The sequence below is a fragment of the Triturus cristatus genome, chromosome 8 (genome assembly GCF_964204655.1).
Source record: "Triturus cristatus chromosome 8, aTriCri1.1, whole genome shotgun sequence".
NCBI classification, from domain to species: Eukaryota; Metazoa; Chordata; class Amphibia; order Caudata; family Salamandridae; genus Triturus; species Triturus cristatus.
Window position 1 is genome coordinate 634336315 of NC_140591.1, and position 72089 is coordinate 634408403.

Below are 72089 nucleotides of genomic sequence, written 5' to 3' on the forward strand. Positions count from 1 at the left end.
CTGAAGCCCTGCTACCTTGGTAAAAAGTTTCAAACTGTGCCTGTTGCTCTCAGAACTCCACCATTGCTGTGTTGTCCTGAGACATGAAAGGACTCCAGGAACCCCAGAGCACCTCCAGCCTTGAAGAAATCCCCAAGAAGATCCCTTGGAGTGAATGAATTCCTTCCCTGCACTCTGCCAGGGTATGCCCAGATGTGGGTCCCTTGCACACTGTGCCACTAGATTCGAGCCAGCTTGGCTGATGAGGGTGATACCCAAAACTGGTCCTAGGATGCTTTTTTCCAGTCCAGGGAGGATCTGGCTTGGCAGTTCTGGCTGGACTTTTCCTTTGTGGAGTAGAATCAAGACTGATTTGCATATGGCTGGGTCCAAACTGGGGTGGCATTGTGAGAAAAAGAACGATGGAGTAAACCCAGATCTGTGACTTGGAGTGAGTGTATGAAAAGTTTCATCACTCCATTCATCATCTTGTTGTGTTGCTATGTTTGCCCTAAGTGGCCAGGGTATGCCAGACATGGGTCCCTTGCTCACTGTGCCACTAGATTCAAGCTAGCATGGCTGATAAGAAGTGATATCCTGAAACTGGTCCTAGGATGCCTGTTTCCAGTCCAGGGAGGACCTGGCATGGACGTTCGGGCAGAGCTGTTCCCATGGGGAGCAGGGTCATGACTGATGTGCATATGGCTGGGTCCAAATTGGGGTGTCATGGTGAATAAAAGAACAATGGATTAAACCCAGATCTGTGACTGGGGGTGAGCATTTGAAAAGTTTCAGCAGTCCATCAATCATCGTGTTATGTTACCCTGAAGACCTGAACATCAGATTTGATGTACAAGAGAAGACCAGGACAAAGAAGACCCACTGCATGAAAAATAAAGCCCTGTTGCAGAAGAAAAATTAACCAAACCCTTCCTGCTGCTCCGAGGACTCAGCAATTGCTGCTGATGTGTTGCCCTAAAACCTGAGAGGACTCCAAGAACCCCGGAACACCACCAGCCTTCAAGAAATCTCCAAGAAGCTCCCTTGGAATGAAGGTATCATGGCTCTGCACTCCACAGGCACCGATCCCGTGGAGCCAGCTTGTCATCTTGCTTCTCCCCAATGACCTCGACGCAGCACCAAAGTAAGAAAAGATTGGAGACACCAGGACCTACTGGAGCTTCAGCGCACCAATACACGGGTTACCGGTACCCCAACAGCAAACACTGAGAAGAAGAGATCACTCCGAACTCCCAAAGCAATGAGGAAGCAAACGTCGAGGGACATTGAGACACCTGAGACCACTTCCTGAGTGGCCCAGCTGTCCCGAGTTTGCCTCTCAAATTTGCCTGCTCCTGACCACGAGGACCTCAAGATGCACAATGGCTAGCTGACCTGGTCCCAGCACCCACTAACGACCTGTGCTCCTGTGTTTCCCAACCTGTTCCAACATACTTCCTCGAAGGAGCCCCATTGGACTTACCTGAAAGTCCTCCTGTGCAGTGTACTTTCATTTGGCCCCCTTGGTCTTTGCTCATCAGCTTCCTAGAACTTCAGCCCTGTGCTCCCACCCGATCAGAGATGCTCTTGAACTTCTTTTGCTAGAACTTTGGAGCTGGTCCCACCAGCAACCTAAAACAAGGAGGAGAACTTTGTGAAAACATTGCCTGAGTTTCTATGTATGTTTCTGCTTTTCCCCATTGTTTCCGGCGGTGCGTCATTGCGCATTAAACAAACTTTGCAAAATCGTAACTCCAAAAGTACTTACCTTAGAACTGTGTTCTTGGTCTTAACAATTCTATAAAAATCTATGTTATTTTTATAACTTGGCCTCAGATTTATTCTTGCGTGTGTGACTCATTTGTTACCTCTGTGGAGTACAACATATGTTTGGCACTACCCTCTGATAAGCCTAACTTCTTACGCACACTACCACAAAAAGTGCAGTAGAATTATCTGCTTTTGCCTATATATACCATTTGGGGTTTCTCAGGACTCTCTGCACAGTGTACCTTTTTTAGTACACTACATAAAGAGCTGGCTTCCTACACACTTGTACAGAAACCTCAAGCCCATTTGCTTCTATGTGTCACCATTTTCCTATTTTTATAATGAAGAAACACATTGAAATTACTACAGGCAGTTTCTCTGCACAAAGGTATACCCTATTGAGGATCTAATGCCCTCGTCCTAAGAGGGCACTCAACAGTGAAATCTCAGTAGAAGCTGTCAGGGGAATTTATGGATTATTGTGTGTGGTGGGTATCTGCTGTGTGTTGTCTGTGAAATGTTGCCCCATAGCGTGACGGGGTGAGGAAAGAACTATTGGGAATTCACATCCTATAGTACTTGTTTAATGTGGTACAGCCATTATGATCTATACATAAACTGTGGTGCGATTAATTCTTGTTAGAAGTTGTATACTAATGTCGTTTTCCTCAGTCTTCGAGAGGTTTGGTTAGTGCTGGGTACAAGTTTATTTGATCTTACACTAACCTGTATGTGAAGGTGTTGAAATTCATATCAAGGCTAACTTCATCTCTTGTGTGAGATTTCAGAGCTGTTTGAAAACCAAAAATGGTTTAAGTACTTCAAGAACACCAGATGTGATAGGGCTGTGATGTATGGATGAGATTTAAGGTCATTCTGGTTTAACTCGTTTTTTTTTTTATGATAAATGTCAAGGCTTCAATTAAGTGCATTTGTTCCACTCTAGCCTGGTGAAAGAGGCCACATTTAAAAGCGATGTTTACTAGCTAACACCACATCTGGAATTGAGTGCATAAATGTTCATGCGCTGAGATCTGATTGAGTGGACATTTGTTTTTGAATGGGGGGTGTTCTTTGATGTCACTTGCGACCTTTGTCCACAAGTCGCAGAGCAATGCCACTAAAGGTAAGGCCATGGAAGGCCCAACACGGAGCTATTCTAATTCAGGGTGGCAGTATCAAAACCATCTACCCTAAGGTGAAGTGGGAGAACTGGTTCCTGATGCATGAGCTAAAAACAAACTAGCTAATCATTGCACTTTGAAGGAAAAACATTATAACAATCTAAAAATTGTGATTCGATGCTCAGTCCTATAGCTCAAATTCTGTCGCTTGTGATATTTGCCAATTTTGGATTGGTGTGCATTTAATTCCTGCTGTGTCCATTTAATCCCCCACACTCATTGATTAATTCACATTATTTGATCAGGCCAAATGACCTGTGAAATTCTGTTACCGAAAGAAAGTGACTTCTACATCAGCACGCATTGTAATTTCCAGACCTATTTTAAAAAACATATAATGCAAGTGGTGACAAAACATTCTGTAATTTGACAACATGTTTACTGTAGCAAATATCCTGATGCGACTCTCGGTGATTGACAGTTGTTAAAATGTGTACACTGCCTACAAGAAGCTCTTTTCCTGAATGGTAAACATTTTTTGATACAGGATCACAAATGTTCTCCAGCCGTCGCAATAATATTAGTTACCAGTACTACACTGCCTATCTGAGAAACACTGAGAAGAGGCGCTTACCCATTCCACATGGGGTGCCAGGTCTCTATCTGATGCGAGCACATCGCTTACTCAATGCAAACAGTTTTATCTTTTTTGCCAGTCTCCAGCGGACTGATAAAAATAGTAATAGGTACTCATTTTCTAGTAATTCCCCTGGGAAGATGTGTTTCATTATAGAACCGCATTCTTTCACCTGCACAAAACCCTATTTCATTCTAAAACAAGGACTGGAGGACTGCAGATATGTGTAGCCTCTCCCTGATAACGTTCATTTAACGATGTTGGAAGAATGAGAAGAAAAAGGCCCATCTGAGTGGTGTTGGCCTCGTGCGAAAACACTATCTCGCTGCAAGGGCGCGAAGGGATTGCACATTTTAAGAAAGACAACATCACATTCTGGGATGCACTATCTATGCGACCTGTCATCCTAGACATGTTTCTTTGTTATTAGGATTTGGCCACATCCAATCTTCTACAAGAACGTGTTAATTGAAAAGTCGCCATCTTGAATAGTGGTCTTATCTCACGAAACATTTCCTTCTGCTTCTCGTGTTTGTACAGGTACAGCACAAAAAGTCCATAGTGTATTAGAAGTAGCGTAAATCAAAACTTGAAAAAACAAAGTTGAGGATTTTCTGAGGACGGTTTTGAAAAATGTCATGTTTACTCGAGACGTTAACTGAGACCCTCTCAGGGTTGAGAACCGGAAGTAATTTTTGGAAAAGCCTATACCGTGAATCTGCATCAATTAATTTTTTTAAAGCAAAAGAAAATTAATTAAATGATGCTCACAGCACATGCGCCATGGAACGGTTCTTCAAACATTTTAGGATGATTGCCTGGCTATGTGGTTGGAGGTTTGAAAGGGCTAGCACGCACCGGTATGGTACATTTTGAAGGGGTGAAGGAAATGTAGGAGCAGAGGGAGAGAAAACAGTGTCTCATATGCCCTACCTTGTAAGGACTGGTGTAAGCAGTGAAAGGATAAATTACATCTAGTAAAAACACATTGGGCTATATGTACAATGAAGTGGCAGAGTGTCGATAGCTTTCCTGGCTTAATGCCTCTCTCCGCCACTTCAGAAACGCTAGGCTGCACCATATTTACAAGAATGTGGTGCAGCCTTGCGTTTTCCCCTTCAATAGCGCTAATTTGAGCAACTTAGCGCCAAGGCAGGCACCCTTGCACCATAGTGCAAGGGTGTCTGCCGGCAGGGGATGTGTAGGAAGGTAACCCTTCCAGCACATAAACAATCCTAAAATGCCATTCCGTCAATTCATGTGTGCTGCTTCATGCAGCACACATGAAAGTGACAAAATGGCATTTTTTAAAAAGATTGTTTATGTACAGGAAGGGACACCTTCCTGTACATAAACAAACCATGGCATTTTGCTTTTTCCATGTGTGCTACACAAGGCAGCACACATGGAAAAAGCAAAAACGGGGAGAAATAATACATTTCTCCTTATTTCGCCAACTTATGGCCAGGATTTACCCGGTCCTAATTAGGGCGCTGCCTCCAATGTGCACTACTCTTGTACATAGGGGGCAGCGTCAAAATGAATGGGTGTTGCGGTGGAAAACCCAACGCAACACCCACTAACCACCCCTTCCACGCTAACATGGCGTGAAAGGGGGCCTTATTTACAAGGCAGCATTAAGCTACGTTAAGTGGCTTAATGCTGCCTTGTAAATAAGGCGCAGCCCCTATTGCCACCACAGCGTCGGTAATAGTGACCTTGCGGTGAGGATAGGGGCTTGTACATATGCTCCATTATGTATTGTATTGTTAACAAATGCTCTTTGACAACAGAACAGCAAAAGTTGTATAATTTCGATGATAACAGAGTTAGAAGCATAGAAAAAAACTACATCTGCTTTCTCATCAAGTATCAAGCCAGTACCAAGGTTCAAACAAAACAGAATGTGAATCTTGTATTTTGAAAGAGCAGCGCAGTGTGAGATTACTCTGGAGACTACAATCTGTCAAGTCTTTTAATTTTTTGCATCTTAAATGACAAGCGACATGGACCTGGTTGTGCAGTGGTATTGGTCCATGCAAATGTAAATGTAAGGAGCACGCAAATAAGTAGAGATTTGTAGGGTATGTAGAGACATTTGCAAATTTGTTTCCAAAGCTAAATCCAGGGTAAGGTGCTTGGAACATCATCAATTTAAGGCGTAGTTTTAAAATGGAATTCTTAGGACAACCAAATGTTCTTGACAGCTTAACTCAGATTGTTCTTTTTTGGTAGGTACTATGTATAGTGTCCTGCGTGGACAAAAGGAACACGGACACGCGTGGTTCTTTTGGAGGTTCTTTATTTGGCGACCTCGCTGTATCTCGGGTATCGGCTAACTGCCGTTCCTGGCCCCCAGCTCCTCCCTTTCCGCCCGCCCTCGTCCTCCCTCGGGCAGGTCCTAGTGCCCCTCATGTGGGGTGCATCATTACATCTCCCCCCCCCTGTAAACAAACAAAATAGAAACAACAACAAAAAAAACAGTTTCAACTTTACAGTTCTTCAATCAGGCGAGATGGTTTCTTAATGGTCCGCTTGGGGCGTGATTGATGATCAGTACTGCCTCGCTCCTGTTCGCCAGTGATTTCCATCAGTGCCTGACTGCAGCGGGGCGGTGTCTCTGGTTCTCTTTTCTCAACTCGCAGTTCAGTCAGTAGTTCCTTGACATTCGGGCTGCACTTCTTGAAGTATGTCTCATTCCTGGTAACTCGTCTTCCGTCAGTTTCCGCAGTGATCATAGTTCCTTTCTGTTGCACCACTTTAAGTGGAGTTTCGTGATATCTGCAGTCAGTCTTTCGGTGTTGCTCTTGTCGCGCAAACACCTAATCTCCTTCTCGGATCTCAGCGGGGGAGGCATGTCGCCGTTCATCCGTGTAGTCCTTTATTTTCTCTTTCTTCAGCCTGTCTGTGGCTGCAATCTCCTCATGGTCAGAGTCGGGGTATTGTTCACTCGCGGGGACACCTATCATTGGTAGTCTAGTGCGCGCGGGCCGTCCTAGCATGAGGGTGGCCGGACACTTGCCCGTGGTGGAGAGGGGTGTGTTTCGATAGGCTCTTAGTACCTCGTTCAGTGCTGTCTGGATGCTCTTTCAAGTGAGTTCCGCCTGTTGTATTGCTTTCTTGATTGTGGACATGAAACGTTCAATCATTCCTTTCGCCTGGGGCCATAGTGGTGTGATCTTCCGGTGTTTAAAGTTGAGGTGTTGGGCAAAGTCGGCGAAGTCGTGGCTGTTGAATGGGGGCCCGTTGTCGGATTTCATCACTTGAGGAATGCCCCACGCAGCAAAGACTTCCTCTAGTATTGATATGGCGCTGGATGCTTTCGTGGATGTGCATAGTTGTGCAATGGGGAATCTGGAATATTCGTCCATGATGACCAACACATATTGGCCTGACTTGAATGGCCCAAAGAAATCAATGGTAACGTGTTGCCAGACGCCCTCCGGTAGTGGAGACATTTGTAGCGGTGCAGGGGGATCTGGAAGGCTCACCAGTTGACATTGTGGGCAGTCCTTCAGTGTTGTTTCCACCATTTGGTCCAGTGTTGGAAACCAGACTCTTTCGCGGAGTGCTCTTTTCGTTGCTACTATGCCCCTGTGTCCGTCATGGGCTAGGTTTATGACCCCTTGTCTTAGTTGTCGTGGGATCACAATTCGTGTGTCCCTTAGGATGAGACCATTGGTCGCTATGGACAGTTCTTCATGGACGTGCTTGAACGCTGCCATCTCTTGGTCATTTTGTTCCTTTGTTTGCGCCTGTCGCCAGCTGTTCGTTTGTATCCTGCTCTTTACTTCTTGTAGGGTGACATCAGATTGTGTCACTTCGCAAATGGCTTCCAGCGGAACTGCAGGGGGTCTAGCTTGATCTACCACGAAGTGAAAGTATTCGTCCGCAATCGATTAGTCGCATTGGCTGGTCTTGGTCGGATGTCTAGACGTATAGTCGGCAGGGTTTTCAGCTTTTCCGGGCTTGTGTATGATGGTGTACGTGTATTCTTGTAGCCTGAGGCCCCATCTCTCTATCCGTGGAGGCATTTTTGCTCGAGGGTTTCCAAAGATTGTGATCAGAGCCTGATGGTCAGTGACCAGGGTGAAGTGTTTTCCGAAGATGAATATGTGGAAATGTTCACACGCCCATATGACAGCCAAACTTTCCTTTTCTGGCTGAGAGTATGCTCTCTCTGTGTCTGTTAGACTCCTGCTGGCATACGCTACAATGTGCCGTCGGTCTTCCTCTCTGTCATATTGCGCTAAGATGGTTCCTAGCCCCACTGGGCTGGCGTCCACTGTGATTTCTGTCTTCTTTTTTGGATTGAAGTAGGCCAAGTTGTTAGCCGACTCTACCGCTTTCTTGATCTCTCTGAACGCCCCTTCACAATGAGTGGACCACAGGAACGGCTGCCCTTGTTTGGTGAGCGTTCTCAGGGGGTGACTTATTGTGGCGTAGTCTGGTATATATCTGGAGCAGTAGCTGGCCATGCCTAGGAACAAACGTACGTCGCCAACGTCCTCTGGGCTCGGTGTGTCATTTACCGCTGCTACCTTTTCAGGATCTGGCTTCATGCCATTTCCGGAGAATATGTGTCCAAAAAACTTCAGCGTTGGCTTGTGGAATTCACATTTGTCCTTGTTGAGTGTGAGGTTTGCCTCTGTCTGTGCATGACAAACCCGATCTAGCGCTCTGTCATGTTCTTGAGTGGTTGCTCCATATACCAGGATGTCATCGCTATAATTTAGTACATGAGGCACATGATTAATTGTTTTTCTAATTGCTTCTTGAAATATTTCTGCTGCTGAGCACACCCCAAATCTGAGTCTTTTGTACCGAAATAACCCTAGGTGCGTTGAGAACGTCGTGATGTATCTGGACCGCTCATGCAGCTCGAATTGGTGATATCCTTTGTTGAGGTCTAGTTTTGAAAATATTTTTGCTTCGTTGAGTGACGTGATCATGTCGCTGATGTGGGGGCCCGGGTGTCTCTCTCTCTCTATCGCTGTGTTAGGTCTTCTCATGTCCACACACAGGCGGACTTGGCTTGTCTCTCCTTTCTTTGGGACTACTACGACCGGGGAGACCCATGGTGTGGGCCCATCGGTTCTCTCTATAATGTCAGCCTCTATTAGATCTTGTAACTCCTTCTCTACTGCTTCTTGCAGGTGAAATGGGATTTTTCGGTGGTGTTGGGCCACCGGTGTGATTTGTTCGTTGATGTGCAGTCTGACTTGGCAGTTTTTCATTTTTCCGAGACCTTGGAAAAGTTTGGGGAACTTTTGAATGACATCTGTTCTGTCATCCACTTTGTATAGTATGTCTATCAGTTTTAGTCTTTCTGCAGTGGGCAGGCTTAACAAACTGTCTACCTCAGGCCCTTCAATAACGTGAATGTAGGCTTGTATCGTGCGATCGCGATACGATAGATCGGTTGCGAACTTCCCAAGACACGGCAGTGGTTTCTTTGACATCCACGTGTACACTTGCACATGGGCCTCGACCAGTTTGGGAGGCGGGCTCATTCTTTGATATTCCGCTACAGGTATGTAGTTTAGTGACACCCCACTGTCCAGAACGAACTTGGTTTGATGAGAGCCAACTCTGATGTCTAGCCGTGGGTATTCTTTTAGCTGGTCAGGATCAGCCACAAAGTGGATATATTCATTTCGATCTGGCGACGAAGGTGGGATACGCAACACGCGAGGGAAGGCTAACTCGGTGTGGCCCCTGGGAAAGGGAAGCACCTAGCTGCGTGGGGCCGGAAACCGCGTGGCAAGTGAGCAATGGCGCGAGCGTCCTGGCGCGCTGGGAGCCCAGCCCAGCCATCCGGGAGTGTGCCAAACTGCCCGGAGCTCGCCCCGCCACACCGAGTGTGTATGTGGCATGTACTGAGGCCTAGAGCCTGCCGCCTGCCTACTCGCCGGGAGCCCACCCCGGCGGTGACCTCATTCAAAAAAACAAAAAAAAGGGGAACCGAAGAAAGAGCTGCCTCACCTGGTGCCTGGCCGGAGAAAGTGCCGACTGAAACTGACAAGCGGTGAGTGAGAGAGAGCGTGAATGAATAATCTAGTCCCCGGTGAAGAAAAGGCCAAATCTCGTTGCACACGAGACTCTCGCGGCGGCCATTTTGAAATCAGGCAGTGTTATCCAATCCCCTGTCAGGGATATTCGGCGGCCATTTTGAAGTTAGGCAGAGAACCTGAAATAGCAAACAAGCACTGGTGAGTGCAATGAACATAGCAAACAAGCACTGGTGAGTGCAACGAACATTCTAAAAACAAGCACAGACAAGCGCAACGAATATTGTAAACAAGCACTGGCAAGTGCACCGAACACAGCAAACAAGCACTGGCGAGTGCATGAACATAGCAAACAAGCACTGGCGAGTGCAACGAACATTATAAACAAGCACAGATAAGCGCAACGGAAATTGTAAACAAGCACTGGCGAGTGCAACGAACATAGCAAACAAGCACTGGCGAGTGCAACAAACATAGCGAACAAGCACTGGCGAGTACAACGAGCATAGCAAACAAGCACTGGCGAGTGCAACGAACATTCTAAACAAGCACAGACAAGCGCAACGAACCACTAGATGATGGAGTCTGCTCCGACTCCCATGGGTGTGCTGGGAGTCTCATTCCTACGCCCTCCAGAGCCCCTCACTCTTGAATTGGGCGGGGGCATGGGCCTAGGGTGGCAAGAATGATTAGAAGATTTCACGGACTTCATGAAAGGGTCTCAGGTAACGGACCTGGAACATAAAATGATTGCCCTCAAGAATCTGGTCGGCAAAGAAGTTGGACAGATCATAAAAGAGCTGCCTATTGAGTCCGCTGGCTCGTATGATAAAGTCTGCGAAGCACTAAACCGCAAGTTCCTGCACAAAAAGAATGTCGACTATGAGCGATACACATTCGACCTAGCTTCACAGGAAAGAGGTGAACAAATGGGTGTATTTGTCACACGTCTGAGACGCTTGGCAAGATACTGTGATTTTGATAATAGAAGCTCATCAAATAAACTCTGATTCATTTAAAAACAAACATTAAGGGTCCGATTCCGATTCCGGCCGCAAATCGTACATACCGACACGGACCCGGAACGGATATGATTGACACGGACCAGCGTCATACGACCCGTGCAGTACGATGCAACGCGTGTGAATTACAACCGACACGTACGGAATACAAGCTGTACGAGCTGTAGGGAAAATAGTGATCCGGACGGAAAACCGACGCGAGTTTCACCGACTAACACGAACCCGGAATGAATCCGACCGACACGTACCCACGATGTCCGACCCGCGCAGTACGATGCAATGCGTGTAACACCAGACCGACTCGCACGGAGCCCAAGCCGCATGACCGACACGCACAGAAAACCGGGCCCACAAGTAATAGAGATCTCCGTGAACGACACATATGAAACACAGAAGAAAGTTAGCGTGAACGAGGCGGAGAAGCCCGCACTAGCCAACAAAAAAAGGACCAAACAAGCAATGACAAAGCCAATAAATATCCAAAAAACTGGGACAAAGACACACCCACAACCCCACAACTCCACCTATATAAAGGACATCAATCACTACATGATCCTTTGCAAATAGGAGACACAGCCAGCAGCAAACACCATCACACAGCAACCACAGACACACTCACAACTCACCCATCACACAACTCACACACCATCAGCACCTCACCAAAAGCAAGATGTGGGCGAAGATTGTGGACAAGGTGAACGCACAAGCACCAGCAAGGCGCACAAAGGACGATATCCAGAACAGGTGGTATGACGTGCGCAGGAGGGTCAGGAAACTCATTGAGAAAGATCACGCCTTGAGTCAGTGCACCGGCGGTGGCCCTCCTGCCAAACCAGTCTACTTCAGGACCTGGGAGGAGAAGGTGAGGGACATCTACCACCAGAGAGTGTCCATGGTCTAACAGACATACCAGAGCCTGGTGAGTACACAAACAACATATCCAATATTGTGTGGCAAGGGGACAGTGAAACCATGCACCACAAGCAAAGCCACAGTAACCAATAGATAATCTTCCCAAGATGTGTATGCTAGTCAGACAAACACAATACCTGCCATATCATAGTCACTTGGAACTGTGTCATGACATGTACCAACCTTCAAACAAATAGAGCAAGGCAGTGGCACAAAGCCAAATGAACACTGCCAGACAGTTTGCCACCACAAACACACTACCTCACAGTGCAGCTGACTGACAGGAAGGAATAGTGGGGATGCAGGTGAAGTGAGTGTATCCAAAAGCATGATGGGGTTTGTAGTCACAGATAATGCTCCCCCTCCAAATTGGCCCAACAAGACCCCTCAGAAACATGCCCACATCACTGGGAGTGGAAAATGACTGACAAGATGGCTGACACTGGTAGGGCTTGTGTGCAAATCAGAAGCAGGACACCACTGACTGACATCCTGAAAGACAAATTGCATGCCCTCCAATGGAAGCACGTTTCATGGTGGGATGTCTGGCCGGGTGGGAAGGAGGACTGACAGCTATGACCATACTTACCAGCATGTGGAGACACATCCCCCCTCAACACAAACTCCACACAACTCACCGGGTACAATGCATTGACCCATACCTCAGTGAAATATCAGCAAAAGATACCCCGTACTGGATGCTGCTGTGTGAAGCACAGGGGCTCTCTTTGGACTTGTAGGCAAACAAACACCAGGATTTCACAGTCAGCCATCCTGCCATTGCTGTCACACTCCCTCACAGGGAAGCAGAGTCAAGAGGAAGGAAGTATGGGCATGCTGGGAAGGGGGGTGTAACCAAGAGCATGATGGGATTTGCAGTCACAGACAATCCACACCCACCCACATGGCCCAGCAAGCTCACACTGAAACATGCTCACCCCACAGGGAGTGGGAAGGGACTGTCAAGATGTCTGACACTGGGCTCTGTGGTGGGGAGCACAAGGCCATGCTGGGAACTGGGCAACAACAAACACCAGGACTTCACAGTCAGTCATCTTGCCATTGCTGTCACACCCCCTCACAGGGAAGCAGAGTCAAGAGCGGGGAAGCATGGGCATGCTGGGAAGGGGGGTGTAGCCAAGAGCATGATGGGAGTTGCAGTCACAGACAATCCATACCCACCCAGATGGCCCAGCAAGCTCACAGTCATTGCAACCATATGTTCAAAATCATTGTCTGAGGATGCTGTGTTCAGGGGTGCCCAGGGGAGGTGTGTCTTGCAGATGACAAATGTGGAGAGCCATATATATGGAACATTGTACAAAACACACAGGAACTCACATATACATCATTGACAGGGGACATCTGACAGTGAATGGAATGGACACACCAATATATCCGACACCATAGCATGGTCTGATTCACACTCGGTGCTGTTGTGAGCTGCATTCCACCTCTACATCGTGCTGAAACATAGGCATCCTTCACACAAAACACCACTCACTGACATAGACACTGTAGACGCAAGGTCAAACCTGGACAGCATTGGAGGAGACATGCTACTGACAGCAGCCAAACTGCAACACACACACCAACAGCCCTCACTGTCATGAACATTGAAAAGCCAGAGTGCTACCTTGCCCAATCCATGTCCACATGGGGAACATTGACAAGTCAAATCACATATGCATGTACAAAACTCAGCACCAGACTCATTAACGATGGTGACATCATCACTTGTATGAAATGAGATGGGAACTAGGAACACTGGAAGAAAACACTTCCTCCAAAGAGATCACAGGCATACTGGACTGTGACCATGTCATACCAATACACCAATGTGGCACACAAAGACTAGGAAACTCTGCTACCACACATGCCCCAATAGTACAACATATCCCCGGTGGAATAGCACGTATGTCCTTGTTAAAGCTCACATGTGTACAGGGATGACACACCTGTGTCAACAACGTGATGGCCCTTGAGTAGTAATGGTCATGTACAGACAAATCTATCCATGAGCTGGGCATGCACACACTTCGACATGCACATTGAAATGTTTCTTTAAGGCTGTGCAATGTGCAACAATATCAATCTCTGTCCGTGACAAGTCGGAAAAAAGCAGTGTACAGGCAGGCATCCCTTCGTACAGTAGAATATGTCATGTTTGTGAACCATTGATGCCTGTAGAAACATAACTTACATTGTGTGTCTCTTCCAAACACAGGTGGTGCTGGGGACACAGCACCAAATGAAGAGGATTCCCAGACCCAGACTCTGGTGGACACTGAGCTCTCTGGTTTGACTCTGTCTCTGTCCTCTTCGGATGATGACGAACAACCTGGCCCCTCCGGTGTGAGTCATCATGCAGCACCAGCAGCATCAACATCTTTACCCCCTGTACCCACGCCTCCAGCATCTGGAAATCAACAGGGCACCCCTGCCAACACGGACAGACCAAGGCCACTGAACACCCACAGCAGACGGACACAGGACCCCCCGGAAGCTACAGGCAACACCACCAGCAACACCACCCAAGGGGTCCCAGTGTCACCTGTGCGGCCCGCCGCTGTTCCTGCCCGTGTGGATAGGGGTGCTGGGAGGAGTGGGAGGCAGAGGGCGCGCCTTGCAGAGGGGTCTGGACTGCATAATGAACCCCAACTGGCACGCATCATAGATGCGTACCAGGATAGCGCTGGAGGATTTGGCCAGGTAGTGGGGATCCTCAAGGACATACAATAGGAGCAGGCTGCCCACCATGCCCGCATGGAGGCAAAGTGGGATGCCCTTACTGCGGTGCATTGGGACATACTCCAATGCCTTCGCCAGATCACCACAAACATGTCCACACCTCCCTGTGTGGCCACAACATCTGTTGCAACACCATCTGCCAGTGCCACAGGGAGGGAGGAGGACTCTGGCAGAGAGTCCCCTGCACCGCAGAGGCCTGCACCTGAGGATCCCCCCCAAGAAAAAGAGGGGTCGTCTGAAGAAGGACATGTGAGAGGCAGATGTCCCAGCACATCCCCCAGGGCCTCTAAACCTGTTCTGGACAATGTTCTTTGTGCGCAACCCGTTCACCTTGTCCAGTCGCACACAACCCACCCACATGACATGGAGGGTTCATGTTGGTCCAATGTAGCGGATGACTGTGGACTTTACTCTGGACATTTCATCTACTTACACTTCCAACTCTAATGTGAACTTTGGATTCAAAATCCAATGTACAGCACCCACCATCCTTTGCACTTTCCTCACACATGTTTGAAAATAAACTCACCAGTACAACATACTTGCCTCTGTTGTGATTGCAACTTGTCATGTGTCATGGAGATGTTGATCTGCTAAACAACATAGTGCGTGCCAAATAATACAACAATGTGACCACCGTTAGGTGAGTCATGGTAATGTGACACATGTGAGGGAGACACACCACTATGGCAACACAACACATACTCACCATGGCCATGTTACTCATCCCACACAATGATGTTGACCTGAAACACATAGGTATGCACAGACACAACACCTATCCGCAGTCAGTGGTAACAAGTCCACAGGTGAGATAAGCAAATGTCACTCAGATGTGGGAAGACAGACAACACACCTAACAAAGCATAGCACAGGTGCATTACACATCAGCAACATGTTTATTCAAAAATAGTTTCAAGGCAATTGTACGTTACGGTGGACACACGGTCACAGGGTGTCTGAGAATTGAAGTCCAGGGGTGTGTGGCACATCACTTGATGGCAATTGACTACTCCCACACTGGGGTTGGATTCTGGGTGTTGGGGGTCAGTGTTGACCAAACAACAGGCAAAGTACCCTGGGAAGGACAGACACAAGACATAGTCAAAAGCACAGCAGAACAGGAGAGAAATGCTATACACATGCACAAAACATGTCACAAGAAACCTACACAGAAACAAGTTAGCAGTACTACCCTATTGTGGAATACACCACCTGAATGGACACATCACTGCACGCATCCAGTCAAGTGGCACACAGACACACTCAGACAGCAACAGAGCAGCCACAACACATTCCAGGCTAACTCCATACATTGACATAATAACCCAGGAAACTCACATTCAGGTGAAGAAGTTGTTGATGAGCTGTGAGCGGACGTCACCCTCATCTTCATCATCACTGGCATCGTGGCCCAGGCCGGGATCCTCCACAGGTGGCGGAGGTTGGTCATCGTCAACCTGGATGAGAGGCACCTTCTTCTGCACTGCCATGTTGTGTAGCATGCAGCATACAAGGATAATTTTGCACACCTTTGCAGGCTCATATGGGAGGGCCCCTCCGGTCTTGTCCAGGCAGAGAAAGCGTTTTTTCAGGAGGCCAAATGTCTGCTCAATTACCCACCTGCTCCTCATTGTGCCTCATTGCAGCGCATCTCGGCTGGTGTCACAGGGTTCCTGAGGGGTGTCAGCAACCACGGCATGTTGGGGTATCCGGAGTTACCTAAACACACAAAAAATGAACAATTAGCTGAGTTTTGTAGGAATGCGGAATACAACATTGCCAAACACACACAATGGTAAACAGTCAGTACACACCGACAAGCCAGGCACGCTGATCTGGCATCTGTGACATCAGCATTGCAATGCGACTACTCTTCATTATGTAGGCATCGTGCACAGAACCGGGGAACCGTGCACACTCATGTGTGATACACATGTCTGGAAGACATATCACCAGAGCATTGACCGAGTGGAAATGTTTCCTGTTCTGGTATGCCTGCTCATGTACCTGTGGTGGTATAAGGGCCACATGTGTATCATCTATAGATCTGATGACATTAGTCATCCTCCCCAGTGTATAAAAGGCATCCTTTATTTCAGGGAGTTCAGCTGTGCTAGGGAACTTGATGTACAGGTCAAGAAAATGCAACATCCTCTCCAAGACATTGTGTAGCCCATGACTAAACATAGTTTGCGACATCCCACCTGCTGTAGCCACAGTGTACTGGAAGGTACCAGTAGCAAAGAAGTGCAGGGCTGCCATCACCTTCACCTCTGGGGTCAGTGCTGTAGGGTATGTCCGGCCAGGTAGCAGATGTGGCGCCAACTGCTCCACCAGCTCCTCAATCAGTGGCCTGGTGAAGTGGTACCGTCGGATGCAGTCGCGTTCCTGCATGGTTTCAAGGTCTGGGAACAGTCGATGGACAGCTGGTGCCCTGCAGAAAAGAGATGCACAAAGGAAGATCGACAGTTCATCCACCCATGTGGCCATGACCAGGCTCAATATCACATGATACATCATGACATTACACAATGTACTGAGGTGTGTGCTGTTGGGCATGGACACATATGTCACCTACATGACCATCACCTCACATCTCAATTCCACATGTCCACATAAGTCCCATGTAGTGCAATGGCCAATCATTGGGCTGTGTCACCCTACCCATGTACTGCTGTGACGTTACAAACACACACCACAGTGACAAGTGAGGCCTGATGTCTCCCATGCATCACAGATCTTTGCCATGCAGATACCCAGGGTCCCTGTTTTGCCGCATCGACACTGGCATGACATGGTGTATCACGTACATGCCACAAGGCAAGCGTGAGTCCCACAGGTAGTGGCACTGTTGTTTCTGCAGGCCCTACATGTACATCTCTTAGACACACACACACCATCAAGGTTGCTGCACATACCACATGGATGTGGAGACTGTCTCCCATTGGGCACATTTGATCATCCACATCTGAGACACAACATGCACACAGACTGTGGGTGCACATCAGAATTGTGGCTACAGGTCTCACTGTGACATACATGCCATCACCCCAGGACTCAGGGTGTATGTGACATGTCCTAAACATATCCAACCTGTAACTGTGTCCATGACTCATGCCCATTACTGTACAGTTGCACATCACAGTGGTAATGTGCACAACACACAAAGGATTATGCCCCCATGAACACGTGCACAGCTTGGGAGTGGCTGAACAAAAGTGCTACACAACAAACCAAATGTTGCCCCCCCCAACACACAGGGACTGCAGCCTCACATGCCATGGGACACTGTGTGGCCAATGCTGTAGTGTGGTAGGTGTGCACATGTGTCCCTGGCAAGTAATTGTGTGTTGAAGCCGTCAAATAGTCACACCAATGAGCTCCGACGTGGGTGACAATGCGTACGCATTGCACAGTTCATGACCGAGCCGTACGTATGCTTTGCCATTGACTGCAATGAGGTCCGTCGCGGGTGACAATGCGTACGCATTGCACGATTCATGACCGATCCGTGCGTACGCTTTACCATTGACTGCAATGAGGTCCGACGCGGGTGACAATGCGTACGCATTGCACGTTTCATGACCGAGCCATGCGTACGCTTTACCATTGACTGCAAAGAGCTCTGACGCGGGTGACAATGCGTACACATTGCATGGTTCATGGCCAAGCCGTGCGTACGCTTTGCCATTGACTGCAATGAGCTCTGACGCAGGTGACAATGCGTACGCATTGCACGGTTCATGACCGAGCCGTGCGTATGCTTTGCCATTGACTGCAATGAGGTCCGACATGGGTGACTATCATGCATGCGTGTCAGGCAGGCATGGTCTGAGACAGGCGTACGCCTTGGCCATTGAATCGTATTGAGACAGGTGCATGTGTATTTTCAAAATACGAGTTGTACAGTCAGTTGACCGATCCGTGCGCACCCATTGGCTCTGGACTGTCATGGAGACGGATGCAGATTCAAAACTTGTACGAGTTGTGCGCTGGAAATTCAGTTGGATGCCTACAACAATGTTGCAATTCATAGGGTTTTATGAAGTTGAAGATTTGAACGATGCGGAAGACGTCTATGAGTCGTACATTTCCATGGATCGGCCAGATTCATAGAATGCAACCGTGTTGGACCTATCACTGGGGACACATGGCACAGAGTCTGTCTCTGCAGCACAGATATAAGGCTGGCTGGCCCCCAGGGAGCTCACTTGCCTGCACTACATGCTACTGGACCACATCCCTGCTACCACTTGTGCTGTGTCTGCATCCTCTGGCTCCTGCTATGGCACAATCACTGGAGAGGGCCCCAGCCTTCACTGGCTCCTTCCACAGTACAGCAAGCTGTATGGGAAACCAAGGGAGCAGGTGAGTTTGCAGTCCACTGCCTTCCTAATTATGCATGTTGTCTGACTCGCAGTACTAGCAGTGTGTACACCAGTGGCAAGCATTCTCACTGAGTACTTTCATCCCCCAACTTGTGTAGGTACATGTAATGAACAGGTGTTCTGCTGCTAAAGTGCATTTGTGCTTGCTTAAACTTCCCAGGCATTGTTAACATGTCAGACATGCAGGGCATTTGTCCTTTTCCATGGGTGCACTACCTGTGTCACTCATCTCCCTTTGTGATGATGACATGTGTATCCCAATGTGTGCAGCACAAATATGGGGCTTGTGTGTTAATGGACTTTTAACTTTGTCATCCTCACAGGTTGATGCCCACCAGAAGCAGGAGATATGGCTGACCATCGCCCGGGCAGTTCGTTTGGTGGGGGTCTACAAGCGCCGGGTCTGCAACTGCCAGAAGAGGTGGCAGGACCTTCGGGGCTAGACCCGGAGGATCGCAAGAGTCCTGCTGAAGCTGTCACCTCCTCGCAGGAGGGGCGGACACTGGACCCTGACCCCCCACATGCTCCGGATACTGGCAGTTGTCTTCCCGGACCTGGATAGGCAGCTGAAGGCCAGACAGCAGCAAGGAGAGGGTAAGTCCATGCCTAATCTGTGTACTATGTCTGACATGCTAATTGCAGTCTTTTGGCCTGGTCACACTTCCACATTACGTAGGTCTTGTAGTCCAATACTCAGGTCCCTCAATTGTGTGATGCACCCTCCTCATCTGTTCCACAGGTGTGGCCCCTACGGTCTGTTGCTTGTGTCACTAGGGCACTGTGTCCCTGAAGTCAGCTATGCTTCATCTACCGGACAGCATCTGTTCCTGTGACTCTGTTGTGTGTTTCATGGGTGGTTCAATTGTTTACCCAATGCCTGGGATCTGACATGTGATCTGTGTGTGCCCTTGATATGTGTTCCAATTGCTGGTCTGACTCGCCACATGTGGCTGGGGTATTTCAAACTAACCCATGCAGCAGGGGATTCCAATTTGTGGGCCTCAGGATTATGTTTATCAAGTATGTCACACTTGCTTAGCCATCTGACTACTGTCCAAGGCCAAACACTGTTTCACGTAGACCTGGGCAGTCATGCCTACTCAAGGGCATTTAGAAACACTCTGTTATCCCACTCTTGTTTATCAACTTACAGGTTGTGCTTAGTGACATGTGCTTTCAGGTGTCTACCTCTGTGTCATTATGGTGTGGCTTACTGTTACGTACAACTGGGGTGTTCATGATTTTGAGGGTCAGCAGAACATCTGAGATGTTACTGTGAGAGACAAGACCTGTGTGACATATAGGTGTGTGATAATTTGACAGCGCACAATGGTGTATGCAACTGTGCACTTCAGGCAGCTGGATTGCATGCACAGCAGACTGTGATGTGCTAATGTACAGGGAGTTGTGTTCGCAGAGACTCAGATGTCTGATTTGCACGATGTGGGTTCGTCTGGGTCTTGGATATGTTGTTTGCAGGGGATGGGCAAGTGCACTTGACATCTGCAGAGTTTGCTTTACACCTGAACTATGATTGTGACACAGTGCATACTGTTATTGTCTGGATGCCCTGCCCCTGTGACAGGAGACAGTGTTGACTGACTTTCCATGCATGCTAGTGCCATGGCATTTAACTTGCTATGAGTGATCCTGCATTGTGTTCAAGTATGCTCCATGCACCCCAGTGTGGCATTGACTATCAGGACATGAGAACATCATAGTGTGTGTTGCTGGCATGCATCACAACCATGTGAAATGAGTCTCTGCCCATCTCTTCATCTGGACACCTGAACTGAGTCAGTGGCAAGAGATGTGCTGTGTGTATAGTGACATACTCCCACATGTTTACTTGCATGTCCAACAAATGTGTGGGTGGTGCATGTCGGCACATTGGGGTATTAGCATCCAACATGCAACAGACATATGGGTGCAAGTCCAGGAGGGATATGTGTGCCATGGTTACTGTTGAGAATGACAATTGGCTTATTCTAAACAGTGTTGGCACTTTGAGCAGTGTTCAGCTGATGATGCCAGGCCTTGCCCTGTGATGTGATGTACTCACTTTGGTGTGTGCAGTCAGTGCAGGTGACTGATGTTGTTCTCTTTCTTCCTATTTCTTTCCAGATACATCCACGGCCATAGGAGGGGACAGCTCCACAGACCAGGAGGAGCCACAGAGCCTGACTGGGACAGAAGGAGAGGAGTCGGGGGGACCCAGTGGCACGGAGGGCGAGTGGAGCCACACCGAGGAGTCCTCAGCACCATCCACCCCAGCTGAGGGCCACAGCAGCTCTGAGGATGACTCCCTTGTGGAGGCGGGTGTCAGCAGCCACCAAACCCAAGCTAGTGAGGCTGTCCCCGCCATCGCCCCCGCCATCACCACCTTCCCATCGGCTCCCACCCCAGAGATCCGTGGAGGCTCCCGTGTTCGGGAGCATGTCTCCTTTGTGCCAGGCACCACACCCCCTGCCTCTGTGTCCCCTGCTGCCCTGAGTGAGGAGTCTCTGGACTTACTTAGACAGATCTATGTAGGGCAGACATCAATGCTGAGTGTCTTCCATGCACACACCAGACTGTTGACGCAAATGGTGTCGTTCAAGGAGGGCATTTCATCGATCATGTATGCCCTATAGAGGACCAATCAGTCCGTGGCCTCCTCCCTGATGGCAGCAGAGTCCCTCCTCCAAAAGTCCCACACCCCTCCTACCCCTGCACCACCCACGATTCCTAGCGCCCTACCTGTCCCAAGCACACACACACCTGCACATTCTCACAAAGCCACAGACACGGGCAGCACACAAACACCCAAAACTATGTCTAGACGTGCACACAAGCAAGAGCAGGGGACTGATACCACACTCACAGGGGATGGTTTGTAGACACACACACAGTCATCCACAACCACTCCGCAGTCCTCCGAAACTTCTCCCTCCCAGACCCCTTCCCTTGCCTCACCTGCAACCCCATCTCCACAGAAGCTCTTCCTCTGTGACCTTGGCCTCTTCCCCACCGACCCAGCAGATCCAGATTACAAGGGGAAGAGGAAGTCCCCACACACAGAGGGGAGTGCCCCTCACACCCAGACACCCTCTCCTAGGCGCAGTCAGATTGAGGCCCCCACCCGCAAGTCCCCCGGGAGCCGAAAGAGCAAGACCCCACCCCCACCACGCAGCTCACGACGAAGTCTCTGTCCTCCATCCCCCAGGCCACCACTCCAGAGGTTCCCCCGCCACACCCTGCCCCAGGTTCCCCCACCCACAGATACACCATCCCCAAAATGCTGAGGCCCTCCCCCCTACCACTTGCTCCTCCACACCCAGTCAGACGGTTAGTGCCACTGATGTGGGGACCGTGTCCCTCCTCTGTCCTGCCGACCTCACCTGCACCCCATTCCACTCACATGGATTTAGGCATTGCAGTGGAGTCCACACGAACACCCTGTCTGACTTGGGCACTGCAGTGGGGCCCCAATCCACTCCATCTGACCTGCCCACTAAAATTGTGCCAGCATCCACCCCATCTGACTTGTGCCCCACAGTTGTGACTGCACCCACAACTTCAGTCAGCTCCACTGCAGTTGTAAGTGACTCTCCTGCATCCACCACCCCTTCACTGCCTCCTTCTGCTGCGCCCTGATCCTGTCCCTGTGGTGCCTGGCCTGTACCTATGTATGCCCTGCTGAGGGGATTTCCCCTGTCCTTAGCAGTGCAGGCAATCAATGTGTGACAGTTGTCACTCAAGTTCACTCCTTGTCATTTGACTATGGACTGACCATTGGCCTTTGATTTGAACGGACATTTAAATTTTCTTCTGCTGAATAAAGCTTTTTTCTTTATCCTTGTGAACTTGATTTAGCTGTACATTAGGTTGATGATGTTTAGCATGACCTTGCACCTGTAATGCTTGATTTCCAATGTTGAATACTGATGTGTTGTTGTGAGGTACTCCATGTGGTCCATGAGATATGTATCCTATTCTGGTCGGTATCCATGTCATCCTTTGCAGCTAACTGGGTGTGTCATGATCAACAATTTGTGGACATCTCTGTGAACATTTCATTTGCATGGTCACATCTGTGGCTTGCACACATGCACATATGATGTGCTTCCCAATGTCCAATTTGTCTATTTACCTTACTTTGGGTGCATCAAGTGTGGGCATCATTGGTGTAGGAGCAACTGGGTCCTCTGTGCAACTTGCTGTACATATGTGTTGAGCCTTCATTGTGTGGTAACTGATGGCTGACTGACCAAGTGTTCTGCTGACATGACTGAGACATGCTGTGACTATGTTTGGCACAGCTGGGCTTCCACAGGAGTTGGTTCCCCTCAAGTAAGTGTGTTGTTCCTTGACATAGCCTGGGCCCATGGTGTGTGTTGTGTGAACATGTGTGTGTGCATCCACATCCCCTTTCACACATAGGCAGTGTTCCCTTGATATGTTCCTGTTGTTTATGCTTGCTGAGTGGTACTGTGTTCATCCCACAACTTTGCCATGGGCTACCAGATGTGTGGGTGCATGACACACTATTGTTAAATGGTGTTTTATCATTAGGATTTGTCAGTTCTGAATGGTGGTGATGTTGTGAGACGCAGATGGGACACAGTCAGGGGTCTCCAAGGCACTTGTTTGTTCGCAATATCATGTAGTTGTCCCTAGGTGATACCTTTCAGTGATTGAGACATGTGTATGTGAGTGTGACTGCTCCCACTTGTCCGGTTCAGGGCTGCAATGTTTGCAGGTGTCAGCATGTGTGCCTTGTGGTTCACCTTGGCTTCTGCATTGTCCTGGGACTGTGGCAGGTATTCTGAAGGTTACATGAGCTTTGACATCATGGTCATGTACCGCATACTGTGCAGTATGTCTGTCATTCACCAGGGTTATAAACTGTCCTTGTGTGATGAGTCTGTGCACCTTAGTTCCTCCCAACATTAGTGTGTTTGTCATGGGTGAATGTGCAATGTCACCTGTCCATGTGGCCTTCACAGATGCACATTGGTGCAGTTCAGGGTGTGTGGTGTTGAGGGGGGACTGATGTAAATGTTTGCATGGATGGGCCCCTAGCTCCCGTTTGTCCTTGGATAACGGCCATGCTGAGTGATTTGTGTTTGTGTAGATGTGATGTACGTTTGTGGTCGAGGGCACATGTCAGGATTTCCCAGTTTGTACGACATCTACCTCTGTCATCACAGTGTGAGGAACTTCGATTTTTGATCACGATCGAATCGACCCGCCATTTTGTAACCCGCCGCCATCTTGTGTTGCCATCACTCAGGCAGCACGGCGAACGAAGTCTATTCTGCTTTTTCCCGTAGCTTGGTGCCAAAATACGTCCTCGGCCTTGTTTGTGAAGCTGGTGTTTGGACTAGCCTAGTAAACTAATCCTTGTCTGGCTTTTCTAATCCCTGTTTCAACTATCTGTAGGCACACCATTCTTTCCCGATCATATCTTATCGACTGGCCTTCATTGTCTCCTGCTAGCATTCTCTTGTGTCATGCCTGTCCTCCAATACACACAAACGTATCTCACCACCTGCAAGTCAGTTGTAATCTGTTAATAAATTAAGTTCGGGGGGTGGGATGACAAACACAGTTGGAGGAGAGGTCTCTTCGAGTCATCTGATCTTTCTGTTTTCGAACCCTTCTTACTGGTTCCGCTTTGTTTTTCACTTACTCTATTGGCTCTTTTCTTCTTTGCTTGGGGCGTGTGTTTTTGTTAATAATTCTGTATTGTATGATATTTAATCTGATGCGCCACAGAGTGAAGTGGCAGTCTCCTGAGAACCTACTTTGTGTATTTCTAGGATAACTGTACTAGCTGCAGCTAAATAAATCCAATCTTCTAACGCCAACAGAGTGTCCCGTGACTCTGTGTATCGAAGCAGGTGAACTCAGAAGACGGAGGGCGTACCCTGCGCCGCCAGGTCCAAAAGGTTCTGGTTCTTCAATTGGCGCCCAACGTAGGGCGGCTTCAGTGGTACCGGTTCTGCTCGAAGGTCGTGAGGAACCTCGCAAGAATATTCCGGAGGGTTCGCAAGCCACACTAAGCGACCCCTGTATGTCGAAAGTGGTCCGAAGGTCTTTTTCAGCGCGGTTACTCGTTCCTGACGGCTACTGGCGGCCGCTGCCCTGACGGCTGCCCTGCTTTGGCCCATTCCTTTGGTGATGTATGGTAAAGCGAGACGATAGACGGGCCTCTGTTGGTGGAAGAAGACGTCCTTAGTTAAGTTAAGTATTTTCGTTGGTCGTGCACTCAAATTTTGGTTCTTTGTTTGATGTCCTTAGGTCACTTAGATTTAGTCATTGCAAAGACTAAAGCCGAGGGTAAGTGCATTTGTGCTGCGTAAACTAAGTTTTACTCCCTTGAAGTTTGTGAACATTCCAGAGACATTGTGAAATGCCTGGTCTGACTAAGTTTGGAAGAATTTGTTGTCTTGGTTGTAATAGGGACTCCCGACTTAAGGACTCTTGTCCGATTCCTTCGGTTGGAACTCCCACATATGAGCTCTATTCGAAACATGGTATCGGCCCCATTGCCTTTAACGAGACATGGACTCGATACACGAAGAAAGATGGTGTTCTCAAATGGCCAGAAAACGGTAGTTTTGATCCTAATGTGCTAGATAATTTGGAAGCAGTATTATTCAAAAGAAAAGCCCGGCCGGCAATGTTTGACTCTCTTCGCCTTTGGCGTAAGGAAGCTAAACAGAAAGAAATTAAACAAGCAAAACGATCTAGGAAAGCACAGGGTATGACAATTATACAGGCTGCCCAACAGTTAAAAAATGATGAAATTGACAATGCAACTGAAATTTCAGAAAGACAACATCGTATGGCGATAGATAAATGCTATCCGGTGTTGCCTGTTTCTCCTTCTGATAACAAGAAAGATGTAGAAGAAGATCTCCTAATGTCCCGTTTATTGAGGTTGCCTCTGCCCTATGCGCAAAATGCTAATGTGCCTCAGCCGTTACAGCCTGCTCAGTTGCTGGTAGTACCTCCGCCGGTTCCGGCTCTTCAGCATTTGCCTCCTCCAGTATTACCACCCTTGTCGGTTTCACCATTAGTTTCAGCTTCTCAGCTTTCATCTCCTGATCTTAGCTCTCCTTTGCCTTCTGCTCCTCCTGTAATTTCTAGTTCTTCTCTTGAAAATTCTCCTAATATTCTGTCTCCAGTTCTGATGTCTAATTCACCGTCTATGCGTAAGTGTCTCACAGATTCTGTCACTAGTATTTTATCTCCTTTCTTTGGAGCCCTTAATGCGTCTCCAGCTTTTGTTCGGAGACAATCTCGTAGTCAGTTCCCAGATTTCGAGGAACGAGAGAAATTAGATTCTCTGGCACGAAGATGGCTCAAGAAGGGTCCACAATATAGTATGTCTGATATTATGCCTACCTTTCTGCAATGGAACGCACCTACACAAAGGTATGTTTTTAATGTAATGTGCGATATTCTCATTAAAGAATGGGAAGATGTGAGTTCGAGTCCGATCTCACAAGATTTGTTAGATGTCCAAGCCGATTTTGAAAAAGGACTTATTGTAGGTTCCAAAGTTGAGGAAGCTATAAGGACACTCATCTCCTATAGAACCTTATTGTTCTCCCAGATTTTTCTTGATTCTGATCCATCGGTTAAATTGACATCGAAAAATTACCCCATGAGAGAGGTTCCGCCAGTGTGGAAGGAATAGGTTGTGGCAGCAGGTGCTAATACAGCCATTCCAGCTCACTTTCAGCGTATATGGGTACATGTACCATGGAAGAGATCTGAAGTTTTGGCCCTTAAGCAGACTCTACCAGATCCTCGTAAGAACCCTGCAGGTTATTATAAAGAATTATCGCAGACAATCGATGCTTGTATTATGAAACTGGCAGATAATGATATGTTAATGGGTAATGTAGTCCCACAGACAATATGGGCAAAGATTCGTAGAGAGGATCATGCACAGGAACTGGGTGCTACTTGGGATGTCATAGCTGATACAGATAGAGACCAAGTGGGTGGTGCAAAGCCTGACGCCTTGATCTCGGAGCTTCCTGGTAGAATCATTACGTTAATGAAAACTATGATGCCTGCATTGAGAGTGAATTGGGATAAGCTAGCAGCATGTAAACAAAAGAAAGATGAAAGTGTCTCTGATTTCTTTACTCGTTTCGAGGAGACATTTATTGATCATAGTGGTCAGGACATGGCTACCGAGGGTGGACAGCGACTATTCGTGGACAAATTTGTATTCAATTTGCTTCCCGAGCTGTCACACAAATTAAAGGATTCAGAAAGTTCTTGGGCTGTTTCTTCTTCTGCCCAGATATTGGCTACTGCACAATATTACGAGAATAGGGACAAAGAAGAAAAAGAAAAGCAAGAGAAGAAGACGAAAGATTTAAAAACGAAGGTTCTCTTGCAACAAGCTTATCCGCCACGTTATGTTCAGCCTCAAACTCAACAGCGACCGCAGTTTCAGAGATTGTATCAGAAACCTGAGCCATACATTCCGCGACCTTTGTTAGGTCCTAATCAATGTGCCTATTGTAAAGAGGAAGGTCATTTTAAGAATAGTTGTCCGGTTTTATTGCAGCGCGATGGAGCGTCATCTGCTCCACGAGGTCGTGCTGGCCTCCAGTCAGCAAACAGAGGTAGAGGTCGAGGCATGTCAACTCAAGAACAGCGTGCCCTTCCTTCTCCTAATTCCATGAACTACTTCGATCAGCAGAATGTGAGATCCACTCAATATTATAATGAGGACCATTATGTTGAAGGCGAAAATGAGAGTCTTCATGCCAACTAGGACAGCCATGGACAAAGTAGAGGAGTTGTGCCAATCCCAGTAGATCAAAATGGCCCTCATGTCAACGTCACTACAATGGGTGTATCAGAGCCATTTCTTCTAGATACTGGAGCAATGAGAAGTTCTATTATTCATTCTAAACTCCCTGGGGCAGCTTTGTCTGGCTTAACAAATGTTTCTGCAGGATTCTCTGGCGCCCCTGTTCGCAACCCGGTTTCTTGTCCTTTGCCTATTTCAGTTGGTCCTTATGACTTGGAAGCTTCACTTTTGTTAACAAATGGTTGTGGTGAGAATCTGTTGGGTCTAGATCTATTGAAAAGAATGCATGCTACGATATATTGTTCTCCTTCAGGCGTACATCTCACCCTGGGTCAGAAGTTGATCTCCCCAATGTATCTGTCTAAAGATCAGTTTCCTCCAGAGTTGCTTTCTCTTCCAACAGCACTTTGGGCCACAGGTCCGAGCGACGTGGGTTGTCTTGAGATACCGCCTTATGTTGTTACTCTCAAGCCCAATGTTGAATTACCACGTATCCCACAATATCGAATCTCTGCAGAGGGTGAAAAAGCGCTTTTAGAAATCATTCATGATTTGATTCGGAAGGGTGTGGTCGAAGAAACGAGAGGCAACACATGCAATAGTCCTATTCTTCCTGTTCTTAAACGTACTGATCCTTCTCAGCCCCCTGTCTACCGGTTTGTGATTGATCTGCGAGAAGTAAACAAAATTGTGATTCCACAATTTCCTGTTGTTCCAGATATCACTGCCTTGTTGACTATGATACCTTCCACAGCGACTTGGTTTTCCGTTATTGATCTAAAGAATGCCTTCTTCAGTATTCCAATTGCAGAAGAGAGTAGGGACATTTTTGGTTTTTCTCTTGGAGGCCGAAGCTTCTGATTTAAGCGCGCACCCAAAGGATACTGTGAAAGTCCCTCCATTTACAGCCAAGCTTTGAAATGTCATCTTGATACTTTTCACTTGCCGTCTGGTGCTGCCCTTATCCAATACATGGACGACTTGTTAGTCGCTGCCGATTCAGAAGATATCTGTAAGGATGTCACTGTTGAACTATTGCGTCACTTGTTTAAGCTGAAACACAAGGTTTCACCTTCCAAACTACAGTATGTTTGTTGAGAAGTTACCTACTTGGGTCATCTCCTATCAAAGGAGGGACGACGATTGACACCAGAACGAATTCAGGCGATTGCTCGAATGTCTGTGCCATCCACACAAAGGGAAGTACGTGCTTTTCTGGGAATCACTTCTTATTGTAGACAGTGGATCCCTAACTTCTCTTTGATCGCCAAACCTTTGTTGGCACTCACTTTAAAAAATACGCCTCAGCCCCTTCCTTGGACTGAAGAGTGCCAAAAGAGTTTCACTGATTTACGCACTGCTCTATGTTCTGCTCCTGTACTGGGTACCCCAAATTACACTAAGCCTTTTACGCTGTATGTTCACGAGAAAGAGGGTTGTGCATTATCAGTCTTGACACAGCAATTTGGAGATAGACAGCGGCCATGTGCTTATTTTTCGGCTACATTAGATCCCGTAGCAAAAGCATTGCCTAGTTGTCTCAAAGCCACAGCAGCCGCAGCGATTTCTATCCGACAGTCCGCTGTGATAGTGTTAGATAACACTCTTATTGTCATGGTGCCACATGCAGTGGATACCTTACTAAACAGAACAAAGACACAGCATCTCACGAGTGCACGTTTAACTGGTTACGAGCTGACGCTATTGGCTAGTCACGTACACATCAAACGATGCAACACTCTGAATCCAGCCACTTTATTGCCCCTTCCAAATGAGGAGAGTGTTGAGGATCAGCATGACTGTTTCTTCCGTACTGAGGAAGAAACAAAAGGAAGGACTGATTTGAGGGACACACCGTTAGAGAATCCAGATGGGACTCTATGGGTAGATGGTTCTTGTTTCAAGATACCTAATGGAGATACGGTTTCAGCCTATGCTGTAACTACCTTACATACGATTGTTGAAACTGCACGTATTAGGCACAATTCAGCGCAAGCAGCAGAGTTGATAGCACTGACAAGAACTTGTGTATTATCAAAAGGGAAAAGAGTGAACGTGTACACTGACAGTCAGTATGCCTTTGGTGTCACATTCAATTTTGGACGTCTCTGGAGAGAGAGGGGTTTCCTAACTTCACATGGCACTAAGATACAGCATGGTCAGTTAGTGACTGATCTCCTTGAGTCACTTGCTTTACCTGTCCAAATAGCGATAGTGAAGTGTAGTGCTCACAAGAGGATAAAGGATGATGTTGGACGAGGAAATGCATTTTCTGATGAAACAGCAAAGAAAACAGCGAAAGATTCAATGAGTCGAATGTATATGGCAGGTCCTGCGAATTGGGTCAGAGAGAGAGGAATGTGTGAGAATACAGTGGAAAGCGTGAAAACGATTCAGAAAGAGGCTACAGAAAGAGAGATAAGCAAGTGGAGAGAAAGTACGGGAATGTTAGATGAGATGGGTTGTTGGGTAGAATTATCCGAACATCAACGTTGGTTGTTACCGGACGCTTATGTACTCCCAGTGGTAACTATGGCTCATGGTCCAGCTCACCTTAGTGCGAAAGGCATTTGTAAACTCCTAGCTCCAGTTTAGCAGAATGAAAGTATCCCGAAATGTGCAGACAACGTAGTAAAGCATTGTATTGTTTGTCTGATGTATAATCCAGGAAAGGGAACCCCCACTCCAGCAGGTCAATTTGCTCCTCCGACATACCCCTTTGAAGTGTTGCAAATCGATTACATTCACATGGATCGATGCAACAACCTAAATATGTTCTGGTGGTAGTATGTGCCTATTCGAGATGGATAGAAGCATACCCTTTGAAAGACAATACAGCTTTATCCACAGCCAAAATCCTTCTGAAAGAGTTCTTTCCCAGGTTTGGATTGCCACACATTGTCTGGAGTGACAATGGGAGCGAATTTGTTGGCCAAGTCATGCAGAAAATGTGTGCAGGTCTTGGAATCAAGCAAAAGTTCCATGCGGCAAATCATCCCCAATCAGCGGGTTTAGTGGAATGCTACAATGGGACCTTGAAGTTAAAATTAGCGAAGATTCAAGCAAGTACGGGACTTAATTGGCCTGATGCTTTACCGTTAGCTCTGCTATCCACCAGAACTGCAGTACACTCTCGTCTGGGACTTAGCCCTTACGAAGTGGTGTTTGGCCGTCCGGCCAACGTATGGGGAATACCTCGTCCTAAAAAGTTCCCAGATTTGCCCTACCCAATGTTGATTGACTATTTGCATGACCTTACAACTAAATTGCATGTCCTTCATCGACAGGTTCAGAGTGCTTTGCCGGAGGCTTCCACAGATCCAGGTCACTCCATCCGACAAGGGGACTGGGTTTGCATCCGTAATTTTCAGAAGAAAAAGAATTTGGAGCCCAGATGGCGGAAGCCCCGAATGGTCCTGTTAACGACGAGAACAGTAGTTAAAGTTAAAGGAAAGAAAAATTGGATTCATGGTGTGCATTGCAAGAAAGTACCTTTGCCCTTGCCTTTTGATCAGTGGGTTCATAGAGGGGTTGGTGACTGTGAAGGCGAAACAGTTCCACGATTTGTACCCTTTAGCGATGCACACCTGAATGGGACATTGTCTGAAAAAGAAGACAACAACATTTTACAGGGAGCAATTCCATTGCATCGTCGCTTGAACACGACTGAACCAAGTACATTGTTTCAAGATCAGAGTGTTCCGGGGAAGGAGCGCTATAATCTTAGGTCCAGACAAAAGAACATTTGAGACTTTCTTCCCCCTTGTGTAGTATTCTGTTTAGGTTGCAGCGTCACGGTAGGAGTCTAGGTCACGACCTGAGTAGTGACAATAGGTCTGCAGAATCTTTCAGTGTCATAGGACGGTTGAGCATCGTGACTTTAGTGATTGAGGAAGATTGCCGTGAGCATCCACTAGTGAAAATGGAAACTACACCAAATGATGAAGAGAGAAGAAATTAAATGAAGAAAGCATCTTGTAAAATAATGTACAGTCGTTACAATATAACTCTATGTATTTTGATATCATTATGTATTGCTTTGGCGATTATTGATTGGATAGTTTATGTTCTGCAGCCAAGAAACACCTCCCCTTCCTCCTCTTTGTCTTCTTCTACTATCTCTCCACACCTCTTTCATACTTTTCCTTCACATGAACTTGTCAGAAGAACCGAGTATTACAATAATTCTTTTGTCCAGCTATTACACCAACATCAATTAGTGGTTAACACAACTGATTGTTGGGTATGTGGTCTTATGCCGCATACTACTGAGAAGGGAATACCATATTTGGTTCTCCCTTTCTCCTATGAGGGTTCTGCTTGGGCATTCTTTGGTATTTTCTCAAATGCATATCAAAGTAAATTCAGACGGTCTGTTGCTTCACAAATTAATTATCCAGATTTTAGCCATAGTTCTTAGATTAAGGGTATGGTAGTTATGGCTAAAATCATGGAGAATAGCAAGATTTCTATCGATGAAAGAAAAGCATACACCAATTGGAACGTCTCCCAATACATGTCGAGTCTTAATAATAAAATGGGAAAGGAGAAATCCTCACCAATCTGGACTGTACCGCATCAAGGTAATTTCTGTTTAAAAATAAACGATCGCTCTTCTGGCATTGTACCAAAGAGTAACTGTTCCTACACATACATTTATTCCTCTCTGAACTCACCTCCTCTAGTACCGTCACAAGGCACCTATTTCATTTGTCATGATAGAGCTTATACCTGGTTGCCAATGGGTTTCTCTGGTACCTGCTACATAGCTTTCCTTCTTCCTCCTACTTACACTGCTTCTGCGAATTATCACCGAACCCGTCTCAGTCGAGGAGTTATTGATTCGAAAGACACCACGGGACAAGAAGGAGGAGATTTCCTTAAAGGTTTTCTTCCCTTCTGGGATCCAATGGCCAATAGCAGAAATATAAGGCAACTGGTCCGTGTTGTAGAAACTACAATAGACATCACTGTAGGAGCTTTGAGTAATATCACGGCGGAACTACAGGCGGATCGTCTTATGACCTTGCAAAACCGAGTTGCCTTAGACTTTATTCTTGCCGATCGTGGTGGAGTATGTAAATGGATCGGGTCAAGCTGTTGTATTTTCATTCCTAATGACGCTCCGACAGTATACCAAGCTATTTCCAAGTTGCATATAATCTCCGAGTCTATTCATCAGGACGAAGGAGATTGGTCCTTAACGGAATGGTTTTGGGGACTACTGTCTAAATGGGGCTGGAAAGTATTGACATTCCTTGGAGTAATCTTGACAATCATATTTTCTTGTTGCCTTTGTATGCACTGTGGTCCCGCTATCTGTGATCTTTGTGCTACCATGTGCATTTCAAGACCCAAACCTCAAGTGACAGAAAACATAAGGATGATGTTACAACAACAGCTTGATGATCTCATGGCTATTGATGTGGACTCAGATTACCGTGAGTCTATCTTGCCTAAGTTCTGGCAAAAGGAGGGTCTGAGGAACTTCGATTTTCGATCACGATCGAATCGACCCGCCATTTTGTAACCCGCCGCCATCTTGTGTTGCCATCACGGCAAACAAAGTCTATTCTGCTTTTTCCCGTAGCTTGGTGTCAAAATTCGTCCTCGGCCTTGTTTGTGAAGCTGGTGTTTGGACTAGCCGAGTACACTAATCCTTGTCTGGCTTTTCTAATCCCTGTTTCAACTATCTGTAGGCACACCATTCTTTCCCGATCATATCTTATCGACTGGCCTTCATTGTCTCCTGCTAGCATTCTCTTGTGTCATGCCTGTCCTCCAATACACACAAACGTATCTCACCACCTGCAAGTCAGTTGTAATCTGTTAATAAATTAAGTTCGGGGGTGGGATGAAAAACACAGTTGGAGGAGAGGTCTCTTCGAGTCATCTGATCTTTCTGTTTTCGAACCCTTCTTACTGGTTCCGCTTTGTTTTCCACTTACTCTATTGGCTCTTTTCTTCTTTGCTTGGGGCGTGTGTTTTTGTTAATAATTCTGTATTGTATGATATTTAATCTGATGCGCCACAGAGTGAAGTGGCAGTCTCCTGAGAACCTACTTTGTGAATTTCTAGGATAACTGTACTAGCTGCAGCTAAATAAATCCAATCTTCTAACGCCAACAGAGTGTCCCGTGTCTCTGTGTATCGAAGCAGGTGAACTCAGAAGACGGAGGGCATACCCTGCGCCGCCAGGTCCAAAAGGTTCTGGTTCTTCAAGTGGAGGTGTCATGCATGCTTGTGTCACCCCAATGTCTGGTCCCTGGGGGTAGAGGTGTTGTGTGTCAGTCTCTTGCTGTGTTAGTTTGTGTTCATTCCAGCTTGTGTCACATGTGTCTGTTGTGCTCCCTCTCATCTCACAATGCCTGATTGCCAACTAAGGGGTTCCCAATGATGGTTTACTTTTGTATGGCACTGTGTCCACATCTGTGTCACTGTGGTTCAGCCCCCCTCATGTGTTGTGTAGTTGCCTGGGGATACTGAGACACACATACACATGTTGTGTCAGATGTGCAGTGGGAGGTTGCCTGTTTGTGTTTGTGCATCTGCACCAGTGCATTGGTATTGCTGTTGTGGGCCATTGTCTGGATGCTGTTTTTGTGATTTACCCTGCTGTCCCTGTGAGTCAAATCACATCATTCTACACATTCATCCTGGTTGTTAGTAGGGGTGGGCGGAATTTGCGGAATTAACCTTCGCAAATTATCGCGAGAATGTTTAAAATTATCGCAAACAAGCAGAAATATCGCGAAGATGCGGAAGTTTTTTTCCGGCATGTTCGCGCGATTTTCTGCATGGTTGCGGGTCGCCAACTTACCCATGTGGCTGCTTGCGGGCGCGGCCATCTTGTTTTGAGTTGTTCTCGCGGTGCATGATCGCGAGAAGAAAGACGTGATCGCGCGACGCATGACGTCACTGCGGGCGCGAACTGTCGCGAGACAGCGCAAATGGCTAAAAACAATACAACATCTCATGGAGAACGCGACCGGATCAAGAAAACTTGTCGGCGAACGCAGGGATTCAGGTAAGGCGATCGCGCGCGCGCGAGAATGTATCATTTTACAGCGCGAGCAAGAAACAAATTATCGCCAAGCTGCGGAAACCGGAATTTTTGACATTTTCGCGCTCTCCGCGGAACGCAAAAATGTCAAATTATCGCAATTTCCGCGACCGGAACGAAATTTTTGCCCAGGCCTAGTTGTTAGGTGCCATTGCTGGCATGGAATGGGAGTTTGTGACCTGACACCTACAGTCTACACAGGTTGTTTTGATTTGTGTGTCTATTTTCGAGATGTGTGTATGCTTTGTGATGGTCACTTCTGCTTTTGTGTCATTGTACACTGTATGCATTGTAAGCCCCTATGTGTGGTGCTTGTCTGCACATGGCTGAGAGTATGTTATGTTTTCACAGCACTGTTAGCCTCACCACATCTCTGTGGGTATGGGACACAACCACTAGTTTGCCACAAAAGTGTTTCATGTGTTGGGACCGGGAATCATACATGCTGTTTGGCATTTGCAGCTTTGACCATGATGACACTTACCTTTTGGTCACTGTGATGAGGGGGGTTTTAGACCCCATCACCACAATGCTCAACATTTGGTGCAGTTTGGAATCACACACTTAACTTTTGCTCTACACAGTGAGGGAGTGTTATTTTTACATTGACACAGTGCTATAGTGATGCTTGCCTTGTGTAGGCCACACTCATTTTTTGGTCACACATGTGATGGTAGTTATATTGTATGTTCGAAGTCATAATCACTGTTGAGGGCATTTGTCACAGACTACACACTGTTGTCATGATATTAGGGGGGGTGTATTTTGCTGACATACCTAATGTTGGAGTATGATAGATGTGTGGCGCATCACCCATCCTATGGGCGGGGGTGGCAGGGGTGATGGGCAACAGGTCCCCTATGGGTGGGGGTGGCAGTAGTGATGGGCAACAGGTCCCCTATGAGTGGGGGTGGCAGTAGTGCTGGGCAACAGGACCCCTATGGGTGGGGGTGACAGGGGTGATGGGCAACAGGTCCCCTATGGGTGGGGGTGGCAGTAGTGATGGGCAACAGGTCCCCTATGGGTGGGGGCGGCAGGGGGGATGGGCAACATGAGCCCTATGGGTGGGGGTGGTAGTGGTGCTGGCCATACAACCCCTATGGTGGCCTGTTGTTAGTGACCAGGATGTGGATCCCCTGTGTGTGTGTGCCATTTTGCGGGTACGTGTCGTTTGTTTGTGTGGTAGGTGTCTGACTTACCGTCTGCGATGTCTGCGTTTGTTCCTGATCCGGTCATAGATGTAGAGTACTGGTATGACCTGCACGATGGGATTCATGATGTGCTCGTCTCGTACACGCTGCTTGTTGCTCCGTCTCGTACCCGTTGCAAGCTGGTCCGTCTCATTGCCGTGGATTGAGTTGTGACGCGAATCGTAGCTGATATGCTTCTTTTCCGGATGCTGTGACGTGCCGTACGTGGCTATCCGTCCGACGCGCAGGAAGTACGCATCGTACTTGTCAGGGTGGGAACTGCTATGGATACTGCTTCCGAATGACTCGGTTTGGCGTTAGGAATTACGGCTCGGACGGAAAATGGAGCTTGAATCACAGCCTACGTGTCGGTCGGGTTTTTGGCAGTTATGCGCAACGTACTTCATCAACAGGACGGACTGGTCGCACGGTAAGGCTACGAACAGCTCTCGGAGAGCTGTCCGACCCGGATTGGAATTGACCCCATAATGTCATTAAATGTCCAGAACTTTAGCGGCTACCACAAAGTAGAGGTTTATGTTTCTTCATTCATATTACAGGATATCTTTTACACATGTCTGTATACCCCTGTGCTGACATGGCAAGAACAACTATTGTGCATTTCTGACAAATTTAGATTTATGCATAGTATAATCGAAATTGTGACAATGCTGAATATCTCAAATGTATTTGTAATTTTTACTAGGCAACCTTTCAAATGCCAATACATTTAGTTTACTCCTCTCTGTCATGCAGTAAGGACCTTATCAGGTTGAGTTTGAGCAGATGCATAATCTAGTCTGTCCATCAATGGAGAGCAAAGATGATGAGTAGTCTCTAAAGTAAATTTCTTTAGAAACCAAATCGACAAAGCTATTAATTGGTCCAAAAACGTTTTGATCTTGTTAAACTTCAATAGTATTGCACCCCCAAATCGTTCTCAGCTGGATCTAATCCACTTCCTAATTGCAAATACTTTGCTTCCTTCTTCCTTCAGAAGACTGTTTAAATTAGAACTGGCTTGAGGAATGCACTGGGTCATGGGCCTCTTTTACATTACCCTAGTCTTCCCACCTCCATGAATGAGGTAATATCTGGTTGTCCGGGACACATCCTCAAAAATAATAATACATGGAACACTGTTAAAACCTTGAAGGAAGTCTTAATTCTCAAAATTCTATCAGAATTGAAACCAACAAACCACTTCAATGACCCTCTTCCCCCCACCTTCTTCAATGTGCTCAAAGTGCTGATCCTCCCAAAAAACCCAACGTCAGACCAAATAGACCTTAATAACCCCATCTCCAAAATCCGAACTCTGGTGAAGCTCCTTGGATAATGTGCACATATCCAACTATGTAACCACATTGATCAATTCCATCTTCTTTATCAATTTCAGGCAGGCTTCTGCCCGGGACATAGCCTTGAATTTGTCCTTATACACAGAGTGTATAATGCACTAAAAATGATAGATCAAAATGAATCTTTTCCTCTCAATACTCCTTGGCCGATCTTCTGCTTTCGATACAGTTAAGCATAACTACCTACTAGATCTATTGGAACGCAGGATGAGAATCTCAGGTACCATCCTAAAATTTTTCACCTCATTTCTCCATAACAGAACACAATAAAGTCAAGGTAAAATAGTCCCTGCCTAAGTTTGCTCCAATCACATTAGGTGTTTCTCAGGGCACCTCCCTCTCACTGAGGGGCATATTATCAAGCCAGGCGATAAAATTATCACAGCTTTAGTGGCAGAAAACTGCCGCTAAAACTGTGATAATGGGCTTGATAATATGCTCTATGGAATTCCAATTGAAGTCCATGTTAGATGCGAAGGACATCTAACCTGAGCTTCAATTGGAATTCTATAGAGCATATTATCAAGCACCATTATCGCCGTTTTAGCGGCAGTTTTCTGCCGCTAAAGCGGCGATAATTTTATCGCCTGGCTTGATAATATGCCCCTGAGTCTCTTTAATTTGTGCAGGGAACCACTAACGGAAATGCTAAGTTCATCTAACATCCACTATCACACGTATGCTGACCTCTACCTGAAAGTTCCCTCCCATGAAGACAATAGATCCCCCAACACAACTCTACTAAACACACAAAGTTGCATAGCTTGCAACCACCTCAAACTTAACACACTTAAAACTGAAATCCTCCTAAGCGCCCCACCCAATCAGTCTCCCATCATTAATGAATAGATGAAGCAATTAATCACCTTCAAATGCCTACTGCTTATTATTGATTCAGAAAGATCACTGGGAATTACTCTTAATAAGAACGTTAATATGCAGAAACACATCAGTGCTGCCACTAAAGGAGCAAACCATCAAATGAGCATCTTAAGGAAAATAAAACCCTTACTCACATGAAATGACTTCAAATCTGCTGCCCACGCACTGGTGATTTCAGGTTGGATCACGGAAGTGCTTCCCTCTGCGGTCTGCCCAAATCCAAAACAGCCTTATTAAGGGCTTCCATCAACTCTGCTGCAAGGCTCATAACAGAGGTTCAAAAAGAAACACTCACATCACCCCAGATTTGAAAGCCCTCAACTGGCTCCCCTATGAGGCAATATTTCAACTGAAAATTGCTTGCATTACCCACAATGCTCTATACTTTAATTCCCCAAACTACCTTACTCAGAAGCTTGAACTTCTGGGAGGTCCTAGATCATCTAGAAGCTTCAGCACTTTACTACATAAACCTCAGAGATTCTTTCAAACTAGAGGCTATAGGAGAGCCTTCTTGGGCATCGCAACAACAATTTGGAACTCCCTCCTCCCGGACCTAAGGATGAACCCCTCAACCACATCTTTTAAGAAAGGAATTGAATGATTTCCCATGAGCAAATGTCTGCCCTAGACCCGAGTAACTCCCTCTCCAAGCTGTCTATACTTATCAACCACACCTGAAGATTACTGCTAGCCTGTTTCACTATTGTCCCAATGATTTCTCTGTGTCAACACTGAGTGGACCACACCATTATCTGTGATCCTGCCTGTCGAATTATTTTCTGGAATAGAATATAATATTGTGATCACTGCTTCCGTTAATGCTTTTGTCCTGCCTGATCTAATTGTCCTATGACTAAGAAGATACCACCCACAGCCGAGGTGTTGTCTGAGACTGTACCATTCTACTTTATGACTCCTTGTGTACCACTACATTATTATGATATTGTCTTGTTTAGGCTATTGGTCATTACACTGAAGGACTACCCCCCTCTTTTGGGGCTCCGTAGTATCATGTATTGCTCCATTTATTACAATTTTTCCATAAGTTTCATTGCATAACTATATCCTATCTAACAATTGTAAAACGTTCTGATACCAGTGAGTGTTATGTTCACGCTATATAAATCTCTTCAAATAAAATATACTAAATATAGATAAATAAATAATACTATGCACCCTTGTTTTCATGTTTATGAGAGGGTTTTATAAATAACTGGTGAAACACACGAACTAAGGGCCTGATTTTGAGTTAGGCGGATTGAGTATGTACGGTTGTTCCTGCAAGTTTACTCTGCCTGCCAAAGTTGGAGAGGTCCACCGGTCCGGAGGAAATGCAGGAAATTTGCAGGAAATGCTGTCGCAAACCAAACTTTCAGCATTTTTGTTTTATTTTCGAAAAACGAAATCCCAAAGAGGGATTCTGTTTTTGAAACAAACAAAAAAAATCAATCACCACCTCTCTTTGGGATCTTTCTTCAATGGTGTGGGAATCATTTCATTGTTTGTATGGTGGTATGTGAAAGCAAAACCAGCCCATGTATTCACTCACTATAAAAAGTGAGGGCAGAACACGGCCAAACCTCCAAAGGCCCATACTCCATCAGGCTGGCAGAGGTATATATAGGGAGAGGAGATGAAGTATTCTGCGCCATGTGCATACTGAAGTTCAGCCCAACTCTAAATGAGGCAGGCAAACCTTTGCTTTTGTAATGGGCTACCCCCTCCGAAAAAGTCTACATCAGGCCCTAAATATTTAAGAAGGAAAGTGGGGAATGGAATGGTGTATGAGGTTGTAAAAGGTCATGTAAAAAGAAAGAGGGTGTCCCCAAAAAATGGTAAAAGGTCTGGGCCATCTGGAGAGATGCCTAACTACATGTGTGAATACATTGGTAAAATCAACCAGCAAATAGTCTGGTGGAAGCCAGTGAAGAAATAAATGAACTGTTGATGGCTCGGGAAATGTACTACTTATGTATGGAGTCTAAACTGAAAAGTTGACGTGGGCAGGGAGAAGTGAGACATAATGATACTACATGGAGTACATCTTCTGTTGACCAGATTCAAATAATGCACTGTAACACGCCTATATTGAATGTTAACTTAAAATGTGGAAAATGTAAAAACATGTATGTCAAACAAATCCAGTCTTTAATGTGCTGTATCTTTAGAGATCTCTATATCTTTTTAGCAACTGTCCATAACTCTACACAAATTCACCATATCTCATGAAGTTTCACTGTTGAGATATCAAAGTGTAGCAAAACGATTCTGTTCAAATACCCTCACTAATTTTAAGAATCTGCATGCCAGTAAATCATTGTGGACAGTCCCCTACCAAAAATAAACACATGCAACATATGATTTGTGTTCCTTTGTGCAGAACAAAAATAATTCATTTTACATCAGGCCCCAACAATTCTTCATAACAGGAGTACTTCATTTCAGTTTCAGATGTACATTCCACTGCATAGCTGCAACTATTTCCTCAAATTTTACCAATGGTTATTTTCTACAGGCAAATCCAACTTTTCTGACCAACCGATATGTGTTTTATCCCTTAGTGACATTGGAAAGATTCATACACATTGTATAGAACTTCGAGACACTATATGGATTTTGAAAGAAGTGTAATTACAGACTGGACTGTACGGTCTCCAGTCATTTACAACTTAATTGACATATAATGGAAATTGTGTTTTCTGGTGCTTTATTACGATCATGCGTTTATAAATGGTATTGGCGTGTACTGTGGATGACGCATTATTAACCCCATTGGCCAGCTGACAAGGGTTTCCTTTACAGCTCATAAATCTCAAAGAAGGCCTTTTTGTACGAGCAACCCCCGTTGACTGTGTTACAGACATAGCTAGAGCTGCATATTAAAAACAACCTGTTATTTTTAAGGAAATGCAGAATACAGCACAAATATGTGAAAATGTCAAGGATTTTTCCTGGTCACTATCGGTTCATCTTCAGTATCTTCCCCCTAGAGGCTATGAGGTTGCAAGACTAAAATCCTCAAAAATCAACTGACATTTATTTCCAAGAGGCAAGGTTTATTAAAAGATGCGTAGTTTGTATTTGGTCACAATTCACATCTGCAGGAGTTACCTTGTTGCTTCCACAGACAACAGCTGATATCCTACTGTTAGAAAGGGGGGTCTCTAGTTGGCTTGCACCCGGTCCAAGTAGGGACCCTTATTCTAGTCAGGATAAGGCAGTTTCACACCCAAGATAACCACTGCTCATCCCTTGGTAGATTGGCACAAGCAGTCAGGCTTATCTCAGAGGCAATCTGTAAAACATTTGTACAAATACACACAGTAACACAATGAAAACACTACAAAAGGACACCACATCAGTTTAGAAAAATAACCAATATTTATCTGAATGAAACAAGACTAAAATTACAAAAAACCATCTTGCACAAGCAAAGACATTTTCTTTTCACTTTTAAAATGTTCAAAACAGTTCAGTCCATAGGAAACTATGGATGCATCACTTTTATGTCAAACTACCTGGGATGCATCAAAATCAAAGACAAACAACAGGCGCAAGGGGATGAGGCACCGGATAACAACCCAATGCATTTATTCATTACGTGTGGGGGAGGTGATGTGACGATTCCTTACTGCCACGGGAGGTGATGCGTCGATTCCTTACTTTTGCGTAGGGGAGGTGATGCATTGATGTCTTACTACCAGGGGAGGTGATGTGTCAATTACTTACAGCGAGGGGAGGTGATGTGTTGGATTCCAGACACACGGCTCTGGTTCCTTACTGCGGGGATGTGTCTAAGAACTTGGTGCACAGATGCATTGTGTTGAAAATCCAGACACACAGGGGTTGATGCGGTGGCGGTGAAACAGGCATTGCGTACATTTTCTACCTGTGAGCAGGTGATGCATCGATTTCTTCAGCCTCACAGCAGGGCCTGCACCAGAGTCAGAGCTGGTGCCTCGGTCGTCGGAGACACGGTGCTCAGGAGTCGGGCTGTAGCAATCTTTCCAGCTGATCAACAGACGCTGCGTTAATTCTTCAGCCACACTGCAGTCATGCATTTGTTTTTCAACAACAAGGCAGCGGCAAGCAAAACAGGCACTGAAGGTTGATGTGTTGATTTTCAGGCTTCTTTGGAGGAGAACCACATCCAAGGGCCCAGAAAGGGAATTGGCACCACTTGGCCAGTCAGAACTCCCAGCAGAGGAATTCAGGGGCTGAAGGTGTAGGCTTTGATGGCCCGAGACTTTCTAGCAGGAGGCAAGCAAACACAAACTCTTGGAGGACCTTGAAAGTAGAATACAGAAATGACCTGGCTACATTTCTCGACTCTGTCTCTAGCTCAGTAACACTCTTTGTCGGAGGCGACTTTAACACTCAGTACGAACCACTCCCGGCTTATCTAGACGGGGTCAGTAGTGAGGAGGATGATCTCTGGGATATTCCAACTATTGCGGGTCCCCCGGTCAGGGCATGCTCACCACTTGTATCCCAAATAACAACTATGACCCTTGCAAACTCACTTAGAGCCTGCAACGGCAGGTTTAAAGGGGACATACCACCGCAACCAACTTTTAATAGACTAGGCCATGAGTCCCGGATAGATTATATACTAACTAGATTACAGGATTGGAAACTAGTCAAAGAATTTAAAATAGTCCCCAGGCCGGATAGTGATCATAATGGCCTGTCCCTCTCCTTAGCAGCCGACGGATTCCTCAATGCTGTTGTGGTAGAAAACAGAGCATTGGTGACAAGTTTAATTATATCCAGTAATAGGCGAAGAATAAGGTGGGAAAAACTCTTGGAAAAACCAAATCGTATCCGGGCGATTTATGAGTTAGTGGCCCCAGCCCTCGAAAAGGTGGGAAGGCTTCTCCCACAATTGCCTTCGCCTGATGGATGCCGTTCTTTGGGGGATATTCATCTGACCCTGTGTAATAACCTTGCTGAGGTATTGAACCCGGTGGTTCGGGAGAGGAAAGCGAGGAGAGAAAGAGCCTCCTGGTTCAATGCCAGCTGCAGGAAAGCCAAGGCAGACCTTCTCCAGACACTCAAAAACAGGGAGGCCCATCTGGTTATTAGGGAAAAGCGGGCCGCTTATAAGCTCCTCCTTGAAAATGCCAAAATAGATTGGGACTGGGAGAACTGGTCAGAAATGACATCTGCTCTCAAAGTCAGAGATCCCAGGAAGTTCTGGCAAATAGTGAAACATGGCTCTGCTGAGCCTGCTCTGGCTATAGAGGCAAATATTGCGCCCGAAGAGTGGGAGGAACATTTTTCATCCCTCTATAGTGTAGCTGGGCTGGATCACCTGGGAACCGAGGCTGGAGAGATAATGTCCCTAACCACTGGTAATTCCTCCATGATGGAAGATTTTAACTTGGAGGATTTGGAAATGGCGATTGCTCGCCTTTCCTCGGGAAAAGCGCCAGGACTTGACAAGCTCCCAGGCGACCTCTTAAAACATGAGGTTAGAATCTGGGCCCCCTACTTACTCGTACTTTTTATTGCCATTGTCCACGGTATGGCGGTTCCCTCTACTTGGCTGGGGGCAGAGATTGGCCCTATATTTAAAAGGGGTTCACCTCTGCTTCCAGCCAACTACAGACCGATCAGTCTGATAGACGTCCCCCAGAAGCTTTTCGCGAGGCTTCTGTTGGATCGACTTTCGGACTGGATCAAAGATAGGGAAATCTTGAGCCCCCTCCAGGCTGGGTTTCGACAAAAGGTCTCTACCATAGACCAGGTCTTCAGGCTGTCCCTCATATATTGGAAAACAATACAATTGGAGGGTGGCAGCCTCTATACTGTATTTCTGGACCTGAGGGCGGCCTTTGACCTGGTTCCACGTGGTAAGCTGTGGGAAGTGCTGGCTAGAGTGGGGGTACCAAGTGATCTATTGTCGCTGATTATTCGACTTCACACCAACACCTATGCTCAAGTGAGGTGTGGTAAGCAGGGCGCCCTATCCAACAAGTTTCCCGTTGGCAGAGGGGTAAGACAGGGGTGCGTACTTGCACCGACCCTGTTCTGCCTCTTTGTCAATGGGGTCATTGACCACCTCAACGGAGTCCCTAATTCTGACGTCCCAAAGCTGGCAGGAAGGAGGGTTCCGGCAATTATGTTTGCGGATGATACCCTCCTCCTCTCCAAGTCGCCGATGGGAATCCAGCGTGTTCTGAATGGCTTTGTGGACTTCTGTAGAGAGCACGGACTGGCGATTAATACCACGAAGACCAAATTTATGGCCTTCAATCCCCCGCCTAGGTTCCACTGCATTCCCCGTATAGGGAACAATACGCTAGAACGGGTTAACACCTTTGAATATCTTGGTGTAACCCTCAATGAGAAAATGGGGTGGGGTCCGCACCAGGAGAAAGCAAAGCTAAAACTAGTACAACATGTGGGTGGGATATTAAGGCTGTTGGGGAAGAATAGGTCAACTCTTAAACCTATAGGCCCTCCGCTCCACATTTATAGGGCGCAAGCCAGAGGAGCCGTTATTTATGGCAGTGAATTATGGGGCCACAAAGTCTCGTCTTGCTTGGCAAAGGAGGAGAACAGGTTTCTCAGGTGCTTAGTAGCCCTCCCTCCAAGTACACCTTTAGTGCCACTAAGACTTGACTTAGGTATTAGACCCCTGGAAGAAGATCTGGCGCTCCGCCCTCTGATCTACTGGCATAGATTGTGGGCGGTGCCCGAATTGATCCATTATAGGCAGGGCTTGCAGGAAGTCCTTAGCCTTCCGAATTCGGGGAACATTGGTTGGCTCAAATTTGTAAGGAGTAGTCTGGTGGGTCTAGGCCTTGACACCCTATGGAATGATCCTCTAGATGCTTGCCACAGGCTTCCAAAAAAGGCCCTCACTAAAATGTACTATGACTCCAAGGCTCCCACATTGCACCCCTGCACAACCTCTGGGACCCTCACGGAGCAATTTATTGGTATTAAAAATGCTTATAGCCTGGAACCAGCCCTGGACAATATACACCCAGTACTAATAAGGAAGCTGTATCTGCAATGGAGGCATGGGTCCCTGCCAATCCGTGCACTCACTAGTCACTGGATTGAGTCCGCACCTAGCACTTGCCCGGCATGCAGAGTAAGTGATGAAACTGAACTACATATAATATTCTTTTGTCCGGGCTATAGTGAGGCGCGGAGAAAATGGATCATCCCCATTTGCAGGAACTTGGGTTTTACTAGGTGTCATGAAGCCTTTAGAATCCTCAAGAGTGAAATGGCTGCCCATATTGTGTTTGCTGTGGCCAAATTTCTGGGGGCTTTCTGGCATACAAGGAGACGGTACCTGAAAACGCTCACCTGATTCAATTTGTACTGGTTTAAACTGTATATGACTGTTGTAACGAGCGGCCATATAGATGTCCTGGTGTTCTACATGTTTTAAATATTTTAAACCATTTTTTAACTAATTCCATGCATGTTTTTAAATATTTTTATAATAGTATAATTCTATGCATCTTTTATGGAGATATTCTCCGAAATAAAGTTTATTTGACTTGACTTGACTTGAATACAGAAAGCTAAGCCCAGTGCTTTCACAGACAGAAGCAGCAAGCAGCAGGCCAGCACAACACAGCAAGAAGCAGAGTGGCAGTTCCCCTCCTACAGCTTTTCCAGCTCTTCTTCTTGGCAGAATCTCCTCTTGGTACAGAAGTGTTATGAAGTTGTGGTGTCACATCTCCAGTACTTATACCATTTTCTGCCTTTGAAGTAGGCAAACTTTAAATGAAAGTCTTTGTAGTAGACAAGACCCTGCCTTTCCCTGACCTGGCTTCAGACACACTACAGGTGGGTGGAGACAGCTGTGTGTGAGGAAAGGTACAGTCATATCCAGGTGTCAGTCCGCCCACCACTCTATCTCAGGAAGACCCATCAGCCTGGTGATGGGCCAACAGGATATGCAGGGCACAACTCAGCTCCCTTTGTGTGACTGTCTAGAGTGAATGCACAAACAGCCCAACTGTCTGTCTACCAGATGTGGATTCCACAGGCAGGCAGAGGCACAGAATGGTAAAACAAGAAAATGCCCACCTCCTAAAAGTGACATTTTCAAACATGAACTTAAAAACCGACTTCACTAAAAGATGTATTTTCAAGTTCTGAGTTCAGGGACCCCAAACTCCAAATCTCTATCACTTGCCTGTTTGAAGTTACACTTGTAAGAGGTTACAAGGCAGCTCCAATGATTACCATTGGGAGAGATATCCCTTGCAGTAGTGAAAATCGAAATTAGCAGTATTTCACTATTGGGATATGTAAAACACACCAGCAAGCCCTACCTTTTAAATACAATGCAGCCCGCCCATGGGGCGATCTAAGTCCTACTTAAGGAGTGCCTTACATGTAGTAAATTGGAAGGTTTGAGCCTGGCAAGTGGGTGTACTTGCAAGGTCTATAGGGTAGTTTAAAACTGCACACACAGACACTGCAGTGGCAGGTCTGAGACACGGTAATAGGGTTACTTATGTGGGTGGCACAATCAGTGCTGCAGGCCCACTAGTAGCATTTTAATTACAGTCCCTAGGCACATGCAGTGCAATTTACCAGTAAATCAAATATGCCAATTATGGATACCTAACCACAATCACAATTTACACAGGGAGCACTTGAACTTTAGCACTGATAAGCAGTGGTAAAGTGCCCAGAGTTCTAAAACCAACAAAAACAAAATGCAGCACACAGTGAAAAACAGGTGGTCAGAAGCAAAAAAAAGACAGGTGTCAACCCTGAAGATGGCAAGTCTAACACCTATAGTATGCAGACTTGATGGAAATATATAGGGCCATATGATCAAGGAACGGCGATAACATTATTGCCGCTTTAGCGGCAGGAAACTGCTGCTAAAGCAGCGATAATGGGGCTTGATAATATGCCCTTGTGAATTCCCATAGAAGCCCAGGTTCTGGTGTGAACCTGGGCTTTTATGGGAATTCACAAGGGCATATTATCAAGCCCATTATCGCCGCTTTAGCGGCAGTTTCCTGCCGCTAAAGCGGCGATAATGTTATCGCCGTTCCTTGATAACATGGCCCTTAGTATCTTAATGAAAAAAATCACTGCTGCGTGCTCACAAGTACGTCAATACTGAGTTGGAAAAAACATATAACATTGCAGTGTGGCACCAAGGACAACATTAGAGCTGAACGTAGATACAAGTAGTCTCCACATCTTAAAACTCTGTCACTATTTGAATGGCATTGATAGATCAAATCAAATCAATGTTTTATTATGTGTTTAGTTAATAAAAACCATTGCATAAAAATACACTGTTTAAAAAAATATCTTAAAAAGGTTGGGTATTGGGATGGCACCTGGCAAGCAATCCAAGCAATATCATTCAGGTACAAAACAATAATGACACTCAGTAAATGGCAACACACAAGTAGCTGATACGATGTGACTTTAATAAAACACTAGCACAAGTACATTTCATGGCATTTATTGTTATACATTAGCAGAATAGTTGCATATACATTTATAACACAATGTTAACATAAGAACAGCACAAGAGAGAGGCAAGCCAAAATCACTCACAATGCAGTAAATCAAAAGGACGACAGTAATTCTGTAATTCAGGATACGACAGGAGAATCTTGACTTTCAACCCCTGGTACTTATCTTAATAGCTAACCAGTGGAAAAATAGTACATATCTATATATCTATCCAGTGCAATACTAGCACAATGATGGTGAAACATGCAGTCTTGAATCAATTACAATGTAGTTAATCATAGGTGCAATAATAATACTCTGATAAATCAGATGGAGCAGTAGAATCAGGTCCTTCACCCCCTGAAAGTAACTCTCCACAATGCTGGGAAGTCAGCTCCAATCTCTCTCTCTCCCTTCGTGGGAATGGCATGACAGTGGGCAGCAGCTGTGGGTGACGGCAGTTATGCATGTCTTCATCTGTGAGCTTCACTGAGGCATCTGCTTGTCTTGCATTTGTGACTCCGGTGTTGTTATCAGTCTTTTCGCTAAATTAGGATCTTCCAGACTCTTACTTTTAGTGGTACTATCCAATCATCCTTCTGGGCTCTCAGGCTATTCCCAGGCTTGTTCACAGTCAGTCCACGGTTCACAACCCCGGCGTGTGTCTAACATAAATGTCAAAACAAGCGTCACAAGGTCATTTGGTCCCTCAGTGTAGTCCATAGATTTTGTGCATGCATTTTTCACTCATCAACACTGCCTAAGCCAGTTAACCATTTCGCATCACAATGCCTTCATGCACACTATTGGCTATATACTACAGGTTGATAATCCATAAAATTGAATCGATCATATAAATACACATTTGCAATCCAATGGGTATAAAGTACATGACTGTTTATAGAATTCACTCAAAGAGCAGTCAGTTTACACTGTTAAGTTCATCTGGGTGATTATCTCCTTCAACTGTGTTTTATGCAGAGAGTTTTTTTGCAGCCTGAGATAAAAATGTTATTGTCTGAGCCTTTAATGGAATTAGCTTGCGCACATCGACCCAGGGGTTCAGTTCCTTTAAAAGAGGTCTGCATAGTATTTTGCCTCATTGTCAAATAGGGCCATCAGGTGGTAGCTGGTCGGATCACTTTTGTTGTTGCCTTTTTATAAAGGGTGTATGATTTCTCCATGCCAGGACTCAGGGATTTGACTGTTAAGAAGGCTAAAATTAAAAGGAGGTGCGAAGAAGTTCGACCAACTGGCTGGGTCGGATTTACACAGAGCATTGGGTAGTCCATTTGGACAGGGGGCCCCAATGAATTTCCTTCTATGCTATTTGGAGAGCCCTGAAACTGGCAGCGTGTTCAATTTCGCCGAATCCCTTGTGTGAGTAGCATATTGTGATGCAAGGTGTCTGGTCCAGGTGTGTTCTATGATGTTGGAGTTGTTAACTATGTAAGAGCCCCTTCCCAGATCATTTATAGCTCTCCAGAAATATAAATAAAATTGAATTTTGCAGTCCATAGCGTCAGTGGTGTAACGATAATTGAGGGGGCCCCCCTGCAAGGTATGTGGAGGGGCCCCCTCCGGACTCTATCAGGAGCTCCCCGGCCGAAGTGCAGTGCTGAGGGGGCCCCCTGGAGCTTGTGGGCCCCCCGCACTGCGGGGGATGCGGGGGATGCAGGGGATGCGGGGGATGCGGGGGATGTGGGGGATGCGGGGGCCTGTGTTACGCCCCTGCGTAGCATCCAGGTGTACCACTCAAACTTTTGTTACCTAGGACCTATTTGATTGCCTTTTTGCCATTGTGAGTTTGGATAGTTATTTAGCAACATTTCAACTATTTGCTCCCAACTTTGAATTGGGTTATCACCTTGTGTGGTTTTCATGGAAAGGAGGATGGCAGAGTCCATGACTATTTTATGTTGTATGTGCCTTTTCCCTTGCATCACCAATTAAAAGGGGATGGGGGTTGGCACATAAATGGGGTCCATTCAGATCATGGAAAATTTGCTCATGTAATCAAAGTAGAGTGAACTGCTCTGGTCTCAATGCTAGTGTTATCCCGGAAACCCACACCCAATAAATGACATCAGCAGTATATATTATCTCCACTGGAGTAGCTTAGTGTGTGGAATAATCATTGAGTTACACACCTGGGTACTGGCTTCACCAGGTGAATATTGTCTCCACCTGGAGGAAGAGTGTCTGGTGAACGATGTTTGCGGGAACTGTGCAATTATGAAATTACTTCTTATACCCGAAAAGAGATTATTTATTATGGAGAGAAGGGATAGGGGTAAGATTAAAAGCAAGGTGTAATGTTGGTCAGATGCATTATCAATCCTTAGCATCAACAGAAATGGTCAACATGATTCGGCCACATATGCCTCCAAGGGCCTGTTGCCATTATCAGGAACTTTTTTTGATCAGATCCCTTTCTAATTGTAATTGTGTTTTTTTGTAAGTTTATTAACTCACAGTTCTTCATTGTAATTTATAACTGATCGCTGTGGCAGACGTGACAGTGGCCTGCAGTTAGGAGAGAGAACAAAAACAAGAGCAGAGAAAGTAAATGAAAAACAGGTGTACACAGTTTCGCATTACATGGATATCTTCATCTTGTCTTGATATGTGACAGTTTTGCATGCAGTGCAATCCTTTTTGTAGGTAGCCAGTTCATTGGCTGTAAGAAACCATAAGGTGGTCCTTGCAAACTTAGTATGAAAGAAGGGGGATTGGGGTTTTTGATAGTTAAAAATTCCTGGTGGTTAAGGAGATATGGTGTGAAAGTGAAGCCTTATATTATAAGTACCAGCAGGTAAGGGCTTGGAAATGGGGGGTGTCTTATCGGCTTGTCAAGCTTTTTCATTTTATATAGATAAACTGCTGGTATTCTGTCAGTTCTGTAAAAGGACAGGTCTTGCAGTCGTGTCATGAGGCTGAGCTCAAGGGGCTTGCTGCAGTACTGGTAGCTTTACTATTGGCCCAGGCTCTGTAGCTAGATAAATAGATTGATCATGAGCCTCTTTACTCACTGTGTCCCATGCTCATTTGCTTGAAAAAAAAATGGCACTGTGGAAATCAGCTCTAATCTGTAATTGATTAGTTTCCTGCATTTTCCCTAGCGGAGTTTTGTGAATACCAGTAGAAACATGAGGAGTAAACAAATGATAGAAGGGCATCCAACGTTTCTTTTTTGCATGAACAGTCATTTTATTACCATGTTTACAGTATTATAGTTGTGTGTGATTGCCTAAAGATATGGCATGACATTAAGCAGGATGTATTTCTAACATAGATGCAAGAATGACTCCACAATAGTATGTGGATATTGTTTTTCAAAAATGAAAATTCATATGCAGGGCACATGCGGTATTTAAGTTCCAAGGAAATGCAGCTGTATTCACCTAACTATTCATTCCAAAATATCGTCTGACTATGATATTGTGGTCAACCTAGCCTAACTAAAAAATATTACCTACAAAAAGATCAAAGGTAAGTGCATTTTTGCTTTTCACAATAATACAATTTTACAATAAGTTTATCATGTTCTTTACTATAATATCATATTGTTATGATGTTGTTTAATTGTGGTGTGGTATGCTTTGAATGTATTATTTTTGTTTTTGTGACATTTGTTTTCAATTATTTAATACAAAACTATAATAATGTATATATTTTTTTGTGTTGTTGGATTTAGTGGGCGATTGGATGGGCAGTGTTTTTTGTATAAATTATGTAGTAATGAATCATAAGTGATTATTATGTTAATTATTTAGTTCTTTTAATGGTTATTTATTTGCTTAAATGCTTACTTGAATATTAATTATACATTACATTGTAATTTTGAGTCAGGGGTTTTATTTTAATGTATTAATTATGCAAATATGTACATTAAAATAATGTATATATATATTTAAATTATTACAATATGAAACTGTATATATTTTTAATTACTTCATAGTTTTTTTGTGTGTGGTGGAATGTGTTGGGGTTCAGAAGGTAATGTTATTTTTGAAGTGTATATTGTTAATAATTGTTTAATATTTTAAATTTGTGATGTTTGACATTCAAATGTATTAGTTTACATGTTTTATCATTTAAATGTTTTATGTTTTTAAGATGCTAGGTATAATGTGCAATTGGGTGGGTAGTTTATTAATGAAACTATGTATTAATTTATAATACTTAAAAAAGGGTGAAGCAGGAAATTATTTTAGTTATTATCTGATTTTCATGTAACAACTTGTCTAGTTTTGCTCAACTTAATGAATTATTTGAATATTTGTTTAACATTTAAAACACAACCCTATTTATATAATTTTTTTACTGTTTTGCATCGGTGTGTTTAAAAGAACAAATTATGATTGGTTAAACGTTAAATATGTAAAATTTCAAAATTGTATATTTTGGTGAAGGAAATATTTGTTTTCACCATTATACCATTTTGTTACTTTGTAAGTTTTTATATTTTATGGGGATAGAGAAATACTATTTCTTTAAAAAATGATTTAATTCATTTGAAAAAGTTATATTTACAACTAACATATAAACATTATAATAACATTTTCTTGTCAATGATTCATTTCATAATTTGATGTTTAAATGTATTTGAGGTTTTTTAAAGTTTCTATTTGAATTTTTGAAATACTTTTATAGAGTACTTACATTATTTGTGTATAGTATTTGTGAGGGTTCAGGTCCCGAAGCGCCTACCCAGCGTTCCAGGACTACGACTCCCAGCAACCCTGAAACCAGGAAGTGGAGGCTTCTTAAGGCCGCCCAGCACGTCAGAAGACGTGCGTTATTTTGAATCAAAGGAACTTCCTGTTCGCTGCTCGGAGCACGGCGTCCCAGCGAAACAGAAGGATTGCAGAGCTTCTCGACGGACATCATCCCGGAATACTCTTCCCCGTCCCTCGGAGCCAGGCGACCAGGCCGGGAGAGACCTTGCGGGATTTCGAAGGATTGTGAGTCGACCCGGCGGGTGGAAGAGACCGCTAACTCCGCCTTCCCTGTGTCCGGCTCATTCGTCCCAGGATAACCGCGCCTGCAGGTAAGCACAGCAGGGCGGTGATTACAGGCCGTAGGAAGTCAGCTCGGAGGAGCCGACGTATTGACTCACGGAGCCTACCCGTGGTAAAAGGAAAGTAGAGCGACTACTGAACGCGCAGAGGAGCATCGCGTGTTAAACCCCCAAGGGACCTCCCCTAGACATTCAGCAGGGATTGGTAATCAATCCAGACGCTCGGTGAGCGTAAGCTATCTTATTACTTTTGAGTTCTTTTCATACCCCGCGCTAATTGGGCCGTCCCACAGGCTTGCGAGACTTGGCAAACATTACAGGGCACTAGAGTGTGGACACTAGGGATTCGGGTGTGTTGATATCCCCGGTGAAGGAGCGCTACATCGTAGGGACTCCTGGCGGCGGTATACACCGTGGAAGCCGACTTGATCAGGAACAAGGCTCGTGACATTTCTAGCGTAGTCAGGCAGGGAGTCTCTGGGAAACCTCTAGGAGAGGGGCATTGAGGATTTAGTGCTTCTACCGTAACAGTAGCCTGTATATTAGCGAGACCGACAGAGAGTAGACTGTTGTATTCTAGAGTGCATTTCTTTGCTTTAGCGAGACCGACAGAGAGTAGACTGTTGTATTCTAGAGTGTATTTCCTTGCTTTAGCGAGACCGACAGAGAGTAGACTGTTGTTCATTCGCTGTTTATGTAGTTGTCTGTAATTTTGTCTCCTCACAGGACCTATTCCCTGCTGACCCCATCCCCCATCCTTTCCCTCTCCTGATCCCCTCTGGGCTCTGTAACCCTTGGTTGGAGTCCGGGGAGATCTGGAGGTGGAACTCTATTTTGCCGCCCGGATTCTGAGGAGCTACCCAGATCGTGACAGAATAACGCACCCACGTTTGGTGCTCCTCCCGATCCGGTGTAGGGGCGGAATAGAGTATGGCCACCTTAGAGGAGGTGGTGCAGGCATTGGCTTTGGTACAACAAGAGCTAGTGGCGTCTAGGGTGGAAGCAGCAGCCTTAAGGGATAAAGTAGAGAGGATGGCGCGCAATCCCTTTGATGTGTCCCCACCAGCGGGGCAACAGATGCAGGTGACAGTACCCCCTCCAATTCCCTTGGCCAGTCCGGAACGGTATGTAGGTGATCCGCAGAAAGTTCAAATTTTTCTTACACAAATACTGTTACATTTCTCTTGTAAACCCTCGTCTTTTCCCACCAATCACTCACGAGTGGCGTTCGCCATTTCCTATTTGGTGGGAGATGCGGCCTCCTGGGCGGTCCCATTAGTTCGAAACAATGATGCGGTGCTCTCAGATTGGGACGCCTTTAGAACTGCATTTGAAGGGGTGTTCGATCGACGCACGACCACCTTTAGTGCAGACAAGGAACTGCTGGCATTACGACAGGGGAAGAATGATTTAGTGACTTATCTCACGGCGTTTAATCGGTTGGTAGCTGAGTCGGCATGGCCGGAGCAAAAACGCATGTCCCTGTTTTATCAGGGGCTTTGCGAAGAGCTGAAAGACATAGTCGCCCAGATAGATCCTCAACCCATAACCTGCACGGCCTTGATGAATCTGGCATTGAGACTAGACGGCCGCCTGGCCAAAAGAGGGGGCGACCGATACAAGGGAAGTGGGATGACGGCTAAACTCCCTAGGCGAGAACCAACCCCAGTCACGCAGACTAATGAACCAATGGAGGTAGGGGCGTTGAGACCGTCTTTAACCAGGGCTGAGAGGGAAAGCAGGAGAGCTTTAGGGCTATGCATGTACTGCGGAAAAAGGGGGCATTACGTACGTGAATGCCCTTCTAAACCTAAGGCGTCAGGGGTTCCGTATCGTGGAAAGAAAGCAGCAGTGTCGACGTTGGTGACGGAGGGGAGCACCCCAGAACTTGTCTCCCCTTCACCACCGGAGACCACAGTATGGAAAATCCCCTCTTTGGCCCATATGGCATCCACAGCCACGGAAGCACACATAGTATTAGCCGCAGGATTAGAGGTAGGGGAACAGGAGCATCAGGTATTGGTAATGCTAGATTCCGGAGCCACAGGGAACTTCATTGATAGCGGACTGGTCGGTCTACTATCGATTGAAGCCGTTCCACGGGAGTCCCCGGAGGAAGTACTGGCCGTGGATGGCGAACCTCTTAAGTCAGGTCACGTCACCCTGCACACCGGGAATCTGAAGATGACTCTGAGGGCAGGAGAACAACAACATCACGAGATTATAGAATTCAATATCATAGCCGCCCCTCAATACGAAGTGATACTAGGAATGCCCTGGTTTGTCCGACACAATCCCACCGTGAATTGGAGGGACAGAACAGTACCCTTTCTGTCTCAAGGGTGTGTCGACTGCTGTTTAAAAGTACACCAATCACAGGCCAAGGCGCTCGCGGGTCCCTTCCGCGTGGCTACAGCCGCGGAAAAGGACGTAGAGTTGCCGGCGGCTTACGAAGGGTATGCTGATGTGTTCAATAAAAGTCGGGCGGAACAATTGCCACCGCATTGACCTTTTGACTGTCGCATAGATTTGATAGACGAGGCGGTCGTTCCATCCTGTCGGGTGTACGCCCTCTCAGACCCAGAAACGCGTCACCTCCGAGAGTACCTGGACAAGTATCTGGCATTAGGTTTTATTAGGCCTTCTTGTTCTCCTGCGGCGTCTCCGCTCTTTTTCATAGCGAAGGCCAACAGAGGGCCTGTTGCGACTATCGGAATCTCAATAAAAACACTGTAAGAAATAGATATCCGTTGCCACTGATCAGTGTCCTTCTGGATCAAGTAAGAGAGGCAGTGGTATATACACGTCTAGACCTCAGGGGTGCCTACCATTTGGTAAGGGTTAAACAGGGGGATGAGTGGAAAACCGCGTTTAAAACCAGGTTTGGTTTATATGAATATTTGGTTATGCCGTTTGGGCTGTGTAACGCCCCGGCGGCTTTCCAGTATTTTCTAAACGAAGTATTAAGAGAGTATATGGACATTTTTGTGGTGGTCTACATAAATGACATTTTAATATACTCTACAGAAGAGCGGGATCACCAACCTCCATGTGAAATTAGTCTTGGAAAAGTTGAGAGACAACAGCTTGTATTGCAAACTCAGCAAATGCGAGTTTGGGGTCACCATGGTGGAATTCCTGGGGGTCATCTTAACACCAGCAGGTTTGAGCATGTCGGAGAGGTAGGTACAAGCCATTCGCGACTGGCCCCCTCCCCGTTCGGTGCGGGAGGTACAGTGTTTCTTAGGGTTTGCGAATTATTATCGCAGGTTTATCCAAGACTTTTCCCAAACTGCATTACCCATTACACGGCTGCTGCGAAAAGGGGTACTCTTTCAGTGGACAACAGACGCGACGGCGGCTTTCGAGGCACTGAAAACCAGCTTTACCACGGCCCCCATTCTTCGGCACCCACAAGCGGAGGTACAGTTCGTTGTGGAAGCAGATGCATCGGAGGAAGCCATAGGGGCAGTTCTGTCACAAAGAGACAGAGACACGGGGAGACTGCATCCGGTGGCATATCTATCAAAGAAATTGGACACCGCAGAACGCAATTACACGATTGCTGAAAAAGAACTTTTGGCAATCAAAAAGGCGTTTCAGGAATGGCGCCAGTAACTGTGGGGGGCACAACACCAGGTGTTGGTCTATTCAGACCATCGGAATTTGTTATACATGAAGACCGCCCGCCATTTAACACCAAGGCAGATGAGGTGGACCCTTTTTTTTTGCAGAGTACGACTTCATCATAACCTACCGTCCTGGCGCCGAAAACCGGAAGGCGGACGCACTGTCCCAACAAACCTTAACAGAAGGATGCGTCACCCCAGTGCCCATCTCGGTAATCAACCCTGCCAAGGTGATATGTGCAGTAAGGGCGGAAGAGTTTTTGAATAACATAAAGGCCAGCCGAACTGCCGAAAGCTGGAACGCTTGGAAAAAAGGATCGCAGAACCGCTGCCTCAAGGATGGGCTCCCTTTTCAAGGACACCAATTGTTTCTCCCAACAAAGCAGTTGAGAATTCAGGCCTTTCACTGGTGCCATGACTCCCCGCTGGCAGGTCATCCAGGAATGCAGAAGACCAGGGTGGCGGTCGCAAGACATTTCTGGTGGAGCACCTTGCCGAAGGACATCAGGCTGTGGGTGGCGGCCTGCGAGGTGTGTGCGCGGAACAAGAGCGAAAGAGGGAAGAAAAAGGGACTGTTACTTCCTTTACCCACACCGCAACGACCCTGGAGAACGATCAGTGTGGATTTCATTACAGGTTTACCTGAGGACGAAGGTCATTCGGCGATTATGGTCGTTATCGATAGTCTGACTAAAATGGGTCATTTCGTCCCCTGCCACAACCTGCCCACCGCGGCTCAAACAGCACAGCTGTTGTTAACTCACGTGGTCAGACTTCATGGATTACCGTAAGTAATCGTATCGGACAGGGGCCCACAGTTCGTGGCCAGATTTTGGAAGACCTGGTGCAAGGCATTAATGATGGAATCCGCTACATCCACCAGTTTTCACCCCCAATCCGACGGACAGACGGAACGCCTGAATCAAACTCTAAAACAGTATTTACGGTGTTACGTATCTCATTCGCAGGATTCTTGGATTCCCATGTTGTGGATGGCCGAATTGACATACAATGGGGCATGGCACAGCTCGATTGGGATGTCACCCTTTAAAGCCAGCTTTGGGTATGAAGCGAAAACCTTGCCCGTCTCATGGCCCTAAAATGTGGAGGAGCTACCAGCGGTCTACTCCAGGCTGCAGGCTTTGCGCAGACTGCACAAGCGCACACAAGGGGCCTTGAGGGCTGCGAAGCAGAAGTACAAGAAGTGGGAAGACCGGAAACGGAGAGCGGGTCCAGTGTATAAGGAGGGCGATCGAGTGTGGCTTTCCACGCGGTATATTCGGTTTAAAGTACGGAGCGTGTTTCACCCCAAATACATCGGCCCGTACCCAGTGGTAAAAAGGGTCAACCCAGTGGCATACAAGCTCCGATTGCCGGGATCACTACGCATATACCCCGTGTTCCATTGCAGCTTGCTGAAACCGGCGTTCACAGCGTACCGAAGACCTCCCCCCCCCGGTGTGGGTAGACGGTAACCTGGAGTATGAGGTGGGCAGCATCCGCGACGCCAGGTATCGTAAGGGCCGGTTGTGGTTCCTGGTGTCCTGGAGAGGGTACTCGGGGGAAGAGGATTCCTGGGAACCCGCGGACGCGGTGCATGCCCCGGTGGCATGTTAAAAGATTTTATGTCAAACATCCGGAGAAGCCTGGCTCTAGGAGGCGCTGGGGGAGGGGACCTACTGTGAGGGTTCAGGTCCCGAAGCGCCTACCCAGCATTCCAGGACTACGACTCCCAGCAACCCTGAAACCAGGAAGTGGAGGCTTCTTAAGGCCGCCCAGCACGTCAGAAGACGTGCGTTATTTTTAATCAAAGGAACTTCCTGTTCGCTGCTCGGAGCACGGCGTCCCAGCGAAACAGAAGGATTACAGAGCTTCTCGACGGACATCATCCCGGAATACTCTTCCCCGTCCCTCGGAGCCAGGCGACCAGGCGGGGAGAGACCTTGCGGGATTTCGAAGGATTGTGAGTCGACCCGGCGGGTGGAAGAGACCGCTAACTCTGCCTTCCCTGTGTCCGGCTCATTCGTCCCAGGATAACCGCGCCTGCAGGTAAGCACAGCAGGGCGGTGATTACAGGCCGTAGGAAGTCAGCTCGGAGGAGCCGACGTATTGACTCACGGAGCCTACCCGTGGTAAAAGGAAAGTAGAGCGACTACTGAACGCGCAGAGGAGCATCGCGTGTTAAACCCCCAAGGGACCTCCCCTAGACATTCAGCAGGGATTGGTAATCAATCCAGACGCTCGGTGAGCGTAAGCTATCTTATTACTTTTGAGTTATTTTCATACCCCGCGCTAATTGGGCCGTCCCACAGGCTTGCGAGACTTGGCAAACATTACAGGGCACTAGAGTGTGGACACTAGGGATTCGGGCGTGTTGATATCCCCGGTGAAGGAGCGCTACATCGTAGGGACTCCTGGCGGCGGTATACACCGTGGAAGCCGACTTGATCAGGAACAAGGCTCGTGACATTTCTATCGTAGTCAGGCAGGGAGTCTCTGGGAAACCTCTAGGAGAGGGCCATTGAGGATTTAGTGCTTCTACCGTAACAGTAGCCTGTATATTAGCGAGACCGACAGAGAGTAGACTGTTGTATTCTAGAGTGTATTTCTTTGCTTTAGCGAGACCGACAGAGAGTAGACTGTTGTATTCTAGAGTGTATTTCCTTGCTTTAGCGAGACCGACAGAGAGTAGACTGTTGTTCATTCGCTGTTTATGTAGTTGTCTGTAATTTTGTCTCCTTACAGGACCTATTCCCTGTTGACCCCATCCCCCATCCTTTCCCTCGCCTGATCCCCTCTGGGCTCTGTAACCCTTGGTTTGAGTCCGGGGAGATCTGGAGGTGGAACTCTATTTCGCCGCCCGGATTCTGAGGAGCTACCCAGATCGTGACACTATTATATCCACCGTCCGCATTGTTCTGTGGCCCTGGAGTTGGAATATTTGTTTGAATACATTTTTATTAACATTGTGACATTGCATTTGTTTGTTTGTTTAATCTTTATTCGTCTATCAAAAGATAGTCATAAAAGTACATCATACAAAGAAAAATCGTGTTTTGTATATGGGCACAATCAAATTGATAAAATCATTTATTTTCTTATGTTAAAACTGTACATCCAAGTTCATATTAGTACATCACCAACAAATCAGGCCTTAAAAATTACACATGAAAAATCTAATACTAATTTTCTAAAATTCCATGGATCATGTCATTTCCTTTCTGCTAGATACTCATAGTTTATCTCATTTTAATGGCTTTCAGGGTAAACAGGGCAACACAGTAACAAGTCAAGGGATCACCCATTGTCACCAAGCATTTCAACACTTCTTTATGTGATGGGTGAGAAAAAGAGGTTCAGATAAAAACATCTACATTTCTTATAAAAATTACAAAATAACAAAAAATGCATTGTACTCTACTTACTACTTTTGTCACATGGACATGGCATATCTTCAGGCGGATGAATCCGCATAGTAGGGAAAGCTACAAGATAATGAACAATGCCACATCTTAATCTAATTAACACAAACAGATGATGGGCCTAGGCCACATATGACAGTTTTTTGTGCTTGCCTCTATGCTATTTATTATATACTGTGCAACGATAGATTTGTCCTTTTCCGCCTTGGATCTCAGGTCCAGCCTAAGTTCTAGAAAGGTGTTTTTAATCTCTTTCTTGTGTACATCACTGTTTTAGAAAGTTCTGACCATATTGTTACCTTATACACATTTTCCAGTGCAGCGTTAATATATGACAACCATGGTATTTTAAGTGCAGCATGCAATTTAAGACAATCTAAAATAATTTCTTTTGTAAAAGCAGTTTCTTCCCTTTTCCAAACTGAGTCCCAGAATAACAATGGTTGTACCAATAGTAGGTCTTCAATAAACTGAAGACCCACCTCATAAATGTGCGATGGTGTTTGAAGCAGATGGCGGTAAATAAAGCAAGCGTTTCAGGAAGAGATTGTATTGTATTTGCAAGACCTTGTTATTTGTGTAACCCCATAGCCCTGCCCCATAAAGGGCTGTACTTGCACCTTTGGCTTTATACAAAGCTACCATCTCATAAATCGTCCGGTTCCCTAGTTTGGAAGAAAATTTAAAAATTCCCTGGGATGCGCTGTTCATTTTGGCTCTAATATTAGTAACATGTTGAGACCAAGAGCCAATATCCATAAAGTGAATATACCTAAATAGCGAAAGGAAGTGACAGTTTGGATAGCACTTTTTTCAATAAAAAAGGTTTTGTGAGGTTTAGGTTTAGGACCACAGATCATGGTGTATGTTTTGTACTTATTTATAACCATTTTCTTCTGTACCTTAAAGGTAGAGACTGCGTCCATCAGCCTCTGTAGGCCTATCGCCGTTCTTGCTAACAATACGGCATCGTCTGCATATAATAAAACAGGTATCCAATGACCTGCCACAATAGGGGCGTCTGCCTGTATTTTCTGTAGATGTATAAGGAACCTGCCTTTGCCCTGGTATATTTTCCGATAAGCAGCGCTAAATTTGTACATTGCTCGATAGTCCCTATTCGCTTTCTGAACCCATACTGCACCGGTGTTAAAATTGAGTTTTGGTTGCCCATTCTTCTAGCCTTATCAACAGGACCCTACTCATCACTTTCATAGGTGTATCAAGGAGTGAGATCGGTCGATAGTTTTTGGGATCCTCTTTAGCCCCGTTTTTTAATATTGGTATGATATTTGATTCTCCCCATGACTCTGCGATTCTAGCTATAGTTGCTATGTTAAACACCCTAGTTAGGATGGGTCCCTACAAGGATTACGTAGATAGGCCGCAACATAATAGTAGGTCAAATTAGGAACCTCTAGGCACCCCGCTCGTGTTTGCAATGAACTCTGTTTTTGAAACATCCTCTCTACTGTGCCTAATCAGATAACATTTTCAAATAATGATTGAGGACAGATATGTATTCCCTCGGTATTCGAAGGATCAGTGTCTGGAAAAGATAAAGCACTTTGAGCTGGATCATCATTTTGTGTGCAGCAATCTTTCCCAAGAAGTGAGAGGGATCCATGTTTCCAAATATTACGTTTACGGCAGATACTATGTTTAACACTCTGGAGGTTCAAAGCTCCAGTTTTAGCCAGTGTAGAAGCTAACTCCAGGCCCAAATACTCAATGTGAGCTGTCGCCCATCAGATGGAGGTGAATGCCTGTGCCTGCAGTACTACTGACAGTGGAGTCAATATATTCAAAAGGTTTTCTTGTATTTGCAAGACCTTGTTATTGTGTGGAGTCAATATATTCAAAAGTTTGGATTTGGTAACATTAATCTTGAACCCCAAATCTTCTTGATAACAATGTAGTTCTTGCAGCACACAGTGGATTGAGGCTCTGAGATTTTCATATGTGCAATGGAGGAGATACCTTTCAAAGAGGTTGAGGTCTCTGTACCTCTTTTCTATATTCTAAGGGTTTAACAACAAGTGGTGTAATTTCAGGTAATGATATCTCTGAGTTTTTGAGGTAGAACTCTTCTGTTAAATGATCAAATGTTTTGAGGGAACCGTGTGTGTACATGTCCTGTAGTGTTTTTCACCCTCCCTCCAACCACTTGTAGGAGGCTCTAGTCAGAGCCGAAGTAAAGCTGCGGTTGCCAAAAGAGGCGTGAAGGGGGAGGGAAAGGTGGTGAGATCCACCTGACCCCTACCTGCTCCCAGACCTCCAAGGTCAACCTCGTGATAAGAGAGACATGGAGCATTTTTGTTCTCTCAGACCTTGGTTGCCAGTGAATTTCCCATAAGGGTCCTGCAGACATAGTGTGATCAATCATGCACCAACCTATTTTTATTTCCCTTTGGGTCCAGTGTATAAGATAACGTACATTGGCCGCAACATAATAGTAGGTCAAATTAGGAGCCCCATGCCCTTGGCCTGTGTACGCAATGATTTGATTAATCCTCTCAGCCTTTCCTGACATGATAAAATTAGCACATAATGAATGCAGATCAGCTATGTATTCCTCCAATATTCAAAGGGTCAGTGCAGCAATCATTCCCAAGAAGTGAGAGGGAACTATGCTTCCAACTAATAAGTTCAGAGCAGATACTACGTTTAACAAACTGGAGGTTTAGAGCTCTAGTTTTAGCCAGTGTTGGAGCCAATGCCAGGACCAAGAGCTCAATGTGGGTTGTCGCCCATCGGAGGGAGGTGTTTGGCTGTGTCTGATTTACTACTGGCCGTGGAGGCAATATATCCGAAATTTCACATTTGGTAACATTAATTTTCAACCACATAACGCTGTAACTCTTGCAGCAGCCAGGGGATTGAGGCTATAGGATTGGCCATGGACAGGAGGATATCGTCTGCAAACGTGGGTATTTTAAGGTCCTGTTGGCCAAACTGGATTCCCTTTTGTTGGCATCAGCATTAAAAGAGGAGATGGGTTAAAATGAACCACATTCTCTGGAATTTTTATTGTATTGGGTTTAAGAATCATAGCAATAATGGAGTCATTCATGGAGGGCATGACCCTACCAAACTCGAAAATCTTGTTATATACTGTGAGGAGGATCAGCAACAAGATTGAACCAAAACATTTATAGAAGGCTGCTGAAAAAGCCATCTGGGCCCAGTTCACTGCAGGGTCGCAATTTGAATATAACTGTTAGGATTTCCTCTTTTCCAAGTGGCCAGTCCAGGGTCATCCTCTCTGAAGGGCTTAATTTAGGTAACTGAGCCTCAGTGAGATATCTCAATTGCTCCTGCGGGTCAGTGCTTTGGTTCGTGTATAGCTGGGTACAATAGTTGAAATCATGGTGCCTTTTCCCGCTCACCAATTTACATAGATACCTATTGGTGCTGCACTTCTGATATAATAGTTCTGGCTCTGTGAGCCGCAGAAACTTTGCAATCATCTGGCACGATTTGTTGCTTTGGTCATAGTATTTATGGTCAAGTTGTGCAAGATGGTACGTGGACTTCTTGGCTTTGAGGGCCTTCAGTTAGCCCCTAACCATCAGAACCTTCCTCCAGATTTAAGGGGAGTGGGTTCTCATGTTTTGTCTCAAGTGTCTCCAGGTGCATAGCCAGTTTAGGGAGCAGCGCCTCATGACATTTATGGAGGCATGAGGCCTCGACTATGAACAAATCTTGGAGGGCTGCCTTTAGGGCATTCCAGAGGGTGGATGCATTGACTTTCCCAGTATCAATATAAAGGAGATGGTCTTTGATACCCTTGGTGATGTTCGCCACCATCACCGGGTCCTACAGGAGGTCATCTCATAGCCTCCAAGTTCCGGCAAATCTGGGTCTCATAGAGCTAACATCCATGAACTTGCAAGAGACCAGGCCATAATCAGGGAGTGTGATAGGGTGCTGGGTGGAGTTCGTCAGGGTCGGGAGAAGGCATTTATCTAAATGCAAATGTAAATGTCCAGTATTTGTAAAGCGCAAACAATTACCCGAAGGTGTTAAGGCGCTGGGGGCCCTCGGGAAGATTAAACGAGCTATTGCCTAGAATCACATGGTGCTAGGCTGATCTGCTGCCGGCACCGGGGATCGAATTGGGAGCCCCCGGCTTCCGGCGTCAATTGCCCTGGCCGCTGCGCCAGACCTCTTCCATAATAATAATAGAGCCTTGAGTATGTTTTGTGAGTGCCTAAATGATAAGAATAATTTATATGACTTAGTGGCGGGTTCTCCATGCGCCTGCCGGCCCATATCCTCTAATTGTGTCTTGCCCACCACTGACAAGGCTGCTGTGGAGCTTCCTCTCCTTGTATGGTCAGCATTAAGGGTAGGGTCCATAAGTAAGTTAAGGTCGCTACCAAAATTTAAAGGCGCGCTAGACCAGGTCAATACTGTCTGGATCATCTCTGTGAGGAAGGGTTCTGGTCCCATATTGGGGCTATTCACTGATGCTATCACAAGTGGTTGGCCTCGAAGCGTTCCTCGAATTGCCTCCCACCAACCCTGGTTGTCTTGAAACATCACTTCCACTATCATAGGACAATGGTGGTGTAATAAGATACCCACCCCCACTGTTTTCTTACAACCGGTGAAGAATTATTGACCTGGGAAGTGCCAAGATTCCAGGTTGGAATGGTCTAGTTTCAGTAGGTGGGTTTTCCAGTAATAGCTCAATATCATCTCAGAAAAGGGATAGTTTGTGGAGGATGGAACACTTCTTGATAGGATTGTTCAGGCCCAGATATTGTAGGAAAGGAGGTGGAGCACGTCCAAGGACATTGCTATTTTACTAGGGGATGAGCTGGTGCCTCAGGTGACCAAGATGGCCACGGAGATGGCTGTTCCCTCCGAAAACCCCAGTTTCACCAAGACTACCTTAAAAATGAACACAAATCAAACAAAGAACATCGATGTAGCTGGAACTTGTAGTGCCGAAACTGGAACTTTCTCCATATGGCTCCTGAGCAGCATCTGCAGTGCAATATGGAAGAAAGGATCAATCCTGAAGGAGAATAAGGTCTCCTGCTGTCACAGAGAAACATTCCTAAGTCTGGTGTGGACCTAAGGAGAACTCTGCATCTCAACTCAAACAAAATGTGGGTCCAATGCCAGGATCAATTAAGGGGCCATCTCATGGTCTGTAAGTGAGGTAAATGAGGACTGTGGGCTAGACATGTGTTGCAGCGTGGAACATCAAATTCCCCCTTCATCACAGACCAAATACTTCAACAGCAAATTCACTCAAATACATTCATTGGTGGGGCCCATAACACCAATGCTCACACTCCGTTGATCTGCTTCCCTAGAGGAATAAGCTTCCAAACGCTGACATGAAAGGAATACCTTTACCTTACTCTAAATACGTTGACTCCAATCCTAAAATATTCCCCTCATAAGGCAATGAATCCTTTAGTTGTTTTTATAGGTTTAGTGTCACAATCATTTATCTACTCTTTGAATACTAAACTAGATTCTCTTCTTTAAATAATCAACGCAACACATTTGTCAATTAATCAAATATTCTTTATCTAAGAAATATTGCAAATCGTTAGAAATCATCATCAGCATTGCAGATCATCATGTTTACCCAATCTGGCTAAAAGTCGTCCTCTAAGTCAGTCAGGTCGTGGAAAAATCTTTATTCAGCAAATTAGGCCGCAATTCAGTCTCTTAAAGATTCAGGATAACAGCTGTCCAACAGTGTCACCGTCCTCTCCGTCAGCATAACGTCAAGAAATCGAGTTCGTCAAAGAAGAGCGAGCTTTTTTAATTCAATTCCATACCTACTTTTAAAATGAAAATAATGTCAAAAAGTATCAAGATCGGGGATTTGGAAAGTCCTGATTGGTCGACTTGGGGTCGCGGGGTAAAGTTCTCATGGTGTCTGTATAATGAACTCATCGCACTTGCTGGTTCCGGTTTTTAAATTGTCCATTGTCTTGTTGCTGGCGAAGTTGCCGGAATAACCTTGAAGGGTACAACTTCTCCCGGGTTCAGAACTATGCAACTGCTGCTGGCGGTGACACCTGCACACTTCACCCAGAACCTCGTGTTGTCAAGGGCAGTCACATTCAACTTCTCGTTCAGCCATCTTGTCTAGGCCGAAATGGGCAACTTAAGCAAAAGAAACGCAAAAACATAATTAAAACATAGAAATGGCTAATACAATGTTAATCCTTCGCTAATACCCATATGTGTGAGTAATTATCTAGCAGAAAGCAACACTCAAAGGGTTTTATACTCACTTAATAAGGCACAAATCACAATTACATCACCAAAGCAACATATATCATGCAATATTCTAATTTTCTACTATTAGTATGCGTACAGAAGTTAGTTTACAATTAATATAGCCATGCAAAGTGCAATTCCCACGTGTAATGCTTTTGTTAGCATGATTGATAAGTCTTTCACTGCAATCCAATTAATAGGATTACTATTAGTTAATTATTCAGATTAATATAAACATGCAGAATGGGGGGGGTAATACAAAATGTTGTACTACCTGTTCCAGCACATGGATGTACCACTAAGTCTGTGAATGCTGTCATGGGCTAACTGCCCTTCCGCAAGGATTTGTTCCTGTTTGAGGGTGCCCATTTTGGACCCCTTCCTTACTTGTGTCCATTCCAGCTCTTCCATTATTTTTTTGAATTGAGTTACAAGAATACATTTGACCATGCTCAATGTTTATTAGACTGGCTTTACAATATTATCCCAGGCCCCTGACATACCCCTGTAAAATAATTGTCCTGAGATTTTCATTTTTGATTTGTGTTTTTGGATCATTAGAGAAGGATTTTAGCTTGGGTAGACATTGCTGATACAGGCCGAATTTTTCTGGCCAACATTTTTAAAAATGGCAGATGTGTTGCAGTGATGATGTAATATTTTATGAACCATGAGACCTATATTTGGTGTCAAAAAATAGATTTTGGGGGTCAAGTAGTCTGATAGAGACAGAAAATGACTCCTCAGAGCAACCCTTCCACCATTTACCAATATGGCGGTTCAATAATGATGTGTTTTAGCCATCATATTGGTAACTTATTTTAATATTGTTTTGGTTTCAGGTTTTACGTTGTTGCGAATTCGTAAACATGAGTGGAGCAGGTGGTAGCAGAGCATCTTTACCTCCTGCCAGAGTTTTGCTAACTACAAAATCCAAACACTCCTTCAACAAAGAAAAAAGTGTCATATGCCAAACTAATCAGAGAGAAAAGATAACATCAAATGTGCTTGTCCAGAAGAGAGTTTGAGATGCTGCAGAAGTACAACAAGAGGAAGTTTACAAAAGATATAGGTCTTCATGAAAATTCTTGGACAACAAGTTTTGCAGAGGTATATCAAGAGGCCAGGATTAATACTAAATCTGACCTCTTCACACACAATTTATGATTTCCTAAATGTTTGTAGGGTTATAGTTATAAGTGTGAATTTGAATTATTATTAATTTTTATTCTGGATTGGTGTTAGGTTACTACATGTCGCTTGATCATCAAACGTACATCTGTTTCAAATCATGTTGTTTATTCTAATAATTTTTCTACAGTAGTTTGCTTTTTAAAAGTATTTGATTTTTTATGAATTCTAGTATTTTAAAAATATTAATGTGTGTTGCATATGTTAAAAAATATGTATAGTTTTAATAAAAAATAAATGTGTTAATATATTTTTAAAGAAGTAATAATTATGCATGTTTAATCATTTGTAATGTGCATTACGTAATATAAATTAATATTTGTATATTGTGGCTTACTATTTATATTTATTGTCATACTATTTTTATTGTAATTAATGTTTTGATATTATTTTTTATTTTTGATAAACTTATGGTTAAATGTATTTGTATGAATATTTTTCTAATAATAATACATTCATGTTTATGTCATTTGTTTTCACATTTTTAAAGGCAAATTATTTTAATAATTTATATTTTAAACTGAAATAATGACAATTAAATACATATTTCCACCAATATATTCTAAATATCTTTTACCACAATATTATGATAGTTGATAATGTTGTACTTTACATGACATTCATGTGATGTTGAAACTTTGGTTATCAATTTATTTAAAATGGGATTCAACTTCCACAATATTTTTGTGGTCGATAAAGTGTTATGCAGCCCAGTGAGCACAGATTCCTCAGGTAAGATATTAATCCCAGTGCAAAGAAATAATATCTTAACACATACTGAACAGGTGGACATATAGATAACCAGATTAAAGCCATGGTTTGTCTAGCCTCTGCTAGCACAGATCAACATCGATTAGCAAACATTATTTGCACATGCACTGCAAGAAGGCATCCATCTGACACCTGTGCAAAGCTTTTTCTCTAATGGGCATGCAAGGAGATATGATAAGCACATTTTCCAATGTGTCGCTGATTCCCAAATGAACGCACTGGAATGTGTGCCTGTGGCATCTCTCTGTCCCTTAAACAGCCCTGACACGTATATAAAGGTTTCTGTTGGGAAAAGGGCAATACAGGAAGCAGCATCACAAATCTTATACTCCTCTGATCATGAAATGCATGTGTGATGAAGTGAGATGTACATTCCTACAATACCTTAGGTGTGGAAATATAAATCTAGCCAATTTTAGGTGCCTGTCCTTGCCTATCAGTGCTGATCGCAAGAGTGATATGAATATGGGAATGTGAGTCTGTGGACATCTACACACTTCATCACCATGATCAAGTAAGCTGTTGGGAGAAAATGCTTAACATATCAGGAGGTACAGGCAAACTGTTTTTTGTGCACTGAGGCACAAGCATAAAATGTAAGTGCAGCATCTGTTCTCCATACCCAATTGTATTTTCTTAATAACGCATACCTGGCTGAAGTACATACGTGGGCTTTACTACAGTGTAGGCACAGTGAGATTAAGGGATTTATTATGAGTTAAGCAGTCCACCTGCAGCACCGCCACCTCTGCACTGGAAGGAGGATTGCCTAGCCTATGGAGCACATACCTGCCAGATACTGAGTTGAATCCAGGGAGGTGGGCAGGGCTGCGGGGGTCCCATGGCAGTGACTGTGTTTGGCTCATAGGAGAGCCTTAACAGCAGACTGCTTCCGTGGCAGTATCTGCAGCACGTTCCTGCACGATGTGGAGTGCACCATGTTGTGCATGCTACATCGTGGAAGAATGTAGGTGCAATTCCAGGGGGCACAATATGTGCTTGCACCCCCATGCCCAGAAGTGTCAGGGAGCCCTGTTAGGGCCCCCCTTAGTTGCATCTCCCGCACCCTTTTCATTGTGGGCTTACCGCCATGAAATAGGGGGTGAAAATGCAACTTGGAATATGACATTTCTGCTGCACCACAGCTGTAGGATCCTGGATCCCTGTGGATGCGGCAGCCCTGTGGCAGTCTAATCGCCACTCTTGAACTAGGGCGGGCGGACTCATGGTGGTAGAGGTGGTCAGACCACCACTGCGAGTATGGCGGTCCTAAGACCATTGTACTCGAAATAAGGCTCTTAGTGCTTTGCCTAGAATCACAGGCTGTTGAGCCAATGCCAAGTTTCCTACCTGGTTCCCATGACAGAAAGTTGACAACTTAGGCCACATCTCCCCCACGTCCTACTGACCTACTATGCATTGGTGGAAAGCTGTAGTTATAAAAATACACCAAATGAATATATGACGTTACATTGCGGTCTTCACACTGCAATATATTTATAACGCAGTCATTACAACGCAAGTCGTTACAGTGACTAGCGCTGGAGGGCGCTGGACTTAGGAATAGTATGACTTACTATTCCAACTCCAGCGTACGTAACAGTAGGGATGGTGTTGGAATAGTAAATCATACTATTCCTTAGTGTATAGCGCCATCCAGCGTAATCAAAGACCGTAACCTGCTCTAAGTGCTGGGTACCCAGCATCAGTTTCCCCTTAGATAGTTTGTAGCTTTATTAAACTTGTTCAGGGTATTTTGAATACCCATCGGGGTCTTAGAGATGAGTAGTGTGTCATCTGCGAAGAGCAAGGAAAGTAAGGGGCTGCCTGCTAGTCTAGGAGGATCACCCCCACAGTCATAAAGCTCTTTTATTAATCCATTGATGTACAAGGTAAATAGCGTTGGGGCAAGCACACAGCCTTGGCGTACGCCTTTAGAGATTGCAATACTATTAGAAAGGCTGCCATCTGAGTACCACCTGATTCTAGCGTAATTATCATCGTGTAGGCGAATCAGTAACTGGAGTAGGTGACTTGGTAGCTTTACTTTCCCCAATGTGGCCCACAGCTTATCACGGAAAATGGAGTCAAAGGCTGTTTTGAGGTCAACGAATACAACATACAGATAGCCCTTCCCGATTTTCACTTCCTTCCAGATTAATAATAAAAATCTAAACACTTGGTCTAGGGCACTTGTTGATGACCTAAAGCTAGCCTGCAAGTGGGAAATGATGTTGTTGTCCTCCATCCAGTTTTGAAGACGTGACAAGATTACTTTGCAGAAGACTTTTTGGGATACATCTATGAGACTTATTGGTCTGTAGTTTGAGGGATCCCTTTTCTCTCCTTTTTTAAAAATGGGAATTATTTCTGCCCCTTTCCAGGTTGGGGGAATGTCCCCACCTTGCCGAATGGCATTGAAGACCTTTTGAAAAAGAGGGCCCCAAATATTAGGCTCAGCTTTATACAGATCTCCTGGGAGTTTGTCTAAGCCTGAGGCTTTTCCAGCCTTAGGTTGATTAATTGCCACTATAATTTCCTTCAGGGAGAACCCTTCTGAGTGTTCCAAGGTGTCTTCCCCTGCGGGTACCACAATTCCCTCCTCAATATTAGGCCCCACTCCAGTGTAAAGCTTTTTAAAGTAGTCTTCCCAGACCTGTGGCTATATATAATAGTCATCTTCACTGACCTACTTAGTTGAGCCTTTAGCAAGTAGGTGCCAGAATAATTGGCTGTCTCTCTGTCTAGAGGCCTCGGCCGGTGTGCACATTTGTCCAGCAGTTATCAGCCTCCCAGCACCTTTCTGCTCCCGCCTGGGCCCTCTTATACATTGCTCTCTTATTCACGATGTCCTCTCGAACTCCTTGCTTAACTGCCTCCATAAGGTTAACCTTTGCTAGTTTACATTTTTCATTGTACCATTGGGCTGTGTTTTGTTTGACCGTATTAATACTAACCAATTTACTAAAATGTTGTTTAATGCTGTTGGTCAATTTCATATAACTGGTTAAAATAAGATCGTCTTCCTTTTGGTCTAGGTCACTAAGGACCATAGGGGTCTGTGCCACTTCTTCATACATTTTTGGGAGTGTTTGCCCATCTGCTATTACTCTAGGCCATTTAATTCTTCTATTGTTGTTCGTAGTTACAAAAGGGGCTGTGTTTTGAGGGGTTTGGTTATCCAAGATTGGGAGACCAATTAACTCCAGAAGAAGCACATTGTGATCACTATCATCACGGTCTTGGACAGTCATATCCTTGACGTATGGCCACATATCAATGTCCACCATTATGTTGTCTATCCTACTTTTAGTGTTCCCCCTCTTAAAAGTAAACTTTGCAGCCTCATCGGCCGGTGTCCACCCATTACAGGCTCGCACCCGTGAGCCAGGGTAAGAGACAGTACCTGCTGCACAACTTTAGTGAAGGTTTTAATGGGAGAGGTATGTAACTTTTTAACACCCCTAGCTTGCTCTTCATCCTGTACTAGCTCTTGGACATAATCTACCGGCTCATAGGTCATGTTAAAATCACCAGCAAGAACAAGGTAGGGCCCTCCACTACAATTCTCTAGGTAGTCAACTAGGGTTGTTATGTTTTCTGAGTTCTTAAGAGGGCTGCTAAACCTATTGTAAATGTTGACCACTCTAATTTGAGCATTCATTTTTGGCCATTTCAGATCAATACCAAGGATCTCCTGAGAGTCCACCCCAAGTTTTTTAATTTCACAGTTCAGTGTAGTTTTGACCCCAATTACCAGCCCACCATCCGGTCATCCTGCTGTTGATGGCCTATCCTCGATACTAAATGTGGTGAAACCCAACCTGTATACCCGCTCTGTCGCCCAGGTTTCCAGGAACAGGCATACATGATTACTATCAATCATCCTACCCCATTCAGGATCACTTAGCTTAGATTTAATTCCAGTGATATTCCATGAGATAATCTGAAGGGATTTTTAAGCACCCACACTTCCCTGTTGCCTATGGAAGAGTGTAGAGTTGACGTTTATAGGTGTCTGAGCTATCTTTTGAAATACTTGCTGGGAGGGAGGGTTGTTGACTGTCTCTTTGCACACAGTGTTATCGGTAGTTGTAGGTCCCTTTGCATGGGTAGTTTTGACTATGTTATGTGCCGGTACACCACTCCCTTCGTGTAGTCAATCAGGATTATCCAAGTAAGTAAGGGCCTCAAATCTATTGCCAACTTCCATGGGAAAATTGACCTTCCTACAGGGTGGATTCTGGGATGGGTGGACATTAGGTGGGGAGTGCAACCTAGTCTCCTTAAGATGCCTATAGAAGAAGCCAAGTGGCATTAACTCAATCCTTTGTCCACGTCCATACCCAGATTGCTCCCTCCAGCTTGTGAGCAACTACCTGTCTAGGTCTGGAGATCTGCAGTTAATCACTATGC